We start from the raw sequence: 72089 nt of genomic DNA, 5'->3' as shown, positions 1-72089 counted from the left end.
TTAATGTATATTGATGTTTTCATTCGTATACATTGCGCAAAACAATTAATTAATTCCTGCACTGGCTGAGATTACCATGAAAGTCCCACCTTCTCAACCTCTCCCCTTACCCGAGATGTGATGACCCTGAGGTTAAACCACTACCAGTAGTCTGTCTCCAATGAGAGAGCAGCCCTACGGTCCCCTGGGATTATGGCAACTTTTACACATTTTCACTGGTCACACTCACTCTGCTGTCAATCTTCCACCCTGACAGGTTTTATAAGTTAACCCACCATGATACCTATACTAATGTCAGAAGTCAGACATGACAATATTCAAAAAGTAAAACTAAGACAAAATTAATCAGATAATGGCTACTGGACTCGGGCAGCTGGCTAAGGAATGATGGAATATCCTAAAGATATGAAGGGATGAGACCACCATTCTGGGATGAGACTACCATCTGGGCTGAGACCACCATTCCAGAATGAGACCACCATTCCAGGATGAGAAGAGGATTGATGAGGGCAGAGCGGTTGACGCGATCTATATGGATTTCAGTAAGGCGTTCAACAAGGTTCCTCATGGGAGACTGGTTAGTAAGGTTAGATCTCATGGAATACAGGGAGAATTAGCCATTTGGAAACAGAAATGGCTCAAAGGTAGACGACAGAGGGTGGTGGTGGAGGGTTGTTTTTCAGACTGGAGGCCTGTGACCAGTGGTGTGCTACAAGGATTGGTGCTGAGTCCACTGCTTTTTGTCATTTACATAAGTCATTTGGATGTGAACATAGGAGGTATAGTTAGTAAGTTTGCAGATGACACCAAAATTGGAAGAATAGTGGACAGCGAAGAAGGTTACCTCAGATTACAATGGGATCTTGATCAGATGGGCCAATGGGCTGAGGAGTGACAGATGGAGTTTAATTTAAATAAAAGTGAGCTGCTGCATTTTTGAAAAGCAAATCAGAGCAGGACATATACCCTTAATGGTAAGGTCCTAGGGAGTGTTGCTGAATAAAGAGACCTTGGAGTGCAGGTTCATATTTCTTTGAAACTCGAGTCACAGGTAGATAGGATAATGAAGAAGGCATTTGTGAGTCTATGACTGTAATCAGGACTGATGATGAAAGATGATTTTTTAAATTAAAAACTAAAGTTATAGTATTATTTGGGTGTGCCAAGAGGGAGACGTATGAAAGTCCCTCTCTCCTGGCTTTCCTGATTGCTAACAGCTGACATCCACTTCTGTATTGCTTAAAAAACTTTGTCTCTTGCTCTCATCAGGACAGAATGACAGGAGTACCAATCTCAAAGGGAACAATAATTTATACTGCATGAGTACACTGCATTATAATGATATTTAATGATGCCACCAAAGACATACACCTCTCCAACCATGTACTGAATGAAAGCAATGGATTTGTTCTGGAGATGGTTTCAATTTTGGTGTGTTTTCACCCCAAATCAAATTGCAAGAGTTATTTATTGTATTTAAGCTTCTCTATTCACACCATGCTTTTCTCATGCAGTATAAATTGTTCTCTTGAAGATTTGGTATTCTTGTGATTCTGTCCTGATGAGGGCAAGTTGAAAAGCTTCAGTAGTGTGCATCGCTTATTAACAATCCTCAAGTTCTCAATGACCAAACAGCTATATTCTCTACAAATAAAAGCAAAACACTGCAGGTGCTGGAGATCTGGAACAAATGCACAAAATGCTGGAGCAACTCAGGAGGTCTGGCAACAACTATGGAGAGGGCAATGCAGAAGAGTCATGTTAGATGTGAAATAATAATGCTGTTTTCCTTTCTCCACAGATGCCACTAGCACTGCTGAGCTTCTCCAGCATTTTCTACATTATATTTTTAATCTGCTCCCTCCCGCGTCATCATCTGACTGTCTGCTTGAGAATTTGGCTTTGTTCCTGCAAAGAACAGACATGAATAAAAGTTGGTTAATCAGCCAACCAGATGCATAAAAGTGTGAGCTGTGGCCCTAGAGTTAGATAGCTGTGGATTTGAGTTCCATCTGAAGACTTCCTGGGGTGGCGCTTTGGCTCAGTGGTTAGCACTGCTGCCTCACAGCACCAAGGACCTGGGTTCAATTCCAGCCTCGGGTGACTGTCTGTGTGGAGTTTGCACATTCTCCCCATGTCAGTGTGGGTTTCCTCCAGGTGGTCCGATTTCCTCCCACACTGCAAAGATCTGCAGGTTAGGTGGATTAGCCATGGGAAATGCAGGGTTACAGGGATAGAGCAGGACTTGATGGACCAAATGTGAAACTTGAAAGGGTTCAGAAAAGATTTACTAGGATGTTGCCAGGGTTGGAGGATTTGAGCTATAGGTAGAGGCTGAACAGGCTGGGGCTGTTTTCTCTGGAGCATCGGAGGCTGAGGGGTGTCTTATGAGGTTTACAAACTTATGAGGGCATGGATAGGGTAAATAGGCAAAGTCTTTTCCCCGGAGTGGGAGAGTCCAGAACTAGAGGACATAGGTTTAGGGTGAGAGGAGAAAGATATAAAAGAGACCTACGGGACAACTTTTTCACACAGAGGGTGGTACGTGTATGGAATGAGCTGCCAGAGGAGGTGGTGGAGGCTGGTACAATTGGAACATTTAAGAGGCATCTGGATAGGTATATGAATACGAAGAGTTTGGAGGGATATGGGCTGGGTGTTGGCAGGTGGGACTAGATGGGGTTGGGATATCTGGTCGGCATGGACGGGTTGGATTGAAGGGTCTGTTTCCGTGCTGTACATCTCTATGACTCTAAATGACCTGCTTCTGCACTATAGGGAGTCTGTGTTTCGTGTGGATTAGATTAGATTAGATTAGATTAGATTAGATTAGATTACTTACAGTGTAAAGCCAGACTGGTATTCAAGGACTGTACAGAGGAAGTACTACTCTGTTGGTGCCTTTCAAATGAAATATTAATCTAAAGAGGCTTCTAAGATGGGTGTAAAGGATGTCATCATATGACGTGTAAAAGAGAAATGGAAGTATTTTCCCTGGTACCCTCCCAATTCTTAACACACAATCAAGATGATTGTATTGGAGTTAGGAAGTCATGTTGTGGTTGTACAGGACATTGGTGAGGCCAGTTCTGGTCACCCTGCTACAGGAAGGATGTAACTAAGCTGGAGAAGGTTCAGAAAGGATTTACCAGGCTGTCGCTGGGAATGGAAGGTTTGATAAGGAGACGCGAGAATTTTTTTCACTGGAATGTAAGAGGTTGAGGGCTGACCTAATGGAGATTTATAATAACATGAGGGGTATAGGTAAGATGAATGGCAGATATATTTTTATTGTGGTTCTGTTCGCCGAGCTGGAAGTTTTTGTTGCAAACGTTTCGTCCCCTGGCTAGGCGACATCATCAGTGCTTTGGAGCCTCCTGCGAAGCGCTTCTTTGATGTTTCTTCCGGTATTTATAGTGGTCTTCCGGTTGTCAGTTTCAGCTGTCCGCTGTCGTGGTTGGTATATTGGGTCCAGGTCGCCTACCACTACAGCGGACAGCTGAAACTGACAACCGGAAGCGGCAAGGACAGACCACTATAAATACCGGAAGAAACATCAAAGAAGCGCTTCGCAGAAGGCTCCAAAGCACTGATGATGTCACCTAGCCAGGGGACGAAACGTTTGCAACAAAAACTTCCAGCTCGGCGAACAGAACCACAGCAACGAGCACCTGAGCTACAAATCTTCGCACAAACTTTGAAGATATATTTTTAATAAGGTGGAGGATTTCAAGACAAAAGGGGCATATTTTTAAGGTGAGAGGATAAAAATTTTAAAAAGACATGAACGTTAATTTTAGTTTTTTTTTCAGACAGAAGGGTTTGTGTGTGGAATGAGCTTCCAGAGGAAGTGGGTGGATGCGAGTACAGTTACAATGTTTAAAGACATTTGGATAAGTACATGAATAAGAACGGTTTGGAGGGATAAGGTCCAAACGCAGGCAGGTGGGACTAGTTTGGTTTGGGATTATGGTCGGCATGGACTGGTGGGAACAAAGGGTCTGTTTCCCTGCTGAACGAATCTATGACTACTTCACAGATGACAGGTCTTTATCTCACTGCTCTTTGTAGGAGCTTGTTATGAAAAACTAGAGTTGTGAAAAATGTTATGTAAATAAAGATCTTTCATTCTGCAGTGAGGGTAGATGAAGGCATGAGGATAATGGCTTGGACAAGGCTAATCCCTTAAACTAATTGGTTGTAAACTGAAACCAACTCTTCAAGTGAAACATAATTCCTAGTTAGCACTGAAGCATCGATTGTCTGGTGAGATCAGTCATCCACAGTAATCACAGTTGCCACCAGAAAATCCCCACTAAAATAAAGTATCACAAACAAAGAATTGGTCTTTTGGAGTGAAAACAGAACAACAGATATTTTTGGCTATCAATCAATGGGGTCATGACCTCAAGCAAGCTGAAAAACCAAACCCTAGGGATAAACTCAATGGGATAGGACTGGACGTGTGCTTGGAGGATTTACTGGGCATTTATTACCACGGGATTGAGTTTTACTTTAAAAAAAACTTTCCCTCTAATTCCCATACACCCAGCACAAACTCTATTTTGACAAATGTTAATCTACAATGTGACTTTCGATACTCGTTCCCACAGTTCAAAATCAGTGCACCCATTCCATTCCCAGCTGAGGGAAGATTACTGAGGCTATTTCTGTGCAGTTGCTTGAGTTATGTGTTTTTGTTTTCAGAGGTGATAGGATATATAAACTTCACTTGACTTCTATTGAAAACTAATGGCTGACAGCGTTCAAAGCTAATGAAAACAATGCACAAACATTTTTAATATGTCTCTAACAGCCTGAGTTATTTACAGTATGGTAATAACAGATATAATTATTTAAAGAGTCTGATCCAGACCTGAAGTGTTGGAAGTCTCAAGATACCTCAATCTTGCTGGATTTCCCTGTTTCCCTTTTCTTAAATGAACATTAATTTAGGAAGTAGCAGAAATGATGACCTGGTGGGGGCAGAATACCTACTTTCTCCTAGTAGGAGCAGTATTACTGTTGTTGCTGGAATCTGTACTGAAAACAAAAAGAGCTGGAAATCACAGCAGGTCAGGCAGCATCCATGGGGAGGGAGCAAGCTAATGTTTTGAGTTTTGGTGACCCATCATCAGAACATCAAGAGTCACCGAGACTTGAAATGTTAGCTTGCTCTCTCTCCATGGATGCCGCCAGACCTGCTGTGATTTCCAGCACATTTTGATTTCAGTCCTACTTTCTCAATACAGCCAACTGGGCAATATTTGTGATTGAAATTCATAACTCATGTCTGAAAACCTGGTGTTGGTAGTTTAAAATATAATAATAGCCCTCACTTATACACATATCCAGCAATGAGAAGAAGAATTCAAGTAGAAAGAACAATCTTCTGGTAACAAGGTGGAAGAGGGGATGAAGACTCAACAACTAGATAAGTGTAAGTAATAAGATCAACAATTAAAGAGTAGTTTCAAAGAACAAACAACATTACAGCACAGGAACAGGCCCTTCTGACCTTCAAGCCTGCCCGGATCCAGATCCTCGATCTAAACCTGTTGCTTATTTTCTAAGGATCTGTACCCCTCTGCTCCCTGCCCATTCATGTATCTGTCTAAGTACATCTCAAATGACGGCATTGTTCCCACCCTTACCACCTCCACTGCCAATGCATTCCAGGCACCCACACCACCCTCTACGAAAAGAACTTTCCAGGGATATCTCCCTTAAACGTTTCCCCTCTCACTTTGAACTCATGACCCCTAGTAATTGAGTCCCCCACTCTGGGAAAAAGTTTCTTGCTATCCACCTTGTCTACACCTCTCATGATTTTGTAGGCCTCAATCAGGTCTTGCCTCAGCCTCCATCTTTCTAGTGAAAATAATCCTAATCTACTCAACCTCTCTTCATAGCTAGCACCCTCCATACCAGACAACATCCTGGTGAACCTCCTCTGCATCCTCTCCAAATCATCCACTTCCTTTTGCGCAATATTCCATATGTGGCCGAACCAAAGTCTTATACAATTGTAACATTTCCTGCCAACTCTTGTATTCAATACCCCATCCAATGAAGGAAAACATGCTGTGTGCCTTCTTGACAACTCTACTGACCTGCACTCTTACCTTCAGGAAACAATGGACCTGAACATCCAATCTCTTTGTACATCAATTTTCCACAGGACTTTTCAAATTACTATATAGTTTGCTCTGGCATTGCATCTTCCAAAATGCATCACCTCGCACTTGCTGGATTGAACTCCATCTGCCATTTCTCTGCCCAACTCTCCAATCTATCTATATTTTGCTGTATTCTGTGACAGTTCCCTTCACAATCTGCTAATCCATCAATCTTAGTGTCATCTGCAAACTTGCTAATGAGGAAACCCACGCCTTCCTACAAATTATTTATGTATAATACAAACAACAGTGGTCCCAGCACAGATCCCTGTGGGATATCACTGGTCACAGGTCTCCATTTTGAGAAGCTCCCTCACTACTACTCTCTGTCTCTTGTTGCCCAGCCAGTTGTCTATCCATCTAGCTAGGACACCCTGGACCCCATGTGACTTCACCTTCTTCTTCAGCCTACCAAGGGGAACCTTATCAAACATCTTACTTAGGTCCATGGATATGACATCTACATCCCTTCCCTCATTAATCAACTTTGTCACCTCTTCAAAAAATTCTATTAGGTTTGTAAGACATGACCTTCCCTGCATAAAACCATGCTGCTTATCACTGATAAGCCCATTTTCTTCCAAATAGGTATATATCCTATCATTTAGTATCTTCTCCAGTAGCTTCCCTACCACTGATGTCAGGCTCACAGGTCTGTACTTACCTGGATTATCCCTGCTACCATTCTTAAACAAGGAAACATCATTAGCAATTCTCCAGTCTTCTGGGACCTCCCCCATATTCAAGGATGCTGCAAAGGTATCAGTTAAAGCCCGAGCTATTTCCTCTCTTGCCTCCCTCAGTAACCTGGGATAGGTGCCATCTGGTCCTGGGGACTTGACCACCTCAATGCCTTTTAGAATAGACATCACTTACTCCTTCCTCATGCCGACTTGACCTAGAGTAATTAAAGATCTATGAGGAGAAAGTGAGGTCTGCAGATGCTGGAGATCAGAGCTGAAAATGTGTTGCTGGAAACGCGTAGCAGATCAGGCAACATCCAAGGAACAGGAAATTCGCATAAGCCCTTCTGCCCGTAACGTCGAATTTCCTGTTCCTTGGATGCTGCCTGACCTGCTGTGCTTTTCCAGCAGCACATTTTCAACTCAGTAATTAAAGCTCTATCCCGAACCTCAACATCCACCATGTCCCTCTCCTTGGTGAACACTGATGCAAAGTATTCATTAAGAGTCTCACCCATTTTCTCTGACTCCACGGATAATTTCCTACTTTGTCCTTGGGTGGGCTAATCCTTTCCCTCATTACCCTCTCGCTCCTTATATATAAACAAAAGGCTTTAGGGTTTTCCTTAATCCTGCTCGCTAAGGATATCACATGACCTTTTTAGTCTTCTTAATTCCTCATTTCAGATTGGTCCTACATACCCGATATTCTTCCACACAAGGGGTGTAGGGATCCAAAGAAGGTAGAGGGGTCTTGTAGTCTAAAGAAGAGATAAGGACTCAAGGGAGCTGTGAGATAGATTGATAACTATGGGAGAATAGTGATAAGAAGACTAGGTAACTCCTCACACACATCCAACATGTGCAGAAATGGCCAATAGCATTTAAACAATCAGAAATAGGGGTCATCTGTGCTGTGTAAACACACCTAGCAATGACAAATATCAAAGAAATGCAACTGAGTCACCAGAGGAAGGATAATTTATCACATTGAGCCAATAGAACTTCAGTCTGGTACAGAACCATTTTTAAATATGTCCTGAAAGGTCAGTTGGAATACTTGTAATCTCAGGATAGTTTTGAAATAGATTCCTCTTAACTACAGACACTTTGGGTAAATTGTGTTTTTGAATAGACTCAGTGTTAGATCGAATGCTGGTGGAATTGCTCCTTGGTCTGTCCAAGGAGGCCAGCACAGATCTGGGCAGTGAGTGGATAAGGGAGAGGTTCAGCCTACCTACCGTGCCTCTCTTTGATAGTTACCTCAACATGGGAAGAGAGGCTTTTGTAACTGGGAGACAGGAGGGCATCACCTATTCTGGGGAAATAAGAAACGTAAGAACTAGGAGCAGGAGTAGGTCATTCAGCCCTCGAACCTGCTCCACTATTTTGTAATGATCATGGCAGATCTCATCTCAGCCTCAACTACACTTTCCTCTCCACTCTCTATAACCGTATAACCCGTTACTAATTAAACATCCATTCATCTTCTCCTTAAATGTACTCCATGTCTCAGGATAGTGAATTCCACACAGACTCATGATGATTTGAGGTAAGTAATTTCTCAACTCTTTTAAATCTGCTACCATTTATCCTAGAACTATGACCTCCCATTCTAGATTGGCCAACCAGGTGAAAGGTCTTCTCTACATATACTTTGTCAATTCCCTTTAGCAAACACCTCAATTAGATCTCCTCTCATCTTTCTGAACTCCAGACAGTAAAAGCCTAAACTGCTCAATCTGTCCTCAATAAGACAAGTCTTTCATCTCTGTGATTAATCTAGCGAACCTTCTCTAAACTATCTTCAGTTGCAATTACATCCTTCCTCAAGTAAGGAGACCTAAACTGTGCACAGTATTCCAGCTACAATCTCACCAGTACCTTGTACAATTGTAACGACTCTTCCCTGCTTTTATACTGCATTCCTTTAGCAACAAATGTCAAAATTCGATTTGCCTTCCTTATTACCTACTGTTAGCACTTGCTTGCTTTCTGCACAAGCCTACCCAGATCTCTCTGCACCAAAGTACTCTGAAGTTTCTTACCAATTAGATAATAAGTTGTCTCTACATTCTTATGATCAAACTTGATGATCCAACACTTCTTTTTAGACTCCCTACAGTGTGGAAACAGGCCCTTCGGCCCAATAAGTCCACACTGACCCTCCGAAGCGTAACTCACCCAGACCCGTTTCCCTCTGACTAATGCATCTAACACTATAGGCAACTTAGCACAGCCAATTCACCTGACCTGCACATCTTTGGACTGCGGGAGGAAACCGGAGCACCCGGAGGAAACCCACGCAGACATGGGGAGAATGTGCAAACGCCACTCAGACAGTTGCCCAAGGCTGGAATCGAACCCGTGAGCCACCATGCCACTTATTGAGATTAAACTCCATCTGCCAAATTTTGGCCTATTCACCTAACTTGTCCATTTGTAAATTACCTATTTCCTCATTGCAACTTACTTTCTCATCTATTTTAGTGTCATCTCCAATTTTGGCAATAGTATGTTTTACCCTGGTATTCAAGTCATAGGCTGAGGAGTGGTAGATGGAGTTTAATTGAGATAACTGTGAGGTGTTATATTTTGGTAAGGAAAACCAGGGCATGACTCTACGACTCATTAGTATAGATTGCAAAGTAGATGGGGTCTTGAGACCAAACCCTGTATGACCCCACTACAACAGTACAGCAAGGGGACAGGCCCTTCGGCCGAACGTGGCGCCCATAAACTAATCCCTTCTGCCTGCCCTAGTCCATATCCCTCCATTCCTTACATACTCATGTGCTTATCTAAAAGTCCCTAAAACTCCCCGATCGTATCTGTCTCCACCACCATGCCAGCAGTAGCTTCCAGACTCTGTAAAAAACTCGCCCCTTACTTAACCTTTGAACTTTCCCCATCTCACATTAAATGTATGCCCCCCAGTAATAGATCTTATTATATCTTGTCAACAAGAGAAAAACCATTTATCCCAACTCTCTGCTTTTTGTTGGTTCACGAATTCTCTATCCAAACTAATAAATACCCTAAAGACATGTGATCCTAACTTGTGCATTAACCTTCGTGTGGCACCTTACTAAATCCTTCTGGTGTTATTCTACTTTGTTTAACTTTTTCTTTATTTTTACTGCTGTTCATTAGTGTGTTCTTTTTTCAGGAGGAGGTTCTCATTGTCTTTATTTCAATGAATAATTTAAAAACAGCCACTATTGACTGAATAAAACAAGCAACAACAGGTTCTTTGAGTCAAGTTTGTTTGAAAACTTTCCTTTAAGTTCGTTGATTAGTGATGTCCCTTTAAGACGGGGATAATGAATACCTCTTTTAATTAATAAACATCTATAATTACTTGAACACAAACACTGTAGAACCAAAGCAGTAAAACTGTCAGATCTTTGCAGAGCAACCTGTGTTTGACTTGATAAGGGAAATGCCCTCTAGTGGCCAGGGAGAAAACATCACTTCAATCCCACTATTTGCACTTGAAAAGCTGACCAGAAACCTTTACCTGTGAATTAATCCTTAGAATCCCTACATTGTGGAGACAGGCCCTGCGCCCAACAAGTACACACGAACCCTCTGAGAGTATCCCACCCAAACCCATTCCCCCACACTCCCCCCGACTAATACACCTAACCTACACATCCTGAACACTATGGGCAATTTAACATGGCCAATTCACCTAACCTGTACTCCTGAAGGAAACCCACACAGGCACAGGGAGAATATGCAAACTCTACACAGACAATCACCCAAGGCTGGAATTGAACCCAGGTCCCTGGCACTGAGAGACAGTAATGCTAACCACAGAGCCACCTTTAATTGGCTTGCTTGTTGGTAAGCACAAATGCTTGAGGATCAAGAGTATGTTGTTCCTGTTAGTGCCGACACTCTCAGTTGAGAAAGCAAGATATATTGTGCAATTATTTTTTGACTTTTGAACATTTCATTCTTTTTTACATCTAAATAGATTTAAGGTAAGGGGCAGGAGATTCAGAGAGGATGCGAGAAATTTAATTTTCACTTAGAGGGTTGTAGGAATCAGGAACCCATCACCTTGTGAGGGTAGTAGAGCCAGACACCCTTATAACATTGACAAAGTATTTGTGTTGTGATACCAAGGCTACGGGCCAAGGGCTGGAAAATGGGATTTGAATAGTTAGGTGACTGGTTTTGATCAGCACAGTCATGATGAGCTGAAGGGCTGTGGACGTCTAGGACTCTAAATTCTAGAATGATCTGTTGCCTGATTTATCTGATTCAACTTGAGTAATTCGGAGCTGCATTTGGCAATAGGTTAATCTGGGTCTTCTTCAGTTAATCTAATTGAAAGGTTGGGAATAGGTAGACATTACATCCTGAATGAAAGTCAATGAGTCCAAGTAGTATAATTGGAAATGGAGATCCAACTCTGGCTTTGATTCTGGTAAATACTAATTATAAACTATTTTAAATGACATTAATATCACCTTTTTTAACAATAGGTTTATTGACAGAATGCAGCATTACATTCCTCTACCTCCTACCGAGCAACACCCTAATGTCCCTGTAATTTTATATTTTTCAGCATCAGTTACCAAACAAAACAATAGTCACACTTTTTGACTTATGGGACACTAACGAAATAGGAGTATCAAGGGGAACTGAAGTGAAAATGCAATTGTGGACAGTGATAATACACACCAGCGTCCGCGATGTCTTTTAGTCACAGAGTACTTCAAAAGCACCAATGGATGTCACATGCTACCTCTCCAAGGACACCATGTGACCATGGAAGAAGGTCAGGCAGTTGGGCTGGGCAAGCCCCTTAACTCCCAGAGCCTGGACTTATTAATGGCTGCCATATCTAGGCCATGGGACAGGGTAATGAGGAGGTCCTCTGTCCTATTTTAACACCACCTCCTCATACCAAGTTCAGCAGCATGAGCTTGAAGCGCAAACAAGTAGTGAAGAGCAACTCCCCTCAAACATTGTAATGGGGCTGCAATCTCACCCACGTGGAATACATGGGCTGGTTGGACTGAAGGGTCTGTTTCCATACTGTATAGAATCATAATTCCATACAGTGTGGAAACAGGCCATTCAGCTCAACAAGTCCACACCAACCCTCCAAAGAGTATCCCACTCAAACCCCTTCCCCTACCCTATATTTACCCCTGATGAGTGCACCTAACCTGTACATCTCTGAACACAATGGGCAATTTAGCATGGCCAATTCACCTAAGCGGCACATCTCTGGATTGCGGGAGGAATCTGGAGCACTCGGAGGAAACCTATGCAGACACAGGGAAAATATGCAAACTCCACACAGACAGTTGCCAAGGCTGGAATCGAATCCAGGTCCCTGGTGCTGTGAGGCAACAGTGCTAGCCACTGAGTCATTAACATTGAGGCTGCAATTGCAAGTTTACAATTGGAATTAAAAACAGAAAATGCTGGAACACCTATATTCGAGAGTACCAGAGATAAGAGGAATATTGGGTCAAGATTTCAAGTCAATAGTGAAATGTCAATGATCCAAAATGCTAACTTTGTCACCCTCTGTTACCAATGGACATTGAAGGGACTGGAATGTTTTTATCAGTGATCACAATTGCATTTTAACTTAAATTCACTATGAAATTTCTGTTTTACTGTAGTGTTTCCCCAAACAAAAATTAGCTTGTTACTTTTAGTTTGTTTGTTAATTGATGCTCATAGACAAAAAAAAGAGATTACTGGGACACTGTGGTGTAGCTAGGTAGGAGGTAGAAAGTTTGTAGCCTGATTGCTGTGTGAAAATATTTACAGTGTTTTTAAGTTCCATTAATAAGTGGTCATATTTTTCCAAGCTCTAAGTGAGTCTGACTTTTGTTGGCCTGAATTTGTTTTTTTTCTACTTAACAGCTAATGCATCATTCAGCTTTGGTATCTGCATTGAAAGAACAGACTTTGTGCTGAATTAGCCCTTTAGCTTCATTTTGACCCATGTTCTGTCCAGAACTGGGACAATCGGAAAGAAATCCTATTGTGAGCACGGTCTAAGAGAATTTTGGAAGTCTGGTAACAACAGCAAGCAGTGGGGGAAGGAACATAATTAGACGAGAAAAGTGCTCACATTTATCAAGTGCCTTTAACAGTGATGGACTCTCCCTCTTTATGGGTATTTAAACGAGCATTGGATAGGCAAATGGAGGAAAGTGGGCTAGTGTAGGTTAGGTGGGCTTGCATTGGCGCAACATCGAGGGCCGAAGGGCCTGTACTGCACTGTATTTTTCTATGTTCTATGTTCTATGTTCACATCCTCTGAGATCGATCAGGGTTTGGGACTCACAGGTGAATCAAGGGATATGGTAATTGGACAGAAATGTGGCATTGACTTTGAAGAGTAGCAATGACCTTAATAGATGGTAGAGTAGACCCGAGAAGTGATACTCCTCAACCAACTTCTGATGTTCTTAAGAAACAAAGAGGAAACAAAGAAAAAAATTCAGAGGCTTAAAGAGGACTGCACAGCTTTCTAGTCTTGTGCTTAATCTGGACTTGGCCCGACAACTTTGAAAAAGGAGGTTGCTTGATGGACTCGGAGGACTGCTATGTAAAACTCCATCATACTCTCCAAGCTGGTGAAGACAAGTCCAGAACTGGAGTAGGCAACATCCCATCACTATTACCCTGTACTCCATCTGAAGACCAGGGAAGGCTAATTCCATTTCGAATAAAACATGTGTGATTGAATCAGAAAGATGAACAATATTGTCTCCAGCAGCACCAGAACAATTTAATAAACATTTCCAAAAGGATGCGTGACCTATTTATTTATGTATTACTCATGAATACCACTGGCACAGTGGGATGGTCATACCAACGCTAGGCCGTAATCAGACACCTGATCACACTTCTTATAGAAAGTCTGAAAATCTCCCCCTGGAGCTCCGTATTTTGAACACTGATGTTCTCAACAAGGTTACTTGAAAAAATTTATTTTTGAATTGTGTCAAATTGCCAAATGCAGCCAGTGAATGGGATTCTCCATTGACCGTAGTGAGGCAGTGTCTTTTTTCGTTTTCAATGTTATTGAAGTAGCTGAGAGAGTGCCTTGAGGAAGAGGTACTCTCTCTCCCTCCCGTCCCAGTGATCGGAGAATGTAACTCCATCCATGCTGTAAGCCCATCTATTGACCCTCCAAATACAAGAGTCTACCTGCCGTCCTTTATTGCAGGTGATTGTGTCTTTTTGCCACTAATTGTCCAATTCAGGCTAATTCACATCTGCTAGAGACACAGTGTAAGATCAGGACACCTATTAGATCTTGACTCAAAATACAAAATCCTGTTGTTCCCTACATTTCACAATGGCTTCCTGATGAATAGGCAGAGCTGCGCTGACAGATGAACTGGTCTCTTGTCCTCCATCTTGGTTGAAAGGTGTACAAATAGGAAGAAAACGTCAACCTGAAAATAATCCCAAGAACTAAACATGCTGCAAACAGGAGAAAAAGGGCAGATAGTGATTGGAGTTGAAAGTTCTCGCTTATGAACTGATAAACACAAACAAACAGTGTGGGAACATTGGTAGAAAACCTCAATTGTCTTGCTTTTCATTTCAGCATTTCTAATGAAATCATTGACTCAAATGATCTGAGGCAATGTACAGAAAGGCCAGTTAATCTGTTGGAACAGCTTGATAGTTCCCAGTTACAATGCAGCTCTCTTTTTCCACCTGGAGATGTGGAGATAATTAGATTGTCCAGTTTAGTTGAAGAAATAGAAAGACAACTTATTATCTCAATGGAGAGAACATTCAGAATGCTTCAGTGCAGAGGGATCTGAGTGTCCTTGTGCATGAATTACAGAAAGTCAGTCTATAAAGACAGCACATTACAAGGAAGGCGCATGAAATTTTGGAATTTATTGATAAACAAGTAGAGTACAAGTGTAGAGAATTGCTGCAACAATACAAGGCATTAGTGATCCTGCCCCTGGAGTTTTATGTACCATTTTCATCCCCTGACTTGCAGAGGGTTGCAGTTGTATTGGAGGTTCAGAGGAGGTTCATTAGATTGATTCCAGAGATGAGGGGTTTTGTCTTATGAAAAGAGATTGAGTAGTTGAGACCTGTGCTCTCTGGCGTTTAGAAGACTTGAGATCAAATTGAGTTATATACAATGCGAAAGGGAATTGACAAAGTAGACACAGAGAGGATATTAGTGGGTGGCACAGTGGCACAGTGGTTAGCACTGCTGTCTCACAGCGCCAGAGACCTGGCTTCAATTCCTGCCTCAGACGACTGAACGGATGTTCTCCCCGTGTCTGCATGGGTTTCCTCCTACAGTCACAAAGATGTGCAGGTCAGGTGAATTGGCCATGCTAAATTGCCCGTAGTGTTAGATAAGGGGTAAATGTAGGGGTATGGGTGGGTTGCGTTTCGGCAGATTGGTGTGGACTTGTTGGGCCGAAGGGCCTGTTTCCACACTGTAAGTAATCTAATCTACCCCTTGTGGGGAAATCTAGCATGACAGGTCATAGTTTTAGGATAAGGGGGAGCAGATTTTAAATAGAGATGAGGAGAAATGACTTTTCTCAAAGGTTTGTGAATCTGTGGAAATCACTAATCCAGAGTGTAGTGGATGCTGGGACAGGGAGTAAATGTAAGGGGCAGATAGACAGATTTTTACTAAGCAATGGGTTGAAGGGTTATGGGGAGTGAGCAGCAAAGTGCAGTTGAGACTGAGATTAGATTGTATTAAATGGTGGAACAGGCTGAAGGGACTGAATGGCCTGCTCCTAGTTCTTATGTTTTTTTATGGTGTAATATACTCTGAGAGATGGCAGATTGTCACAGAATATTCATGGATTGGGAAAATTTATCCTTGATTTGCAATAATACCATTCTCAATGTAATACAGGAAAGCTCTCTTCTACAGGCCCAAGATCCACCTACATGTAAAGAAAATGAAAAATGGGTAGGATATACATCAATCTATCGATTCTCCCAATTAATTGCATTGAGAGTGCGTAGAGAAATGAAGAAAAATTGTTTTTTGGAGGAATGCTGGAATACTCCATAAAAGGAAGTGGTTGAGTTAGTGATTGTTGCAATCTTCTGAAGAAGTAATAGCCAAACAAGTTAATCACAAAAAATGCGAAGCATTGAGGAGGGAATAGCTTTAACTTAAGATCATTCTGCTAATGGGTTCAATGACTTTCTCTACACTGTAAGCAAAATAGTTGAAATTTTACTGGGGTTTTCCAGAACTATATTGAACCAAGTGGAGAAGACATCTTTATACTAAAGCCATAGAATAGATTCATAGAATCCCTATAGTGTGGAAATAGGACCTTTGACCCAACAAGTTCACACTGACCCTCCAAAGAGTAACCCACCCAGATCCATTCCCTTACTCTATTACTCTACATTTACCCCTGACTAATGCACCTAACCTACACATCCCTGAACACTATGGGCAATTTAGCGTGGCCAATCCACCGTAATCTGCACATCTTGGGACTGTGGGAGGAAACCAGAGCACCCAGAGGAAACCCACGCAGTTACAGGGAGAATATGCCAACTCCACACCTGAGGCTGGAATTGCACAGGGGTCCCTGGCGCTGTGAGGTAGCAATGCTAACTACTGAACTGCCTGCTGCTGGTGTTATTTTGAAGAACCATTGAGATATCTCAAAGAGAAAGAGATCATTCAGCTATTGAGTCCACACCGGCTCTCTTTACAGCAATCCTTTCAGTCCCATTGCTTCACTATATCTCTGAAACCCTGCAAGTTTATTTCTTCATGTTCCTTCACTTAGAAATGATTAATTATCTCCAATTCCAACATCATCATAGGTAGATTTCCTGGTTGTTACCATTGATTGACTAAAAATGTTCTTCCTCACATCACTCTGTATCTCTTGTCCAAACTCCCAAATCTGTGTCCCCTAGTATTTGTGCATTCAGCTTACAGAAACATTTTCCCTCAGCATGTCGCATTCAAATATACATCTGTAAACCGACATTCAGTCTGCTTTGCTCCAAGGAGGGTAACCCCAAATTCTCTAACCTAATCTTGTAGTTAAAATCCCTCTTTCATGGAACTATTCTGGTAAATCTCTTCTGCAACCTTTAAAAGACCCTTGTGTTCTTTGTAAGTTGTGGTGACCAGAATTCAATGTGACACTCTCCTTACGGCCAAACCAGAGAATTATAAAGGGTTCTCCTGCCTTTGTGTAATGTTTATTTTGGGAATGCCAAGATCCCATGTGTGTCTTGGTAACTACCCTTTCAGTATTTCATGTCACATTCAAGGATCTTTAAACATGAACCCTAGGTTCCTCCATCCCTAGAGATTCTGGATTTATCTGTGTAGATCCATACTGCTGCTCCATAACCCCTCTCCCAAAACACATCACCTGACATTTCTCTGTACATTGGTTCTGCTAGGATGTGTGTTTCTTCAGCTCAAATTGGCTTTAACACATTTGAAGAATTTATTTGAGGACCGTTATTTGTAGAATGCGGGCTTTCCTTACCTGTATTGGCTACGACGTGATTCTGACCCCATTAGGTTTAAATGGCGTGGCTATTGCGCAATTTTCTTATTACATGAGATTGCATGAGAACAGAGTTATTGTGTTATATTAGAACCGACTGTATTGTATTCTGTCTCTCAATATCCATCCATTCTGTTAACCCAGTTATACCCTGTGGCTGTCAAGTAGTACCATCCTCAATGTTTGCCACACCTCCAAGTTTGGAATAATTGAAAGACTTTAAAAGTTCATTTTGCAGTCCAATCTCCAAGGCATTTAAAAGCATTTCAAAAAAACAGCGATTGTAGCACTGACCCTTGGCAACATCATTGCCCACTGCTCTCAGTCTGAAAGATCACTATCTGCCACAACTCACTCTTTTGTGTCCTTAAGCCAATTATTTTATCCAATTGACCTTCCTATCCCCTGTTTTTTATGTGGCACTCTGTTAAACACTTTCTTAAAATCCATATAGACAGCATCCATTGCTCTGTATCATTGCTTCAATAACCTGCTCTGTAATGAGAAAATATCAATTAGATTAGTCAAGCTTGACCTATTTTATTTACATATAATGTTGGCCCTTCTTAATGAACTCAAACTCAAGTGCCTGTTCCCCTCTCCCCTTTCCCCTAATTATTCTTTCTAAACAATAGGTCTTCATTGGAGTTAATTGGACCGGCCTGTCATAACCAGGAATGTCGCAATTCTCTATTTTTCCTGATGTATGTAACTAGCGGAACACCAACAACATCTCAGACAGACGACGAGGCCCGCACTGTTCGACTCTCAATTTATGGATCTGTCAAACATTGCAATAATAAATGTAGATGTTATCTGTGCAAGGCTTTCCTGGACAGATGAGTATAGAACATGATTTATCAGGAGAGATTGAAACAATCAGAATTAATGTGCTTTGGTTTTCTGTATTTACTGAGAGCAGTACCGAAGACATAGCCAGTGTTCACAGTTAAATATCCATTTGTTTACAGGCTGATTTACAACAGCCTCATTACAAGGGACCTTAACTTGCTCATATGTTCCTTGTCTCCTATTTGACATATTGCCTTAGCAGTTCCCTTTTTGACATTCAAAATATTATGGAAAATATGTTGGACTTTCAAGGAGCTCCTTTTATGTTCCATCCACAATAAACCCTCCAACTGACTCCCATCCATTTGATCTCTGATTCCATAAGCTCCCTGATCTCCACATGTAACTGGGTGAAGAGTCCAAATTTCATTCTCATTCACTCCTGACCCATTTTGTCCACCGATCACCTTTCAGCTAAAGTGTAACCATAAGCAAATCCCGAGTGTTTGAGGCCCAGCTCCTGGAATATACCCTGCTTGTTTCTGATGTCAGTTTTTTTCTTTATTATTCATGGGATTGCGGGCATCTCCATCTAAGCCTTCATTTATTGTCCATCCCTAATTGCCCAGAGGGCAGTTAAGAGGCAACCACATTGCTGTGGGTCTGGAGTCACATGTGGGCCATCATTTTCCTTTCTTTCCCAAAGTACTTAACTGAACCCGGATGGATTTTTTCTGACAATTGACAATTGTTGCCATCGAGGAGAAAATGAGGACTGCAGGTGCTGGAGATCAGAGTCAAGAGTGTGGTGCTGGAAAAGCACAGCAAGTCAGGCAGCATCCGAGGAGCAGGAGGAGCAAAGTTTTGGGCATAAGCCCTTCATCACAATTGAGATTTATGGGCCAGGGGGAGCTCAGAGATAAATGTGAGGGGGTGGGGTTGAAGGGACAGTAGCTGAGAATACGATAGGTAGATGAATGCGATAGATAGATGGGGGAGAAAGTGATAGGTTGGAGAGGAGGGTGGAGCAAATAGGTGGGAAAGGTGATGGACAGGTCAGGAGGCCGGTGCCGAGCTGGAGGCTTGGGACTGGGATAATGTGGGGGAAGGGGAAATGAGATAACTGGTGAAATCTACATTGATCTTATGGTTGCAGGGTCCCAAGGCAAAATATGAGGCATTTTTCCTCCAAGTATCAGGCGGTAAGGGTCCACCCGGAGGAAACCCACGCAGACACAGGGAGAATGTGCAAACTCCACTCAAACAGTCACCCGAGGCTGGAATTGATCCCAGGACCGTGATGTTGTGAATAAGTGCTAACCACTGAGCCACTGTGCTGTTATTACCAGATTCTTTACTGACTTCAAATTCTATCAGCTACCCTAGTGGGCCTTGAACATCCCTGGGCATCTCGATTAATAATCTAGTGATAACACCACTCGGCCATCGTTTCCCCCATTTCTCAGTGATGAGTGCTGGTTCTTGCCTGCATGTATAAAAAACAAGCTGCAAAAAAAAAGCACGTCATCTTATGTAGGTACAGGGGATTTCACCACTGCCAAACATGTTCTTCCAGAACCATTAGTGACATCTTGTGAATTTGTTGCCACCAAACCTTCTGGCTATATTGTGTAGGAGAAAGTGAGGACGGCAGATTCTGGAGATCAGAGTCGAGAGTGTGGTGCTGGAAAAGCACAGCAAGTCAGGCAGCATCCAAGGAGCAGGAGAATCGATGTTTCGGGCATAAGCCCTTCATCAGGAATAAGGCCCCTCAATTATGTGGGGAACAATGCCCACATGACAACTCAGGCAGACAGTAGGCTCTGTCTGGGTGAACAGTTGAATCGTTTATTGCATATAACTCACAGTGAGTAACATTGGGCTAGATTGCCCAATGAGTGACAATCGCTGGAGATTCCCAAACCACTCCATTTTTACATGAAGAAAGACGTCTGCATTCCTGACAGGAGTTTTTGATCAGACATCTTTCAGAAATGAGGAGCCACACTTTGAATCTGGCAGATTGCCCAGGCTGCAGGATAGTCAGGGGAAGGCAAACCATGTCCCCTTTATCCCATTGCCATATTTTTTGACTTTCTCAGGTAGCCACTTTGGCAGTTCCTGTAAAAGGGTAAGTACGTAAGTCATGATGCGGAGATGCTGATGTTGGACTGGGGTGAACCAAGTTAATAATCATACAACACCAGGTCATAGTTCAACATTGCATCAGTTGTATGACACTACGATCTTTTGCTAAAAATTCTGTGTACTATGATTCTGCCTCAGTAGCTGCCTGGCAAAGGAGCAGCACTCTGAAAGCTTGTACTTCCAAATAAACCTGTTGGACTATAACCTGGTATTGTGTGATTTTTAACTAAGTATCTAATGTAAGTGTGACATTTTGGAACCAAGACACGGATAGGTTGATAGAGTATTGGCTGACAGGTGGGTTGGGGATAGAACGTCAGGTAAATAAGGAGTTAGGTTGATAGGGTGACAGGGTGCAGGATGTCAAGGGAGATCAGGTAGTTAGATGGTATTTTCAGAGTGAAATGGTTGGTGTTTTCAGAGTGGCGTAGATGGCGTTTTCATAGTGGGTAGGTGGTGTTTTCAAGATGAGTAGATGGTGTTTTCAGGGTGGTTTAGATGGTGTTTTCAGGATGAGTAGATGGTGTTTTCATGGTGGGTATGTGGTGTTTTCAGGATGAGTAGGTGCTGGGTCCAGCAGAACTGAGTTATTGGTTCCAGGGGTAGAGGTGGGTGTTAGGTTTAGGAGCCATTTTAAATCAGCAGTGGTGAAGGATAAACTGCTATTGAGCCTTAATGAGAACAGGTTACACAATATGAAGCTGCATTTTGCATCATAGCAACCAATGCAAGTTACATTAACTAGTTGGGCACAATTATCAAAGATTATCAGGAATCAGAGATGACATGTCTGTCTCCATTGGGACCTCAGACTCAACTGCCTCTTGTCTCCTCAAGATTATCTGACTTCATCAGACAGTGCAGGGTTTACCATAGTTTCCAACAATTACCCTTTCAGGACTGGCATCTTATACAACAGCAGTGGTTTTGTACATTTGTCTGTGATTGATATGTAGCTCTATATGTATTGTGATGTTGTCCTTAGTTACTTTTGCTACTTTCATTACTCCTTAGGTTTCCTTTTCTCAAAACTGAAGTGTTCATGCCCGCAATGCAGTCATGATGGGGGCCATCTGGCCTATTGTGTCTTTGCCAGCTCTTTGAGAGGAGTTTTGTAGTCTAGTCCCACTCGCTTAATCTGTCTCCATGTCCCGGTTTGCTTTTGAAATATATATCCGACTTTGCACTGAATGACATAATAATATTGTTGTATGTTTCAAAATGCCAAAAGTTAAAAGGTTTAAACAAAAATATAATTGGGGGTGGGGGGGGGGGGGGGGGGGGTGGGGGTGGTAATGATGTAGTTGTAACATCACTAGATGCGTAATCCTGAACCTCAAGCTCACGCTCCAGGGACAAGGTTCAAATCTTACCATGGCAGATGGTGAAATTTGAATTCAACAAATATCTGGAACTAAAAACTAACTAATGGTGACCAGGTAACCACTGTTGATTGTCGTACAAAACTACTTGGCTCTCTAATGTCCTTCAGTGAAGGAAATCTGCTGTCATTACTTGATCTGGCCTATCTGTGACTCCAGAACCACAGCAATGTGATTGACTCTTAATTGATCTTTGAAATGGTCCTATAGAGCCACTCATATGTTAGGATAAAACCAGATGCTAGCCCAGCCAGCAAGGCCTACATCCTATTAATAAATTTAAAAAACCCAATAATTTTGTTGATCAGTTTAAGATAAATCTGTGGTAAGATATCAAGGGCTATGATGAGGGAGTGGGAAAATGTGTTGAGATAGAAGATCAGCTATAACGTACTTCAATGCTGGAACATTGGCATGCCAACAGCCTACTGTTGCTGCTATTTCCTATTCCCTAAATGCACCCAGATTCAAGAGTAGTGAGTTTATAAACAAGTAACAAAGTTCCAGACCAATGAGGAAATCCCATTCATGTCCACACTGTTGTGATTAGCCTCTAATATTGCCTCTGATCATGTATGTGGCATTGTCCCTTTGTGCTTAATGTGGGTTTTCTTTCCACTGAGATATTTTACCTGATGCAACAGTGATTATGTTATACCATAAGAAGCTACACATAGACATTGTGTTACTAAGATGCCAAACAATGAGATGTTTAGAGAAGTAATCCATCATGAGAATATGACCTTCCCCATGCACCATCTTTGGGTCTGTTTCCGTATTCATTCAAGGAGTGGATAGAACACCTTGTGAATGTAGATGCTTTCTCTGCTGCTGGGGTTCACATGCCTCACACACCTCGAGTTATTGAATATCCCAATTCACTAGTGTATACATTCACATGCTAGCCATCTTGTGTGTTCAGTACCCACGTACTTCTGGTGTAACACGAATAAGATATCATGCTGTAATGCTTTCAATATGTGGACTTTTTTGCCCTTGAAGATGACTAGATGATATATACCAAACGAATAGAGCCAGGCCAATGCTTGGTTAATGATCTTTTGCGGCTCTCGTAAGTACTCACCTTCGGCAGTTCCCGATTACAACTGTTCACACTGGCTCTGGTCATTGTACAATCTTGGAAAAGTTTTGGAGATTAAGGAGCATCCTGATTCCTGATTTATATTTCACTTCAATCCTCAGAGACTATCATCTGATTTTGATTCCATCACTTGTTGGTTGATTGGTTGTTCCACCACAGAGAGAGAGAGAGAGAGAGAGTGAGAGTGTGTGTGAGACTGTGTGTGTGTGTGTGTGTGTGTGTGTGTGTGTGTGTGGGCATGTGCGTGTGTGTGGTGAGAGAGAGAGACTGATTTTGTGTGTGTGTGTGTGTGTATGAGTGAAAGAGAGTGACTGTGTGTGTGTGAGTGAGAGAGAGAGAGAGTGACTGTGCGTGTGTGTGTGTGTGTGTGCGCGTATGTGTGTGTTTGTGTGTGGTACAAATCTCATGAGTTGTGACTGTACCGAGGTCTGTGCATACAATGTTCTGGCCACTGTTGGACCATTGGTATCAATCAGGAAGAAAATGTCTAGAAGCTAAGCTGAGCTTGCATTTTGTCAATGTAACATGACTCTGCCAATGCTCAGAAACAGGGATCTTATATACACTGCGAGATGGGCTCTCACTGACTGTACAATGCAATGCCACTTGTCTTTTAGGATGTATAGTGGTAATATATTTGCACTAACTCCTGTATCAATTTTGGTTTTCAGTGTGTGTTGTAATAGCTGTAAAAGCTTCTGATCACATTACAATAACGACACGGTGTGTGAGGTTAACAATATGGAAACCGTGGTCATTTTTTTTGGAAATGTGCCCATTGTTTAGTTCACTGGGTACCTCTTTGATGTGTTTTTTTTGTGCAGCTTCTCAACACTTTCCCTGCTGCTGGTGTCAGAACATTTTGTTTGCCACCTGTGTTACATTCTGGGGTCTGGATTGCTGTTTCAATGCAGATTTCTGGCTCATGCCCAACATCCCTTGGTGTCACATGTTGCATTGATAGGAAGAAAGGCTGGACAGATTTCTGGGGAGATGTTAAAAAACATATCTATTATCCACGTTGTGGCCTTGCCAATTGTAGCAATGTTAGCTACATTTAAAGCTCATAATTATTGTTGGCCTGTCACTATGGCTTCATCCTTACAAGCAACACATCAATGTATAGCCCTTCTTTCTGAAAAGATCCTTTATTAAGATTTTAATTGGTGTGGTGGCAATGACTAACTCAAATGAGCTTCTCTGCCAGTTCCTCTTTTGAAGAGTCACACTCAAACCTTTTGCTGTCGCATCATGCAACAAGCTGGTCAATAGACTCTGCAAGTTGCCAACTATCTGATATGAGTTGGAGGCTGTTAGTCTCCATTAATCCTGAAGTTAATTCTTACCTCGAGCTGACCTTCAAGAAATTTCTGGCTACTTTTCTGAATCTGTACAAACGTCGATGTATTAATTCTGTGAAATCTCTTCTTACTGACTGCAAGCAAACTATCTTAAGGATTTAACAGTGGTCAACATTCAAATGTTGATGGGGACATTTCGACAGACTGAGAGATGTACCCCAACACGTACCCAAACATCACAGGAAAACAATCTTCCTTTGCATAACAGGGAAATTAGATTGGAGAAAATGCAATGGAATTTATTTCCTTGTACATCATAATTATACTGCCACAAGCTACTAGATTTTAGCTGTGTTTAACAATATGCAAGGCTCAATGCAATTAAAAATTGATTCCTGTGCATGGTACAAAATAAATTCTTTTTAAGGGTGAAGGCTGATTCAACAAATTCAATCACCATCTGGAGGTAATTATTAATTAACCAGAACATTCCCTTCCGAATCATACACACTTAACACAGGCCCCTCAGCTTGGTTGTGCCATTAACTGCAGACAGTTTGGTATTCTACCATTGCCAACTTCACTCTGTCATTGGAACTCATACAGAAATTCTGACAAAAATCATTTTTATTCACAACTGAAAATTACTTCCACGGCTGTGTTTGCATGTCGCAGTGAATTTGTTCAGTTGATAGCTTGTATTAATATTAGGTATTTAATGTCTGAAGTGTAGGGTCTCCCGCTTCTGCCCTAAGTGCTTACGACTTATTGGCAAAGCAGATTTAGGAAAATCAAATGGAAAAGAAAATACAAACACTCACATACACAAACTTATCCAAAGTCCTGTCCATGAATCATGGTGACTTTTTCTGCATTTTCTATACATACAAGATTGAATAGTATCTGTATCGATCAGAGACAATTTGACCTGTATGGTCTCTGCTAAAATTGCATATGTTCATGTAATGTAATATATCATAAACTACCTGTAAAATTTCCTGAAAATCCTCTTCCAGTGTAATCGGATGTTGACTATTGTCTCATGGCTGTGAGAATACAAAATAAACAGAAGGAAACCAGAAATTTGAGCAGGAGCAGGCCATTCGGCCCTTCAAACTCATTCCCCTGTCAATGAGATAATTTCTTCCCAGGAATTAGTTTGTTGAATCTGCATTTCACTTGCTCCATGGCATCCTTGAATGAGGATACCAGATCCACACACACTGTGCCAACTGTGGTTTCACCAAGGCTTTGTATAATATTGGAGAGTTGTTATTTTCCTTCCTATACTCAGATCCTCTTGTAATAATGATGACCATAGCAGTGTTGTGCTTTATTGCTGAATTAATTCCCCCAAAGGAAGAGCATATTATGCTGCAGTTGAACGAAATCTTGGAGATCAGTCTTGCAGGACAAAATTATCAGTGCAGGGTGTATAGATCTGATCTGTATTCCATTGAGTGAAAATGTAATGGGGTGATCTAATCAAGGTATTTAAAATGATAAAGACATCTAATATTGTAACAGAAAGAAGCTCCTGCATTCATATGGTACCTTTTGCAATATCAATGTTTGAAATAACTCTACAGAGGCCGGTTTCCCATCATCAGTCACCCTTTATTTACATGGGTACAGTACATGGGCTCTGACCAGCCAGTTCATAGCCAGTCCCGAGAGTGAGGAGATTCCCTGAGACTCCTATTTACATCTGTCAGCCATGGGTCTCTGATTGCCCCAGCTTAACAGCCCCAGTCAGGGAACTCATAGTCAATGAGAACCACCTGGCCAATCTCATTCCTATCGGAATAGTGTTCAGTCCCAGATAGCCAACCGATGAAATACAGGAACTGGAGCCTAGCCTTTTCAGACGTCTAAGATTTTAGAGAGAGGCACTAAGATGCGCTTCAAAACCGAACAACTACACTTTTCAGTCTGCTTGCATTTGTTTATTTAGCTTTGCTGTAACCATCTGATACATGCTCTGGCCATTACAATGGACTTCAATCTAGACCTCCTGGTAGGAACACTACAACTATACCACAAGGCTCTTGACTTATTGGAACACAGGTATATATACAATTAATACTCAGGATGTACCAATGTTTATTACAGCTGAGGAATTAATATGTTTTGGAGTGGAGTCATTGTCAGTAGATATATAAAAGCTATTTCTTCTGGATCTAGATAAAAGGCGACCATCTGAAAGTTAGAACTCCCACAAAATGATGGAAACACTGGACAATTTGAAATTTCAATAGACAATAGACAATAGGTGCAGGAGTAGGCCATTCTGCCCTTCGAGCCTGCGTCACTATTCAATATGATCATGGCTGATCATCCTTAATCAGTATCCTGTTCCTGCCTTATCTCCATAACCCTTGATTCCACAATCCTTGAGAGCTCTATCCAACTCTTTCTTAAATGAATCCAGAGACTGGGCCTCCACTGCCTTCTGGGACAGAGCATTCCACACAGCCACCACTCTCTGGGTGAAGAAGTTTCTCCTCATCTCTGTCCTAAATGGTCTATCCCCGTATTTTTAAGCTGTGTCCTCTGTTTTGGCACTCACCCATCAGCGGAAACATGTTTCCTGCCTCCAGAGTGTCCAATCCTTTAATACTCTTATATGTCTCAATCAGATCCCCTCTCAGTCTTCTAAACTCAACGGTATACAAGCCCAGTCGCTCCAATCTTTCATTGTAAGATAATCCCGCCATTCCAGGAATTGACCTCGTGAACCTACGCTGCACTCCCTCAATAGCCAGAAAGTCTTCCCTCAAATTTGGAGATCAGAACTGCACACAGTACTCCAGGTGTGGTCTCACCAGGGCCCTGTACAGCTGCAGAAGAACCTCTTTGCTTCTATACTCAATCCCTTTTGTTATGAAGGCCAGCATGCTATTAACCTTCTTCATTACCTGCTGTACCTGCATGCTTACCTTCATTGACTGGTGTACAAGAACATCCAGATCTCTCTGTACTGCCCCTTTACCTAAATTGATTCCATTTAGGTAGTAATCTGCCTTCCTGTTCTCTCTCTCTCTCTCTCTTTCTCTCTTTCAGCATGGATATAGATAAATTAGTTAGGTGATGACATCAATGACATCATCCACAATGTCCTCTAGCCCTACAACCCTCCTAGGTATTTAGACTCCTTCTCTTCTGACCTTTTAACCATCTCCAATTTTAATGGCCTCAGAGTTGATGGCCTGGTCTTCACCTGTTGAAGATCCTGGGTCCATTTGCGTATTCATTAAACCAAGATCTCTAATTAGGTTTCTGGTCTAATTTGGTAGGGGGTAGAATCTTGCTGGGGTCTTGACAGGCAGCTGAAGAGTTGGTGAGAGACTCATGACATCCCTTTTCAGCTGGAGGCTTGGAAGGTTCAAGCATGTCCCTGCTTACCTAATTAAACGCCTGTTGTCAAAGCTCATTACTGATGAAAGATTTCCCTCCTCCCCCCCCCCATCTTCTCGGTATTGAATTGGTATTTTATTGGTAATAATCCTCGTAAGTTCCATAGAATATTTGACTACATTAAAGGCGCAATAGGAATAGGCAATTTGCTGTTGATATAAATCAAAATCTCTTAATGTGGGGCTCAGCCACATCTCCTTATTGAATAGGGGTGCGAATGACCTGCTTTTGTTCAATGATCCTTTACCGTTGTTGATTGTGAGGGAAAAAAGAACATCTGGTTGACTAATGCCCTTTGGAGTCAAAAGTCCCACGTCACCAGGTTATAGTCCAATAGGTTTATTTAAAATCACAAGCTTTCAGAACACTGCTCTTTCGTCAGGTGAAATAACTGTAACCTGGTGTTGTATGACTTTTGACTTTGTCCACCTAGTCCAACACCGTGCCTCCATCCTAGTCCAACACCGTGCCTCCACATAATGTCCTTTAGGAAAGGAAATCTGCCATAGTTATCTGGTATGTCCTACCTTTCACTCCAGACTCACAGCAATGTGGTTGACTATTAACTGTCCTCTGGGCGTTAAGGATGGGCAATAAGTGCTGGTCTAGCCAGCGATACCCATGTACTATGACTGAATAAAAGAATTAATAATTTAGGGTCAATTGTCATCACTGGTCTTCAGTATAAAAGCTGAAAAAAAAACCCAACTTAGATCGCAGCAAAGGACAGCCTAGCAGGGATTATTTATACCCTTTAAGACCCACTGTCATTAACAACTGCTATGACAGTCCCTCACCAAGAGAGTGTATTGTTAGGTGTCAGTCACTATTTGTAAAACCACCACTCAAAATGAAAAACAGGCCTCATGACAAATGCTACTATTTTAAACTGGAAAGGCAAGGCAAAGGGTCAAGGCAGGAAGTGCACTTTTCACAGAAAAGGAGAGAAAATGAGGTAGAATGATCAGGTGACATCAAACTTGGTTTTAAAATCTTAGAATAAAGAAGAGAGAGTGAGCGAGGAGTTGGAGATAGACAAGAAACAAAAATTTAGTTCAGTTCTTTAATCAGAAGTGTGAGGTCTGATTTGATCTAACGTTCAATTAAACTATTTATCTTACTATCCGGTCTCCTCCTTAGATATTTGTCTTAATCTCTCTCATTAACTTGAGTCTGTGTTCGCATTTTTGAGACTGCTCGTGGTCTCTTTGGTAGAAGATACACTACTGAAGAAAATGAAGTCTGTTAAAATTGCAGGTCAAGCGTTTGTGAAAAAAAAATACGTTACATAATGAGTTAGTGTAGGATTCCCTAAAGAACGGGAGGGATAATTGTATTTTTGGAAAGGTCACTGCATTCTCAAAGAGCAAAACGTTTTGCCAAGTCAGAACTAATGTCTAATCATTATAAATCGTCTTTTTCCAGATTTAAAAATAAATGGAGTCTCTCCCATTGGGTCTTTTAACCCTTAATTCTTGACATGGAAATAAAACAATGAATTATGAAGTTTCAACATGTATTTTATGAAAGCATTTCCAACAAATTCATCAGGCAAAATGCAAAATAGGTATGTATTGAATTGAAATTAGTGAGCCAGATGTGAAAGGGACATTGATGTAATCCAATGCTGACAATCATCCTAAATTTCTCTTTGGGGACTGCAGCGAAAAGCAAGATTAACCCTTTTCGCAACCAGAAATGTGAAGAATTCTCATTATTTTCAATTGGTATGAGTCCTGTGGGACAAATTTTGGGAATGGCCTTATTGGGTCATATTGATTAAAACTGTTGTCATTACCTCAATGATAGTTTGGGTCATTGCAATGTTTATTCAGCTGTTTAAGAGAAAAACATTAGAAAATCATTGGAATAAAGAGGTTTCCTGTTCCACTGTGATTAAATATAAATTATTTATCAGGTACATTTAGGTGGTGCTGATACCCACTGCATTCTGTGACAGATTTATTTTCCAGCTTGTCACCATGATGAAAGTATAAAAATCAAATCAGTTTGGTTCCTGCAATATTATCACGATGAACTCTGATAAGAAGCCAAAAAACAGCCCCCTTTTTTATTCTGCAGCTGCCTTATAGGATTGAGTGAAGAATGTGCCTGTGGAAATGGGGGTGGGTATTAAATAAAGCAGGCGCCATGTGTTAAGAGAGCTGTTTCACAATTGAAACAACTGCAGTAACTCACGGCTAGTGCTGTGATACTCTGTTTACTCTAAACCAGGGAAAGTTTTAAATAACAAGGCTACAATGGCCAGTAGTTTAAATGCGTTGAACAAGACTGTTTATTGAGTTGGTGGGTGATGAATAGGGCTTTGCATGAGAGGGCAACCATCATCTCTCACTTGTGTCCTGGGCTCACACCAAACACAAGTCACCATTGTTGGTTCTGCTCTGGGCTTATAGGTGAAAGGTTGCGGGTTTGGATCTTACCAGGCCCCATTCTGAATTTGATCCCTTGGAGAATACTGAAGTGAACAGTGTTAATGTGGGTGGAAAGCAGGGTATCCAACACAAACATTATTTGTAAGACAACAGAAAAGTGATATCATTTCAGGATTAAAAGAGGCCTAGAAATGGGATGAATACTCCTCCAAAGCAGATCAAACTCCTTGGACTCCATTATTCCCTTTATCTTTCAATTGTATCTCAACAAAAATAATGTTCTAATTTGACATATCTATTTAAAACAATGGGCAGTTGTCCTAATATCTCCTTCTGTAGCTCGTTGCCAAATCTTATTTGATAGTCATTTCTTTGAAATGTTGTGGGACATTTTGATACGGTTCATGTGCTATATAACTGCATGTTGCTGTTCTTATAAGTGTGAACAATTGTAGTTTATTGTCATTGAGGTGAAATGCAACTCATAGGTGACACACCTGCAAGACACACAATAAACATTTGGGAAGAAATATGCTTTCAGATAATGTTAAAGCTAATGCTTTCCTAATAGGCACGGCACAATTTAATTCACACTTGTGAACAGTTTACTAACAACCTTTGTGCAGGGTTACAAGCAAAATCTAGAGATATTTTGTATGGGATATTTTTAAAATTCTGCAATATGATACCAACTTTTATGTTCATAAAATGTTTCCAATAAATTCATCACCAATTAGTGACTTTTGAAGTGAGGCCACTTTGATTATATGGGCTAAAGGGCCAGTCAATTTGTACACAGAATAATCAGCAAAGGAATTCAATGATTTTTAGGGATGTATACATTGGCCAGCATACTCTGAGAATTCAATGTCATCCAAAATGCAAAATCCAAAATGTGGCGTGGTGGTTCAGTGGTTAGCACTGCTGCCTCACAGCTCCAGGGTTCAATTCCTGCCTTGGGAAACAGTCTGTGTGGAGTTTGCACATTCTCCCCGTGTCTGCGTGGGTTTCCCCAGATGCTCCGGTTTCATCCCACAGTCCAAAGATGTGCAGATTAGGTGAACTGGTCATGCTAAATTGCCTGTAGTGTTAGGTGCAGGGGTAAAGTGTAGGGGAATGTTGCTGGATGGGTTGCTCTTCGGAGGGTCGGTGAGGACTTGTTGGGCTGAAGGGCCTGTTTCCACACTGTAGGTAATCTAATCTGAACAGATGGGAGGGGTCTTAGTTTAACATCTCATTGAAGAATTGCACCTCTGACAATGCACTACCCATTGTGATGAAAGCAACAAATACTGGAGATCACAGCGGGTCAGGCAGCATCCATGGAGAGATAGCAAGCTCATATTTCGAGTCTCGATGACTTTTCATTAGAGCTTTGATGAAGAGTCATTTAGACTTGAAACATTTGCTTGCTCTCTCTCTGTGGATGCTGCCTGACCCGCTGGGACGTCGAGAATGGTTTGTTTTCAGTACAGATTCCAGCATCTGCAGTGAACTGATGTCAGTTTAGATTAGATGGAAATGAGGCTTTAACCCATCAAATTCTCTTATCATTTTAAAACTTCAATCATATCATTTTTTAAAAAATTCTATATTCAAGGGAACATAGATCGAGCAGCTCTCACAGTTTAACCTCAAAGCAATGTGCATTTATACGGCACCTATAGTGTGGGAAAACATCCTGAGTTGAATCGCATTAACACAATCAGACAGAAACGGACAGTGATTTGGATTAATCGCATTTCAAGGCAAATCTTCATTGCCTCAAGGGAACCTTTCCATTTCACCAGCCCCCTGGTTCCTGTTGACCGTGATTTATGTTTGGTGGGGTTGCATAATTTGATTTGTTTTGCTGAGTCTTCAGTGCCTAACCAGAGGGAGGATGTAACATCCGGGTTGAGTTTGTTAACCTATTTGATCGCCTGGACCCCTGGACTTGGAGGTGGCCCAGCCTAATCAGTCAGGGTAACCTCCTCTGCCAGTTGAAGGACAACATTTAAAAGAGAAGGGCTGTTTTCAAAACAATGACGCAAATAAAATTTTGATTAATATCTGAAATGAGCAGTTATACTTATATAATGGAAGCAATCAGTTAATCTTCATTTAAGTGGACAGTTATAGCTTGTTATATGAACACTATTATCAGCCAGTGTCTCTGTGCTACATGCAGATCCTTGGATACTTTCTCGCCATTTGAATGGATTAAAATGAATTAACTTTGCTTTTTAAATGCTTGCAAAACTGAAGGAAAACCTATAGCTGCTGGAGAGGAAAGTTTATTTAATTTGACCGGGCTGCTTTCTCCAACAATAGAATCTACTTTCTTCCTTCATGCACTGATGTCTGATAGATAACACCTTCAATAGCAGCAGAGATATGGTATCTGTCCTTTGTAGTAACCCTGCTATCTGGTCCGCAGTACATACCAGTGCTGAGTCCAGAGTAGGCCTGATAGAGTGATATGTCTGAATTCCTCATCATTTGGGAATATAATAAATGGATTTATCCCGAGCCTGAAGACACAGATTGGACGTGAACTACTGCTCTTCTTCACTCGAATGCATAGACTGCCAAGGTTCTTTTGTGGATGAGTGCAGCTAAAAAGGGGACCAACCTATCAGATTATCACAGGACATTGTCCAGCCTGACATTTCTTCAGCCTTATTTGACTGGAGCTGAATCTATTCCAGTTATTGGGAAAGAAGTGCAGTTTTAATCACCTTGCCAGATTGTGATAAACTACCATCCTGGGTATTCCCTCTTCAACCAATAAAAAGTTGGGACGGGGGTGGACTCTTTCCAACTGCGGAGTTACATTTAGCTGGAAATAATTTGAATTTGGGATCTCTGAATCTGTGCTGGTTGTGCTGTGCAAACCTCTCCAAACACCCAACATGAATGGGAGAAGTTCCATGTTAATTGCCCTTCTGATCGGGATAACCTGCATCAACTGGTCTTGGGGTAAGTGACAATTACTTACTTAACTGTTGACATGTATATTACAGCAAGAACCTAACTTTCAGCTCTTCATAACACATTTCTGCTCAGTATTATCTGGAGAGTGGATCAAAAAATGTGTTTTATTGTAAAAAGAAGCTGTTAATGAGAAACAAATGGATAGCTTTGAAATGACACCAAAACAAAAAAAAGAATGAAGCTTCTTATTGCAATGTTGTTTCTGCATTTCTTGCACTTTATTGTGTGTGCACACAGGTTTAGTTCAGCTTGCAACCGTCAGGAATGAAGGTATTTTCCAAAAAAACTGACAACTCTGCCGTGGGTCTGACTTTGCTCTTTAGCCTTTCATGAAGTTAATAAGCTGCAGAAAAGGGGGTACAGATCCATTTCACATCCACGTTTAGATAATGCTTGATATTTATTCAAGCTCTAATATTCTAGACTTCACTGCATTCTCTGAATGACATGTTAAATTATCATCACACAAAGATAATTTAGTTCTTGTTACATTTTGGACTTTTAAATAAAATTGTACCCCAACTTTTAAAAAAAACCCTATGCTTTAATAATTATCTGCCATTTGAATTACGTTATAGCAAATTGCAAGCCTGAGCTAATGGACAGTAATCACAGTTAGAGATAAAGTGTTTTTTTATTTACAATAAAACCATTTATGGCTGTTGAAGTAAAGATTCTCTTCCAGCTGAATAATCTTCAGAACAGTTTGTTCCTAAAGTGTATTTTAATTACACATCTTGGCCATTACGGCAATGCCATAGACACAGGGATTGTCTAACCATTTGCAGTGGTGTGAGACATCAAATTGGGTGGCAATGAAGCATATCTTCTGCATACTGCCTCCACACTGCCCCTTTTCAGACTAATCTCTTTATTGGATCACTATCCTCAAAAGAGGTTTCGCCTATTTAAGATCTTTTCCATCTTTTTAAAAATAAACAAACAAGTAGTCAACTCATCTTCAGTTAAAACTGACATGAAGGTTGCCATGAGCTGAGAAGCAATTTAAAGTTCAACACTTTTTCCAAACTTTAGCTATGATTTGTTAGTCCCTTTAGTGATAATGGACAATTTCATGAGTCCACCCCAGCGTCTCAGCCCAAGGTTGCAATTTGTATTGACAACAAGCAACAACCTCATAAAATGACCCCTGAGAGGTAGGCAGAGACCTGTAAATAGTTACATCAGCAAGTCTTTGTACAAGTAGCAAATAAATTTGAGTCGAAAGAGGTCAATATCATTTCACATCAAGCTTCTTTTTAATGTGTCAAATCATTATGTGCAAGTTAACAACTCTATAAATTTTAGAGGCAGCTTCTAAAATTGATTCTGGCAAGCTGCATGCAGCTACTGAGAGATTATCCCCCTTGTGTGAAATGCATCATTGTCACTTGACATGTTAGTCGTTCTTGTTGCTTGCAATTTTGAGATGGTTTCAAGTCTCTGACTAAACAGAACAATGGACGGCCATCTGGACTCTCAAAGTTGTGCCCAGGTGAGCTGGGTGTCTCGCTATATCCGAGTCTACCTGCACTGTGTGCTGTGAACATTGTCTGCTAATGTTGTTTGCTGTTCTGCTCATCTGTCTCCTTCTAGAGAAATATCAGCCCAAGACTCTCTCTCTCTCTCTTTGACACTAACTGCTCTTCCCTCCACCTTGGAAGATTCAAGTTTTGAATAGACTGACTCCTCCTGAGCATATCCAAGTACTGAGGCAGTTAATTCATTCAGCTGTTTGAACTTGACAGGTTACGAGAAAACTGAATTTATGAGGAAAACTCTCCCGGTTTTGGATGCATGGGATTTCCAGGGCTCAGTGAATATTTGGAAAGTTGTCCAATTTGAAGTTAGCATCTGTAAACCTGCTAGATTTTCCTTCTCATAAGCCAGTGGAATGAAAATTCAGTGGATCAAATTTACATGTATGGATTCCAATCATTGAGATTTCCCAAATTCATAAAAATCAGGTGATTGAGAATAACACAGAGCCAAGAAAATGCCTCTTGTTTTTTCACTTGGATTCCTAGTCATTGTAATGTAGAATTTGCAGCATTGAAAAATCTGAGGATAGTGCTGTTCAAGTTGTTATGCACCATACATGTTTGAGGGTATCACATCAGGCAACCTCTGTCAGAGGTCTCGGATGAATTTTAAAAATGAATTAACTACCTACAGCAGTTCCCATACTCTTATGCAATCCTTTCTTAGAACTTTGTGTTTACAATGCCACTTGCAATGGACAATATATTTGCAAACATAAGTTTTCAGACAATTGCAAAAGCCCAACATGCTTTCAAAAGAGAGAGAAAAAAGCAAAACCCAAGGTTTCCACTGCAATGAAGAACAGAACTAAATTTCCTCAGCCACTCCAAATGTGTTGAAAGGCAGGAAGTATTTCTGATAGGAACAAATGCTGGAACCTGTGCTGAAAACAAAAATGCTAGAGATCACAGCGAGTCAGACAGCATCCATGGAGAGAAAGCAAGCAAATATTTCTAGTTGACTCTGCTGTATTTCTGATATATGTCTCACCTCAGAATTCTCCCTCTGTATTGTTCAAGATAATTCTTTCCTGCTCCTTCTGATCCTTTATCCATTTAGTCCTGAAGGTGATGACCTACCTGTCAGGCAGCACTCCAATATCTCAGCAAAGTGCCATCTTCGCTGTAGAAGACTGCACAATGTGGGTCAGCAAGCTATGACACCATGGGAAGACATTAGATCTGAGAGAAGCTTGCAGTGTAGAGACACATTCCCAACAAAGATCAATGAATCATCCTCATGGCCAATTATTTTTCCCCTTCCATATTTCAGTTATGCACACAGCTGATAGCACCACTGGCTCAGTATCATAATACCTGGTTAAGTTGACCTGTTATTAAAATATTAAGACATTGTTTTAAAGAGAATATGAACAACGGGAAAGGCTGCACCTTCAGACTATGCACATCAATTATCCCACTCTCCTCGATGCAAAGCACTTTAATGAGATAATGTTGGGCTAACATCATCAACTTCTGAAACAGAGAGGTAGAGAAGAAGGTCATAGGAAAGGGCTATAAACTGTTTTCGCACATTGTGAGAATGTGACCGAAATTCTTTCAAAATTTAAATAGATTGATGCTGATATGGACATGACAAATGCAATGAGCTGGCAATATGTGGTCCTTCTTTTATCTTGTACAACCAATTAGTTATAGTGATTTAAGGTCAGGAACCAATCTATCCCATAATGAAACAGATATTGAGTCTCTCTGAAAGTGCAGTAGTTTATATATCACATTCCTGAAGAAGGGCTTATGCCCGAAACGTCGATTCTCCTGCTCCTTGGATGCTGCCTGATCTGCTGTGCTTTTCCAGCAACACATTTTTAGCTCTGATCTCCAGCATCTGCAGACCTCACTTTCTCCTTTATATATCACATACTGACTTGAAGTCCATATATAACATCAGGGCATATATAACACCAACGTCTTTCACAAGAGCTCACTTTGAATTGCTGCCATAAGGAGGTACAGTGTGAATCTGAGGAAATTCTGTCCACCTGTCTTCAGAGCACTCGTGCTTCTATACATCAGATATCTGCATCTGTTTCACTCCTTCCTAACATGGCAAAGTCCAATTTAACTGCAAACACTCAAATTGCATGTTTACACAAAAAAAAAGTTGTGTTAAAGAATAGATCGATCATCCTTCGCATTGGTTCAGTTCGCGTGATTGAGCCCTCAGGGTCTTGGATTCAATCGACCTTCACCATCAGGGCGGCTGATGGCAGTGTCTGAATATCTGTTCTTGATCACCATTCGGAAAAAAACACATGTGTGGGAAAGATCAGATGATGTTAAGATTGGATTGACCTGTAATTCCCTGGGATCACACTGAAGCAGACTGACACTCCTCACTGATTTCCAACACCAGGAATCCTTACTGTTAGTGTCCATTATGCCAACTGTATAATAATTGATTCTCCTGAAGTGTTTTATTATCAACATATTGTTATCATGAGGAATATTATAAAATCTTACTGAAAGAATACTGCAATTTCAAAAATCTTCTCTGGGCTCATAATATTTAGTTTATTCTGTCTTATGTCACATGCAATCTTAAAAATGTGTGAGAAATAATTCTTTGGAGCATCATGAATCTTGTTTGGAACCCAGATGTCCTGCAAACTTGCCAAGGCTGTGTGTGGCTTAAGGAGAACAAAAGGAAACTTATAATTTTATGACATTTATTGCCAATATTTGTCATGTAAGCTATGCAAATGCTTAATATTAATTCTTTGCAGTCTGCCTGGAGACAATGGTACAAATGAACACCATCAGTGACCAGCAGAATACTCAGGAATTCTTTGCTAGGCCATGAATATATACAAATTGGACACTCTGAGTTGGAATAATGATGTGGCAAAGATGGTCACACAGGTGAAGGACTGCTGCATAAAGGGTTAACTGTTACTACATTGTATTTGCGCATTTATGTACATTTCATGTTCCATTAAGATGAAATGTTTACTGCTTAAAGTTGGGCCTCTGAAAAGAGACGGTGATAAATTAGGGTTTGATTTTAGTCTCTGGGCTCCTTTCCAGGGGAGCGTACAAGGACTGCCAGAAAATTTACAAACCAAACCCTTAACACAATCACTCAGGACTGACCTGCAACCTAATCCCTAGGGTAATTTAAACTTGGTTCGCAACTGATAATGAGCAGTGATTTAAAGCATTATGGCAGATCATGAAAAATTCAGCTATAATTACTTTCAACAGCATATTGAATTCCAATTGTTGGGGTGAACTTTATCTTTGAGTAATGGTAGCATCCCTTCCTCATCCATCTGTATCTCATATACGAAGGCAAAGTAACATTGCGTTGTTCTCTCACATAAGCTTTTCACAATATACTCCAAATGTTTAGCTCCTGTTGGAGATATTGATGGATTGCCAAAAGCTCTTTGGAAGTTGACCTGGCAAAACACCAAAGCTAGCATGTTGATTAGCAACATGCAAATGATCCTCCAGCTGCCATGTCTCCCTTTTCCAGTATCAAGGTTAGGACCTAAGATAAGATTAATTCCGAGGTTTCTCTGTTTAAATAAGAGCCCATCGGGTGGTCGTTATAGAATGGGAACTGCACAGCAACATGGAGCAAGCAGAATGAATCAACTGGTGATTGAACTGATCACTAATGTCCACTTACAACACATTCAAACCTCCAGTGACTATAGTTTCCATGGGCAGGGGTTGAGGCAGAAGGTACAGGAAAATCTCATGCTCTCCTCCAAATCACTCAACACTTTTGAGTTAGAACTGTGTCATTGTTCCATTGCTGCCATTAGGTCTAAAACTTGGAAGTGCCTAACAGGACAGTGAGTGTGCCTACTCCACATTGAATGCAGAGTTTCAAGAAGGTGCCTCACTAACATCTTTAAGGCAATGAGGGGAGGTGGGGTTGCATGTCACTGGATTAGTAACCCAGTAACTGGATTAATGCTGAACGGGCATGGGTTTGAATGGCAGCTAGTGTAATTTGAATTAAATAAACAATTGGAATGAAGAGCTAGCCTATTGGTGACCATGTGGACACTATCACTTGTTGTAAAAACCACCTAGTTCATTAATGCCCTTGAGGGAAGGAAATCTATTGTCTTTATCTGCTCTGGCTGAGATGTAACTCCAGACACACAGCAATGTAGATGATACTTAATGCCCTTCAGACAATAAATGTGGACTGTCCAGTCAATGCTGAGAATAAATGAGAAAAAGACTGGAAGCAAGTGCTTTGATATCCTGTGACAACTCCTTCTGAACTTTAACTACCATTATTAAAAGTTTAACTGGCTGTTCATCTGATTTGTTGTTTGTGGGATCTTGCAGTGCATAAATTGACTGTGGGAGGTGATATGGCACAATTGGTAATGCCCCTGCCTCTGAACTAGAGGCTCCAGTCCAGAACTTGACAACCATGGACAGTGTGATTACAATGTGGTCGATCAGATTAGTTAACAATTGGTAATCAGCAACAAGCTCACGGTCTCTGGAAAGAGGGGGCATCTCCTCATCAGCAAAAAGCACATGAGAACCTCAGTGATAACTTCATGTGAGAACTCAGTGAAAAGACAGGCTGAACTATGTGGGGAGTGAACTCCTTGTTTTGAAGGTTTGCCGCCTTTTTCTGTATAACAAGAGTTGCTGCACTTCAGTTATTCATAGGTGGTATAATGCTTTGACATAACTTGAGGATGTGAAATGTTTCCCAATTCACAGAAAAGGCGTGTGTGGTATCCAATTCCGAGGAAAGGGAGGGCTGGGTTAAAATAACTCTGCAATCAGTAGATATTCCTTCTTAAAAGCTGTCCTGTATGTTAGATAATATTTTGAAAATACCTCACCATTGTATAGAAAGGAAGCGCTTTCTCATTTTAAAAATAATATCCAACTTACTTTAAAGCTATCATAACAATTATTGAAATGATTCATTACATTTGTTTTTCTTTCATTATTATTAGTGCACAATGTTATATATTTCTTAAAATTATTATGTGTTTCTTTATAATGTCCTCTAAATTCATTCAATAAAATTTCCACATCACAAACTGCTGGTTAAAATCTTCGATTTAGCTTTACATCAAAAAAGGTGGAGCAAATAACATTTTATCACAGTGTTTAATCGCACTATGAATTGAAATAAGTGTTTGAAGTTAACCTTGAGTTCACTGTATATTCTGGACATCAGGAGAGATGTTACTTGTTCTTGATGGAATCAGGCACAATCAAGAAAGTGCTTTTGATATAATGCACTAGTCTGGCCATGAAGAGAGTGCGTTGGTCCTGAAGTGCATATGAGGTTTATAATAGATGGAAGGGGAAGGTATCCACTCCACATCATTTGTACCAGAATTGTAAATGTCATGTTTTAGAACAGCGTTCGTGCCCATTCTTTCACTAGCATTGTCTTTTTCCCTCTCACTCTTGTTTTCTGACTCCCCAGAAAAGCCATCGTCAATAATTAACAGATGCAAGTGCAGAGGAGGCACAACTCGACTGAGCCCAAACAGCATTCAGAAACTGATGATTCTGCCGATTCCAAACTGCCCCCTGCAAATCATGTGAGTTCTTCAGATCTGGTATTTTACATTTACATCCATCTTGATTGCAGCTCTCTTTAAGTAAAAGATGTTCTCAATGTTCTGTTTTGTCATGACTCTTCCTGCTCCTGGCTGGTTTGATAGTGTGCTGTCTGGAGGTAACATCTCCTGCCCTCAGCCATCCCGATGTGGGGAGATGAGAGTATATTGGTGATGGCTCTGGGGCCATCACGCCAGCTAGTAGCATTTGAACTTAGTGAACTACATCTGTTCAGAGTCATAGAGATGTACAGTGCCAAAACAAACCCTTTGGTCCAATTTGTCCACACCGACCAGATATCCTACATTAATCACATCCCATTTGCCAGCATTTGGCCCATATCCCTCTAAACCCTTCCTATTCATATACCCATCCAGATGCCTTTTAAATGTAGTTGTACCAGCCTCCACTACTTCCTCTGGCAACTCATTCCAGACACGCACCACCCTCTGTGTGAAAAAGCTACCCCTCAGGTTCTTTTTAAATCTTTCCCGTCTCACCTTAAACCTATACTCTCTAATTGTGGACTACCCCATCCTGGGGAAAAGACCTTGTCTATTTCTTCTATCCATGCCCCTCATGATTTTATGAACCTCCTCGGCCTCTGACATTCCAGGGAAAATAGCCCCAGCCTATTCAGTCTCTCCCTATCACTCAAACCCTCCAACTCTGGCAATGTCCTTGTAAACCTTTTCTGAACTCTTTCAAATTTAACATTGAGGGGTCTTGTGCAGAAGTGGTGATGTTCACACCTCTGGGTCATGAACCCTGGCTTCAAGACCCAGAGATATGTCAGAACAAATTGAACAGATTGATTGAAAATGTCAAAATCTGGAATTGAAATTCAATCTCTGTAATATGACCATGAAATTATAAAACACTACCTGATTCACTAATGAATTTTAAGGAAAGGAAATCTTCTATTTGTATCTGATCTGGTCTACATGTAACTCCAGGCTCACAGCAATGCAGTTGACTGATCATAAGTGACCTCTGAAAAGGCTTCGTAAGCCAACACTGCTTAAATTGTTTAAGTTAAGGACAACAAACACTGGCCTGATCACCGGTCCTCACATACAGTCAAAAAGTCAAACAAAGGCTGATATTACCTGCAGAGTTTGTTGGATAATGGTCACCTCCAGGATGCCCGGTTGCCATACTCAGTCAAAAATCACACGACACCAGGTCATAGTCCAATAAGGTTGTTTGTAACCACAATCTTTCAGAGCCTCTGCTCCTTCTTCAGGCAGCTAGTGAGGGAAAGTTTCCACTGCCATCTACAAAAGAGATTTGAATAAGTACATGAATAGGCAAGGTTTGGTGGGATATGGGCCGAACGCAGGCAGGTGGGAACATGTCGGCGTGGACTAGTTGGACCTGTTTGTTCCATGTTGTTTGACTCTATGTGCCTGAGACTCAGTCACGAGGAAGATCTGAATTGTTTGGAGATATTGAGATGAACAGATCACTGGTTTGCTCTGAGCTAGTTTCTCTTATTTAAAGTCTCTGTGGGCTCCACGCCACCAGGCAAGAGCATCCAGCCAGGGCTCAGCCAGAACCCACTGCTTCTGAGAATGTACATTTGCTGATGTCAGGGGTATTACAATGCCATTCTCATCTTACCTTTATTGATAATTACTGACTGCTCAGGTAAATTATAGTCAGAGAAACATATTGGAGCAAATCCATCATAAATTAGCAGGGAAGCAAAGAGACTGGACAGGGTGATGGGTATAAAGTAGGGAGGAGGAGGAGCAGATTAATCTGGTGGTGATTTGCTCATTCACCGAAGAAACCTTCAGAGATCAGTAATTTTTATTATGTACTCTGCTTTTTTTAAAATCCTTAAAAAGTGTTAAGTTTGCCTGAATCCACAGAGCTCTCGAGGAATATTGGCTGTTTCAGCTCTGGCAGCAATCTGAACTTCCCCTGTTCTGCCCTGTGCTAACACTTTATTCTTTATTTGGCGGAACACTGATACTTCTGGGTGCTGGTCACACGCGTGAAGCAGACGGATATGAGGCAGAGAACTACAAACAGGCTGGAAGCCTGCCAGCACTACGATAGTTTGTGTACAAGACAGAGTGTCGATCATGAAAGAAAACGTTTAACACTGGGAAGTTTTTAGTACAAGTGGTTAATAACTTTGTGTCAAAATCTCCTTCAGGCTCGGCGCCATTCCTGTGACTGGCAGATGATTAGAGTGAATGCTGCTGCTGCCATGAAATGCGATGGGAGAGAAGCTGACAAATCCAAATCCCTGCTTCCTCAGTCCTAACTCCTACCTCTTGTCAGGAAATGTCTTGATTTCATAAAGTCAGAGTCATGCTGCACAGAAACAGACTCTTTCATCTAACCAGTCCATGCCAACCATAATCCCAAACTAGTCCCATCTGTCTGCCCTTGGCCCATATCCCTCCAAATATTTCCTACTCATGAATTATCCAAATGACCTTTAAATGTAACTGTCCTGCATGCATGATTTCCTCTGGCAGCTCATTCCACACACGAACCACTCGCTGTGTAAAAAAAAATTGCTCCTCATGTCTTTTTAAAAATTTTTCTCCTCTCACCTTAAAACATGTTCCTTAAAATCCCCCACCCAAGGGAAAATTACCTATCATTCACCTTATCTATATCTCCCACGATTTTATAAACCTTTATAAGGTCACCCCTCAACCTCCTGCAAGCCCCAGCCTTTCCAGTCTATTTTTATATCTCAAACCCTCCATTTCCAGCAACATCCTGGTAAATATTTTCAGAACCCTCTCCAGCTTAATAATATCCTTCCCACAACAGGGCGATCAAAACTAGACACAATACTCCAGAAGAGGCCTCACCAACATCTTATACCACCTCAACATTTCATCCTTATTTCCAAATCCCTTTGCACTACCTCACCCTTCCCTATCTATATTCCCTCCTCCAGCCTTTCAAATCGCCTGACATCTTTGCAAATCTAGACCCAGTTTTAAGTGCTCCACCATTAGTGTTTGTTTCCTCATATGTCTGTGTCCCAGATTTCCTTCTTGAACCTTCACTTTGTCTTGACCTCTCTCCTTACAGCTTAAGATGGAGTAGACTGGGATTACATTCATTGGAATTTCTAAGAATAAGGGGGTATCTTACAGAAACACAAAATTATGAAGGGAATAGATAAGGTGGAAGTAGAGAGGATGTTTCCACTGGAGGATGAAACTAAGACAAGAGGACATAGCCTCAAAATTAGGGAGGGGCAGATTTAGGACTGAATTGAGGAGGAACTTCTTCACCCAGAGAGTTATGAGTCTTTGGAATTCCCTGCCCAGTGAAGTAGTTGAGGCTTCCTCAGTAAAGGCTTTCAAAGCTAAGATAGATTATGTTTTTGAACAGTAAAGGAATTAAGGGTTATAGTGAGAGGGCGCGTGAGTGGAGCTGAGGCCATGAAAAGATCAGCCCTGATCTTATCGAATGGTGGAGCAGGCTTGAAGGGTCAGATGGCCTACTTCTGCTCTAGGTTCTGATGTTCTTATATGTTCTTCACTCTAAGGTGCTTCTTAACCCTGCCTGTTTGCCACTTGGGTCATTTGTTTTATTGTCTCTCGTGTGGTTAGTTATCAAATTATGTCTGATAATGGTGAGACACCTGAGATTTTTTAAAAATCACATGAAAGGTTCTATACAAATGCATATTGTTGTTGAATGACACCAAAAGAATTATTAAATGGAGGTGTCTGGAGTGAAAGGAGGGATGGGAACACTGAAAGGGGTCCAGATAATCTCACATTACAACATGTGGAAAGGAAAGTGTGGCCTGAGAGAAGCTGCTGAGAGAGTGAAGCTGTCAGTGATATGAAGAGTATGAGGCATGAAGGCCCACATGGGGAAAGAAAATATGACAGTTAGGCATTGCACCAAGAGGTATTGCAGTAAAGTGCAACAGTTCTCAGTTGATTGTAATCTACAGTTACTAATGAATCATATCTGAAAGAGAAAGTAAATTCCATATTTTATAGTCAAAGGTTATCACTTTCTCTGCATTTCCCAGCTTCAGTGGCTTGGAAAGCATGTACAACAGAGGCAACCAGATCCTTGAAAGACAGCTCAGATATTTCAGAGACGTAAGGAAAACAAGTGATGACAGTCTAATAGATTGCTGGTATTTTGGGGGTTATTCAGATCCTGGCATGTGGAAACCTGACACTATTTAAATCTCTCACTGAGCTGCTCAACAATTCACAAAGACAGAGACCAGGATTCTCTTAACTTTAAACATTTTCAGGCAACGGGGTGATTTGTGGGGTCCCAATCCTGTTTGTGACGGCCATGATCTTGTAGGAGGCGCTGTTGAGCCCAATTTGGGTTAGAGGGCAGCAGGCAGATATGTACCAGGGTTAGAGTTAGGGCCAGTGAGAGGGAGCTCAGGGAGCTGTACAACTGAGGAAGCTGTCTGCACAGGTAGGTGACAGCAGGCAGTGGAAGGATTCAGCAAATGGTCAATATGAAGAATCAGAACTTGCAGGGACATTAATCTGAAGGTGAAGCACCTCCAGAAGAACAGATCTATGGGCAGATGGGCTGTAATCAATACATAGGGTCCCTTAGTCATGGAGATCATAGAATTCCTACAGTGTGGAAGCAAGCCATTTGGCCCATTGAGTTCACACTGACCCTCTGAAGAATATCCCACTCATCCCCATAACCCTGCATTTTCCACAGTTAATTCACCTGGTCTCCACCTTCTTGGACACTATGGGCAACTTAGCCTGGCCAACCCACCTTACCTGCACATCTTTGGACAGTGGGAGGAAACCCACATAGATGCGGGGAGTATGTGCAAACTCCACACAGACAGTTGCCTGAGGTTGGAATCGGACGTTGGTCCCTCACACGATGAGGCAGCAGCGCTAACCACTGAGCTACTGTGCATGTACCCAGATGCATATAAATCCAGTCTTTGTACCAGCCTTTTAGGTATGAAATGAGGCTTCAAACAGAGCAATAACTTGAGGGTTCTCAAGTAAAAAAATAGCTTGGCAGATCCCAGAAGACCTGGCACAGACTTCTGAGATGCTGTACTGATGAGAGACCAATAGATGGAATGGAATCCCTTTTCTGCTGATGAAATCAGCTGTGTAATGATGGGCTACTCTCAACGTGAGGTATGTGCAGTTTGCAACACTGTGAACCCCAAACTAAAATGGCTGGAGAAACTCAGCAGGCCCAGCAGCCTGTGTGGGGAAGAAAGCAGAGGTAATGTTTAGAGGGTCTTCATCAGAACTGCCAGCAGCTCAGAAACACTGGCAATAATGCTGAAGGTTGGGGGTAGGGTAAAGAGGAGGTGAGTGAATAGATGGAGATAGATGGCAGAGTGAGAGTCATTGCAAGAGATGAAAGGGGTGGGTAGACTGTAGTGATTGTAATGAGATTGGCCAGGTGGACCTCACTGGATAAGAATTCCACAATTGGGGCTGTTAATCTGGTCCTATCGGGGAGCCCAGGTTGACAGGTAAGGACAGGAGTGTCAGACACTCTGTTCACTTGGAGAACTGGCTCTGAGGAAGTTGGGTCAGTGTCAAGGACTCTCCATGTGTAAGTAAATAAAGGGTGGGTTGCTGATGGGATATCAGCCTCTCCGGAGTTAGTTCACAAATAAGGAGATTATTGATAGTAAGCCAGGACAGGACAAGCTGAATAAATGATAACGAGATATAGGCTTACCATAAACTGTGTAGTCTGTGCTGAAAGCACAGTGGCTTGTCTCCTCCGCTTCCAGTTGTCAGTTGCTGTCCGCTGCAGTGGCTGGTATATTGGGTCCAGGTTGATGTGTTTGTTGATAGAATCTGTGGATGAGTGCCATGCCTCTAGGAATTCCCTGGCTATTCTCTGTTTGGCTTGTCCTATAATAGTAGTGTTGTCCCAGTCGAATTCATGTTGTTTGTCATCTGCGTGTGTGGCTACTAAGGATAGCTGGTCGTGTCATTTCATGGCTAGTTGGTGTTCATGGATGCGGGTTGTTAGCTGTCTTCCTGTTTGTCCCATGTAGTGTTTTGTGCAGTCCTTGCATGGGATTTTGTAAACTACATTGGTTTTGCTTCGGCATTCATGCAGGAATCGGAGTTGTTCATATGTGGCATTTAGGTGGTTGGCACAGGGTGCAAATCCCATGCAAGGACTGCACAAAACACTACATAGGACAAACAGGAAGACAGCTAACAACCCACATCCATGAACACCAACTAGCCATGAAACGACACGACCAGCTATCCTTAGTAGCCACACACGCAGATGACAAACAACATGAATTCGACTGGGACAACACTACTATTATAGGGCAAGCCAAACAGAGAACAGCCAAGGAATTCCTAGAGGCATGGCACTCATCCACAAATTCTATCAACAAACACATCGACCTAGACCCTATATACCAGCCACTGCAGCGGACAGCAACTGACAACCGGAAGCAGCAGAGACAAGCCACTATAAATGCCGGAGTAAACATCACAGAAGCGCTTCACAGGAGGCTCCCAAGCACTGAGGATGTCACCTAGGAAGGGGATGAAACGTTTGCAACACAAACTCCCAGCTCAGTGCACAGAACCACAACAACAAGCACCCGAGCTACAAATCTTCTCCCAAACTCTGTCCCAGTGTGAAAAGTATCTTGGTTGCACTATTGCATTGTAAGCCAATACATTCCAAAGTGAAGCATTGAAGTGCAGAGCTATATTGTAGTTGGTCGAAGATGTGCCACGATGGTATGAAGAGGGTGGTACGTTTCTGATGCTGACCTTTGTGGACTGCAGGTGATTGTTGCCCATGGAGCCTGCTTTGAGAAAATGTTGGGACTGCTGTGTCAGATGGAAACCCCGAGGAGTATTGCAGTGAGTTAGAGTAACTAGGCACCTACTCTGACTTTCATATTGGAAATTGTTACTGTCTATTTTCTGTCTAGTGGGTGGGAGAATGGGAAACTCTGTCAGTGAGGTGAGGTTCGCAACTAATGGCATGCTAATACATTCAGCGAGTCCTATACTGCTCATGAGTGAAATTCTCATCTCATATTACCCATGACAAATTACATTAAGCATATTAATGGAAGAACACCCAAATAGCATGCGTGAACCTTTATGGCAAAATAATTCATTGATGCTTTCTAACACCATTGGTCACTCCATCATTTATAGGAATTTGGTCTTGCTACTTAGCACTTGCACCACACTGATGTTTGTTCAGTGGATTCTAAAGAACATTTCACAGTCTGAAGTAAATACCCAATGATGGACATTCAGGACCCTTCAATAGGCCCAGACAAAATAAAACATACTTTAGACATCAACATTCAAATATTAGTTAATGATAAGCCTTGAGATTAAGTTTTGCGTTTATGTTTAGGTTTGCAGATTAGGCCACAGAGCCATGAACTGATGTCTCAGACCATTGCCTTGATAACCCCAAGGCATAGACATGCAAATTAGGCGTTTCATAACACAGACTTGCTACGGATCAGGCACTTGCCAAATAACAATCCTTCACTGTCAACTTTTTGACATCGTTGGACCGTGAATAAGTAATAGGCCTCATGTGGAAAATTATCCCATATTATTGATGCAACATGTCGCATATTTCTATTGGAGCGTCAATAGTCTTTGTTTTGATGACGAGATGGAAAGGGGAGGAAGACTCTTGGAAAGCAGCAATGTGTTAAAATGCGTTCAGAAGAAAGGACCTGCATCCTACCACATCCTGAGACTTCGTCCCAAAATTTGGAACATGTTAACTCTTGACATGTCGTGTTAGTTCAATGTGTTGTAAAAAAAGTTAATTACTATTTTAAGGAGAGGTAAATAGGCATGTGGTTTCACTTCTGTGAAGGTAATGTTTTAAAGAGGTCAGAAAGTCATTTGGAAAGCGAACTAAAGTAATTGGACTGAATCCTGTAAGACCGCAAATGCAAGAAATTTGTGAGAATTGTATGGAAGGTCAAGTGAAGTCTGACATGACATTGGAAGCAGCAAATTATATTTTCAACAGATTTCCAGATGTCAAGGTGAGATTCACACTTGTGAATAATGAGATGTCTATTAATAAAGATTATCACTCATCAGCATCCTCAGTAATACTGAAGGTTGCTATCCCATCGTGTGATGATTGTTATGTCGGGTGTTCCTAATTTCAATCAATCAGAGCGGATATCTGGTAACTCCAGCCCACCGCTTGCTCTAACTCACTACCCAGTATCTTGGAAGTTGCCTGATGTCTATATCCTCAAGAAGACTCATGTTCCTGCTGCGTCTGGATGCCGTACAGGAACAAGGGCTATTCTCTGCAACCATGGCTGATGAATCCATTGTGTAACCCTCTGGCTAAGGTCAAACGTCAGGACCATTGTGGCGCAAATGTTTGGACTCTTGAAGACGTCCTGCTGACTGGACAGCTTTGGTGCCTTGCAATACACTCCACACAAGCGTGCCACATAATACCACAAGACATAGGAGCGGTCATTTGGCCAATCAAGTCTGCTTTGCCATTTAATGATGGCTGACAGGTTTCTCAACCCCATTTTCCCACTTTCTTCCAGTAATCTTTGATCCTCTTTGCAATATCTATCTCTGTTTTAAATTTACTCAATGACCTGACCTCCACAGCCTTCTGTGGCACTGAATTCCACAGATTCACAAATCTCTGGATAAGGAGGTTTCTCCTTATCTCCATTCTAGAGGTCTTCCCTTTACTCTTGATCTTAACCTGCTGTGTTCTTCACACCTGGAGTGGGGAATGAGAAGATGTGATGGATACTGAGGGAATGTGAGGATGGGGGGACTCTAAGGAGGAGGAAGAGCAGAAGAAACATCACCTTATGCAAAACAGAATGCAACTGCATTAGGTGTAACAAGCCAGACTGGACCTAAGTGACAGCTGATTGCAGTAGATGTGAGCTGGGTCCAGTGAGTAATCATTGACTGTCAGCAATTCATTTGCATTTTGGGATAGAAACACAGCATCTGTTTGTTTGAAATTGGTTTGCTTTGATTTTCTGATAAAAGTGAATGGTGCACATTCTTTGAAGGCTTTCCTGTCAGTGATGGTTCCACAGTGAACAATGATCTGATGCTGGGCTCCAATGGATTCTGGCAAAATACGAACAGCGTTACAGTGGGTTTGTCAGATGGGGAGGGGTTGGGATGGGAACAGGAGAGGTTGGTGATCTGGCCCTTAACTGGCGATTGGGTTGGGAATGTGAAGTTGCAAGTGAAGGAAATGCCAGCTGTGGTGTAAGAGGCACTGGTTTATGGCTGTTGTACCAATACATTGATGCTGAAGGCCAAGTGCAGATGCCAATGCTTACAGATTAGATTACTTACAGTGTGGAAACAGGCCCTTCAGCCCAACAAGTCCACACCGACCTGCCGAAGCGCAACCCACCCAGACCCATCCCCCTACATTTACCCCTTCACCTAACCCTATGGGCAATTTAGCATGGCCAATTCACCTAACCTGCACATTTTTGGACTGTGAGAGGAAACTGGAGCACCTGGAGGAAATCCACGCAGACACGGGGAGAATGTGCAAACTCCACACAGTCAGTCGCCTGAGGTGGGAATTGAACCCGGTTCTCTGGTGCTGAGAGGCAGCAGTGCTAACCACTGTGCCACCGTGTCGCCCACTTGGCTGGGTGCATTACCTCGGTCCAAGATGGTGGTGCCGACAGAGATGATGGTCTATTCCACTTTATCATGATATTGCGTGAATACATCCAGCTATGGGAGAATTAGCTCAGCACTAGATGAGTGGGAAGTCATAGAGGTAGAATTGATAGTTGATGAGGCATATTTTGGATAATAGCATGAGAGACCTCACTAAGCCTCATGAAGAAAGACCCTTTGAGAAACACAGAAGAGTGATACTAAGTCAAGATGTCACAAAAGTCAGCTCATCATTTTCAAGAAGATAGATGTGTTACATCACAGGGTAAACTCTCCTGCTTAATTTAAAAGCAGCAACACAGAAAAGATTTATCCCACGCAGTAATCTGTAAAACCCCGAGTGGCCAAGATCCCGTTAAGAAATAAACTTGTTAATTTTACATTAAAGTATAACAGAGAATAATTTACTCACCACTATTTACAATTTCTTCTTTTAACTTATCTTTTAGCTTCCCTTCTATAACACCAGCCTGATAAAATTCCCAATTAAGGTTTATAAAACTACACTTCTTATCTCAACATCAGGCAGCTTTCGTGCTTCTGTTCAGATATTCCTATGTTTTTTTTCTTCTTAGGAATTTCTGCATCACTGGTTACTGATTGAAATGGTACTTTTAAGAGAGTTATTTTTTAAGCAGTCTGTGTACAAACTGGGATTGGCAGTTCTTCTCTCAACTGTTCAATTTTCTCTGGTCTTATACCTCCCCAAAGCATCGGATTATGTCATTGGCTTTTAAGATTGTCAATATACTCAATTCAAATTGGATTGGAGTTTGATATTTTTCAGAGTATAATTTAAACTGATTGGCCGAATTTGAATTTGTTTTTTCTCCAGGCAACAAGCTAATCAAGTTGTTTGACTAAGTTGTTGTCATCTTATTGAGAACACTTGGTGTTGCATTTGGTAGTTCTACTGCTTTTAACTCTCTTCAAGTACACCCACGTCTTCATAACAGATGACTTAATTTTAGTGCTCATCAGGACACACCTGTAATGTTAACCAAGACCTTATGATGTTGAGCTTTTATGACATGCAGAGCAAGCAGACCAGGGACTGTAATTTGTAGTTCAGCTGGAGGATGAAAATGTTAGGTTTTCAGTTCAGAAGCACAGTTTCACCCTAGCAGAAGAGCACGCTAGTTTACAAAGTCTCTGAGCTGTGACAGCTCATTAGATTACTTACAGTGTGGAAACAGGCCCTTTGGGCCAACAAGTCCACACCGACCCACTACCCACCCATTCCCCTACATTTACCCAACACTACGGGCAATTTAGCATGGCCAATTCATCTGGCCTGCGGGAGAAAACCGGAGCACCCGGAGGAAACCCACGCAGACACGGGGAGAATGTGCAAACTCCACACAGTCAGTCGCCTGAGACAGGAATTGAACCTGAGTCTCTGGCGCTGGGAGGCAGCAATGCTAACCACTGTGCCACCGTGCCACCCACTCATCTAGAGGTTCTCAAACTAACAAAATTCTAAAGTGTTTTCGGCCATCAGAACTGCAAAGGAAACCAAGCCCTTAGAGCCAGAATGAAGTTTCAATCAAAATTGTAATGAGTCAATTTAGTAAGAAATTAGTTATTATAAAAGTGACACTTCACTGGGATTGAGTATCTGTGAAAGATATCATAGGTTTCACTCTGCGATTTGTGTTGCCAATATTGCTACCAGCTGAGAGCATAGTAGTGTCCTTGAATCCTTCAGCTTTCTCCACACAATTGCTGGAAGAGAAAGCTTCCAACATTACAACAGAGGCATTGGAGCATTGTATATTGCTCCAATGTGAAAGAAAAAACTAAGAAGGAAGGTGATTTAGACTGGCTGAATTCAATGTCAAGACTGGAATAGAAAGAGTACAAGAGAGAGAAAATGGGTTAAGAAAGAAACAAAATCAGACAAAGAAAATAACTTAACAAATATCTAATTTTGAACTAAATGATCTTTTAAAAAATCTAACAACTTACTACTTGGCAGCATGATAATCCAAACTTTCACTCTGAAATATTTTGTGTTGAGGAGGTTGTTTGAAAGTCAATGTTATGTTATTATTAAAAGGTTATGTTATTATTTTACTTATTGGATTTCTACATTTTGCATGCATAATGTAGTTAGTATGTAAACACCGCAATTTCATGTAAATGTTAATTGCAAAATAGTATTCTTCTGATGCAGTTTGATCAATTAATTCAGCAACTTGTGGTTAACTACCAATTAATGATGAACTACAATAATGTCAGCAATGTACAATCAATTGCAATCCACTGACTATTTCTCCCACCCAACAAATTGTTGATTGATTTGTGCTGTAATAAATGCATTCTGACTCAGAAATATTTGCAGCAAAATATGTGTTTCATTTTAAATGAATTACTTTTAGAAGTGTGGCATTTCTCAGCCTAATCCATAAAAAACAAAGATCATGAAACACAGGAGCAGAAATTAGGCTATTCAGCCCATCGAATCTGCTCGACCCTCCAATTATGGCTGTAAAGTTTCTCAACCCCATTCTCCTGCTTTCAAGAAACTCAAGAAAATGTTTATCTCCTCAATGACCTGGCCTCCTCAGCCTTCTGTGACAATGAATTCCATAGATTCCCCACTCCCTGGCTAAAGAAGTTTCTCCTTATCTCCATTCTAAAAGGTCTTTCTTTTACTCTAAAGGCTATACCCACGGACCCTTATTTCTCTGACCAATGGAAACACCTTCCCAACATCTGCTCTGTCCAGGCTTTTCAATATTCTGTATGTTTCAATTAGATCCTCCCAACTGTCAAATCCATAACTAACTCCATACTATTTCTCAGTTGAGTTTGTTTTAAATATAGCCAAGAATTTTGTCAAAGTCAATTCAAGATGAAAAGCGAAAATGGTCCTTCTACCTTATGTGCAAAAATGAAAACAAAATCTTATTGTACGCTAGTTCACGAATCAGTAAATCTCTTGAATAATCAGCTATTCCAGAGGATGAGGAGATCATGGGTAGATTGACAAGCCACATCCACTGCCAATAACTGGAGGGCAAACATTGTGAGACAGAGATGCAGGAATCTACTACTGAGATGGTCAGCCTGTAGCCAAGTTACCGTAAGTTGTCATTCGGATATCTCAGGCAGCGGCCATGGGACTGTGTTCAATTTCCAGGTTTGTTCCGTAAGGACTTTGTGGTTCTATTCCACCAGCCTCCGAGTACAAGATCAGCTATGACTGGGACATCTGGAAATACTTACTCTATCCTACCTCCCAGATGGTTGGCACTGTGAACACCTTTGTTTAGCTAAATGTCTGAGTGGATTGTTTATTTGGGTTGATGAGGAGGGTGTTGATTTTCCTGCTTATTTAGTGTCGTGGATGGATGCCAAATTGGAATGCTCCTCACTTCTGTTCTGAGCCCATTTGAGAATGTTAGGTATTTATTTATTTATAATTCACTTAATTCTGTTGCTGTATGGTAAGCTTCTGTAGGGTCAGGAATAAAGCTTAGAAATCAATGTATGACATTAAAAACACCCAAATTTATTTATATTTATATCAATTAAATTCCATTTCTGTAGCAATCAGAACTGTCAATATAGATAGATATAAAAATCATATATCATAGATATAGAATTCTGCATAAAATTTCAAAATATCTGAGAGAGATTAAATATTTAAAATCAAAGTAAATTCCATTGTAGAATCATAGAATCATAGAGCACGGAAATAGACCCTTTGGCCCAACCAGTGCTTGCTGAACATAATCCCAAATTAAACTAGTCCCACTTGCCTGCGTTTAGCCCATATCCCTCCAAACCTTTCCTATTTATGTACCTGTCCAAATGTTAGTATAAATGGTATGTGGATAAAACCATAATTAAGTTGCTAAGTCCCACTGTGCTGGACTGTTTATACTGCAAAATCTCAAGTATTGGATAAGTCAAAACCAGGTGCAGACCATGCTCCCTCTGATTGAATCAGTGGACCCTGGGGCTCATTGCTTCCGCTAATGCCTACAGTACAGCAGTGACTATACATCAACAACACATTTACATATCTGAATGGCTGTAAAGCACTTTGGGTTGTCATGAGGTTGGTTCTGAAATGCTGTGTACAAAAGGACAAAGGCAACATACTGCAAGATGCTGTAAATCGGAAACTTACATAGAGAATGGTGAAGAAACTCAGCAGGTCTGGCACCTGTGGAGAGGGAAATACTGGTATGACTCCTTTTCAAAACTCCTGGAGTTCTTGGAAAACTCTTCTGCGCTCTCTGCAGTGCATTCATATATTTCCTTAAAGTGTGGCCATTTCCACTAAAAATTGAACTGTAATGCTCAAGCTCACTTCACATTAGTTAAAACAAAAGTCCCAACTGGGAAAACAAATAGAATATTATCATGTATTGTGAGGAGAGTGGAGTACAAAAGTAGATAGCTATTACTTAAATTATACAGGGCACTGATGAGATTACATCAGAAGCATTATGCCCAGTACTGGTTCTCCCTATTTAAGGAAGAATGTTAATGTATTGGAAGCAGTTCAGAGAAAGTTTACAAGACGTGTACGTGGAATGGGTGAGTTGCCTTATGATGAAAGATTTAGCAGGCTGGGCATGTATCTAGTGGAGTTTGTTGGAGGTTGATTGAAGATTGAAAACAAACTTGATTGCAACAAAACCCTGAGCGGGTCTTAGCAGGGTCTTTGCGAAAAGGAAGTTTATTTTTGTGGAAAAATCTGGAACTAAGGGATCACTGTTTCAAAATAATGGATCAGCCATTTAGGAGAGACATTAGGGCAATTGGTTTTCTCAGAGAGTCGTACATCTTGGGAATTCTTAAAGATGATGGGAGCAGAGTCTTTGAATATTGCTAAAGCAGAGGTAAATAGATTTCTAATAAGTGGACCAGACCAAACCCCCTCAAAACATATTCAAGAGATAGGATAGATCCTAACTTTTTCTTATTTTAAAGATAAGTGCTAGGCTTTGCATTCCAGATGCAAATTACTGGGGTTAAAGCACATTTTCTTTGCGCACTATAATTAAAATACAACAAATGAAAAAAAGCAATTGAAATACCTTAAACCTGTTGGAAATCTTAGCAAAATATTAGATTATTTAACAATGAAACAGTAACTGTTCCAATATATTAAAGTTCCCACAAACACACCTTGGACAATGGCAAATTCAGGAAAATAGATTGTCTCACAGGCAATTCTCTCCTCCAGGAGGAAAACATCAAGAGAAAACTCAGCGAGAGAGTAGCGGGGAGAGATGTATTGCAGCTTCCAAACTTAGCTTGAAGACCCAGCAATAACTATTACTGAAAACTAAAACTCCTGGTTCTGTGGGAGCTTGACCCATCCATTTGGGTTACTTCTATTATTCCAACCATTAAAAAAAAACAAAGGCCTCACAAATGGTTTCGTCTAGTGGCTGAGTAGACTGCTGCATGCCTCTGCTTTAAAACCTCCCTCCAAACAAAAATACACCTCTTAAAACCACTGCAACATTTCGTAACAAGTGGGTGAAAGGATAACAACAGAAAGTCGGAATGTGAAGGCATCAGATCAGCCATGATCTTAGAGAAAGGCAGACTAGGCTTAAGCTAAATCCCCAAAGTAGACTATGGACCTAGTTCTGGGCAGTGGAACCAGTGTAGATTTAGTGTAGCTTTGTTGGGAGAGACTTGATGGCATGAAGGGTCTCCTCTGTACTGTACCATTCTACGATACTAGATGTCGCATCTAACACATTTTCACCATCCAATTCCCTCTTAACTGAAGCATTTCCAAATCTTTCATTTTGAAAATTATCAACTGTTTTATTATTGAAAGGCAGGTTGTTGGTGATTACACACTGAGCCAAGGCAAAGTGCCATGATTTTTATTGTAGGAAAGCCAAGACTGGTCCTAAATCTTTCTCTGTCAGAATGAGAAATGTACCAATCCTGTTGGCACTGATCTGATCCAAATACTAGTCAATTAGACAGCCTAGTTAACTAACACTCTGAGTAAAGACATACAGGAGATTATCATTGTTGGAAACAATTGGTAAGATTAATGTTCAACCAAGAATCTTGGAAAAGATGACGAAATGAGTTTCTTAGTATTCAGTCTTGGGAAGTGAGTATTACTAACTAGGCTCATATTGCTGCCCTCAAGAAAGTGTTGGTGAGGCTCTGTCTAAAATTGGCATGACCCGTGTGGTGTAGAGACTCCCACAGTGCTGTCATAGGAATTCTAGGTTTTTGACTGATTGACACTGAGGGACATGGATAGACTTACAAAACCCAGACACTCTCTGCAACAATAGAAGCCTCTCATTCACCCACCAACACAACATAGGCCCCTCACCCTTCTCCCAACAATGCCACACCCTTTCTCTACTTCAAACCTCCCACAAAAACTCAGCCCCACTCCCCAAAATTGTTCATCCCATATCCCCCACCCCAACCTCTGGCCCCAGCAATGTTAAATCATCTTCTCAATTCTAGAGGTGGTAAGTATTGTCTGGGAGTTAGGGCCAACATTGTTTGGAAGCAGGAGGTGGAGAGTGAATATTGTCAGGAGGGCAGTGAGCTAGGCTGGGATTTCTTTCACTAACTTCCCAGTCAGAATGGTGAGTGGCTTGGAGTGGAACTTGTAGATGGTGTGGCTCCCATGTATCTGCTGCCCTCATCCTTCTAGATGGCATGGTCAGGAGTTTAGAAATTGCTTTTGAAGGAGGCTTTGTGATTGACGTAGTTAATGATATCAGCAAAAGAATTTAAGCCCAGAAATCAAAATGGTAAATTACCCTAAAATTCGGCTCAAAAGCTATTATTCAAAACATGCACCACATGACTTTGGCGAGGGAATTAAAGCAACATCTCGAAATTTGCAGATGACAGGAAGCTGGGAGGAAGGGTGAGCTGTGAGGAAGATGCAGAAATGACAAGTGTGACCTGGACAGGCCTAGTATAGGAAGGTGTGAATAATTCCACTTGAGGTGTTATTGTGCCTCAGGACCCTGAGCTATCTTGATGAGTGTAGATGCTTACATCTAATGTTACTGTGCCTGTCTCCCCTATGACATTGGGATGAAAGAACCATTTCTACCCAGGCCTGGGCTGTTGTCCTACACTTGAATTGTTTTCTCCACCTGGAGTTACTCCAACCTTTTCTAAAGCCTCTTCGAGATATTGCTTTAATTCCCTTGCCAAAGTCATGTGGTGCACGTTTTGAATAATAGCTTTTGAGCCAAATTTTAGGGTAATTTACCATTTTGATTTCTGGGCTTAAATTCTTTTGCTGATATCATTAACTACGTCAATCACAAAGCCTCCTTCAAAAGCAATTTCTAAACTCCTGACCATGCCATCTAGAAGGATGAGGGCAGCAGATACATGGAAGCCACACCATCTACAAGTTCCACTCCAAGCCACTCACCATTCTGACTGGGAAGTTAGTGAAAGAAATCCCAGTCTAGCTCACTGCCCTCCTGACAATATTCACTCCCCACCTCCTGCTTCCAAACAATGTTGACCCTAACTCCCAGACAATACTTACCACCTCTAGAATTGAGAAGATGATTTAACATTGCTGGGGCCAGAGGTTGGGGTGGGGGAATATGGGATGAACAATTTTGGGGAGTGGGGCTGAGTTTTTGTGGGAGGTTTGAAGTAGAGAAAGGGTGTGGCATTGTTGGGAGAAGGGTGAGGGGCCTATGTTGTGTTGGTGGGTGAACGAGAGGCTTCTATTGTTGCAGAGTGTGTCTGGGTTTTGTAAGTTAGTGAGGATGTGAACATTCAGGGGTGAGGGATTGAGAATCACCATGGGGGACTTTGTCCATAAAAATGTAATTGGTCAGTTGAAGTTGCAGTCAGTGGTGTACGTTCCAATTGCACTGCTGACTGCAAGATGTGTCCACTAGTAAATGAAAATAAAGGACAGCCCTTTTAAAAAAAATGAAGGACCTTCAGTTGTTGTGAATCAGAAACAAAAATAGAAATTGCTGGGAAAGCTCAGTGGGTCTGGCAGCATCTGCAGAGAGAAATCAGAGATAATATTTCAGATTGCGTGATCCTTCCTCAGAACTACTTGGCAGTCCTTCACTTGTCCTGCCCTTGCATGTTTCTATGTTTGCTATCTCTTTGGGAGTGTCAGGTACAGGTTGATTATACTGGGACCGTGACCAGTAGGAAATTAGATCTGCAGCCTGCAGACTCCTATCCACAATGTTTTGCGGAAGTTACAAAATGAAACGCAATGTTTTCAGTTCATAGCAAAATGCCATTGCGCTGAATCCAATTCTGTTGACTTCTTGTCAGCCCGGGAATTCCTGAGTATGGAAACAAAACAAAGCTGGCTGGATCTGGGAGTTCCCCTTAGCTCCAACATGTATCCATTGAGACTCCCCCGGCTACTCACTGGGACTCCCCTCCCGTTCTTGGCTCAGCTGGTAAGGTCGAGGGACGGATTTGCTCCCTGCATCTCCCAGCCATGATTCCACTGTGTAGTGGATCAGGTTCAAGGGGCCGAACAGCCTTCACAGCTGCAGAAAGGGAGGTTTGATGTTCTCAGAATGTTCGGGTACCCATGCTGTCTGGTTTATGAGGCTTAGAAATACACCATGGCCATAGATTTATCATTGATTTGTTTTGTTCTGCATTAAATGTGCACTTTCCTCTTTGTTTTGACAGAGCCACTTTGAAGAACAATGGTGATCAGGTCTGCATCCATCCTAAAACAAGATGGCTTCGTTTCAGAAACAAAAACCTGTAAGGATACAAAAACCACGTGATTCTCTTCAAATTATATGCAAATTAATGCCCCTCCTGTTATTGGGAACATTTATATTAAGCATTTTCAAATGGGACATCTATTTATGGTATATTTAAAGTTGTGTATACCTTTAGGGGAAGGTGGGACCTGTACAAGAAGAAGGGCGGGTTGCACCTAAACTGAAGGGGCACCAATATCCTGGGTGGGAGGTTTGCTCGAGCTCTTCGGGAGGGTTTAAACTTAGTTGGTGGGGGGGTGGGAACTAGAGCTACAAATCAGATGATGGAGTAGATAGTGAACAGCCAGACACAGTGTGCAGAGACTCTGAGGAAGGATAGAAAGTTGATAGGACAAAGGTGCAGTCAGGGTTAAATTGTGTCTACTTTAATACAAAGTTAAATATCACACAATACCCTGTGTTATGTGATTTTTAACTTTGTCCACTCCAGTCTAACACCGGCTCCTCCATGTCACATTTTAATGCAAGTAGTATCAGGAATAAAGGTCATGAATTCAGAGGATGGAGCAGTACTTGGAACTGTTGTTGTGGCCATTACAAAGACTTGGATATCACAGGGGCAGGAATGGTTGTTGAATGTTCCAGGGTTTAGATGTTTCAGAAGGAATGGGGGTGAGGGGGTGGAGGTAAAAGAAGTGGGGGAGTGGCATTTCTAATCAGGTATAGGATCACAGCTTCAGAAAGGGAGGTCATCGAGGAGGGTTTGTCTACAGAATCAATATGGGTGGACGTCAGAAACAGGGAAGGAGCAGTCACTTTAGCAGGAGCTTTCTTCAGGCCTTCAGGAGGTTGTTCAGAAAGCACTTGCTGATAGTGCTGGATAGGTTTGTCCCAATGAGGCAATGATGGGATGGTAGGGTGAAGGAACCTTGGGTGACAAGGGATGTGGAACATCTAGTCAAGAGGAAGAAGGAAGCTTACTTAAGGTTGAGGAAGCAAGGTGCAGACAGGGCCATAGAGGGTTACAAAGTAGCCAGGAAGGAATTGAAGAATGGACTTAGGAGAGTCAGAGGGAGGCATGAAAAAGCTTTAGCGGTAGGATTAAGGAAAACCCTAAGGTGTTCTACATTTATGTGAGGGACAAGAGGATGTTCGGAGTAAGAGTAGGACCGATCAGAAATAGTGGAGGGAACTTGTGCCTGGAGTTGGAGGAGATAGGGGAGGTCCTTAAGGAATATTTTCCTTCAGTATTCATTACTGAGAGGGACCTTGACATTTCTGAGGACAGTTTGAAGCAGACTGATATACTAGAACAGAGTTAAAAATCACATAACACCAGGTTATAGTCCAGTAGGTTTAATTGGAAGCACTAGCTTTTGGAGCACTGCTGCTTCATCAGGTGGCGGTTTTGTGTGATTTTTAACTTTGTACACCCCAGTTCAACACCGGCAACACCAAATCATGCTAGAACAGGTTGGTGTTACGAAGGAGGATATGCTTAAAACGTTGAAGAATATAAGGATAGATAAATACTCCGGGCCAGATGGGATGTATCCTAGGTAACTACAGGAAACGAGGGAAGAGATTGCTGCACTTTTGGCAATGATCTTTGCATCTTCATAAGAGGGCATGTCTCATAAAGGTTGAGGGAGCTAGGGCTTTTCTCAGAGCTAGGACAAAGGAGGATGAGAAGTGACTCAATAGAGGTGTACACGATGTTGAGAGGCATTGATAGAGTGGATAGCCAGAAATGTTTTCCCATGGCAGAACTATCTGTCATGAGGGGACATAATTTTAGGGTAATTGGAGGAAGGTTTAGGGGAGTTATCAGAGTTGGGTTACACAGAGAGTGGTGGGTGATTGGAATGCACTGACAACAATTGTAATAGAGTTAGATACATTAGGGATGTTTAAGCGACTCTTAATAGACACATGGAAGTTAGAACAATGAAGGGTATGTAGGTTAGTCTGAACTTAGAGCAGGATAAAAGGTTGGCACAACATCAAGGGGAGAAGGGTCTGTACTGTTCTCTGTGTATCTGGTACATTCCCTGATATCTAGCACAATTACATTGCATTGATTTTGTCACAGGAGTTGAGACTGCAACAACAGCATTTCTGCGACAAGACAGTGGTTTTTGTTTTCATTTAAAGACAGACCGAAATTCTAAATTTATCCTGGCAAATCTCATTTAATCATAAACATTTGAGTCTATCCCTTCGTCCTTTTCAATTTCAATATCATTGTCATGTAGAAATAAATGAACTGGTGAGCATTAACTAGCTGATGGTAATAAGCCCAGCTTCAGTTCAATAGTCACTCTTTAGTTTCCTGATTAGAACCTTTGAACTTATACCCTCTTTTGCACTTTGAGAAGAATTGATCAATTATTCTGGGAGCAGGTCTCCATGTGAAGCCAGGACATAAGTCCGAGAATTCAATGGTTTATGACCTGCCAACTTGTGTTGTCTAGAATTAGCAAAAGAAATAAAAAAATAGAAACGGCAATGGATCATTTGGTCTCTCTAGCAAATGCTGCCTTTCAAATAAATCACAGCCTTAAACTCCATTTTATTGCCTGTCCACCATGGTTCTTGTCTTCATTGTCAATTAGAAATCTGTCAAACTCAGCCTTGAGTATATTCAATGACCCCTCCTCAATCCACTGCCCTCTGCATTACCCGGGAGATCCCTTATTTTGAAAATACTTTAAGAATCCTTCATGAGGTCAACATTCTCAGCATTTGTCCCATTACATCATGGAATCATAGAGTACAGAAGAGACCTTTTGGCCCATCAAGTCTGCCATATGTACTAAGTTCCCTCAGGACCTTAAATATTTCAATAAGATTACTCCTCACTTTTCTCAACTCCAATGAGTTTAGACATCAATCTGCTCAACACTTCCTCATCAGACAACCCCCTTCATCTACTGTCCCTCAACTTTCTTCAATGCTATAATATCCTCTTCAAATAAGGTAACCAAAGCAGCATGCAGTACTTTAGTTTGTGGTCTCACCAATGTCCTCTATAAGTTGTAGCAAGACTTTCCTAACTCTGCATTCCACACCCACCTTTGGAATAAAGCCAACTTAGTCCAATATCATCAAGAGGAATGACTTAGAGATAGAGTCAGAGATATGTACAGCATGGAAACAGATCCTTTGGTTCAACTCATCCATGCCGACCAAATATCCCAACCCAATCTAGTCCCACTTGCCAGCACCCGGCCCATGTCCCTCCAAACCCTTCCTAATCATATATACCCATCCAGATGCCTTTAAAATGTTGCAATTGTACAAGCCTCCACCACTTCCTCTGGCAGCTAATTCCACACACGCACCACTCTGTGTCAAAACGTTGCCCCTAAGGTCTCTTTTATGTCTTTCCCCTCTCACCCTAAACCTATGCCTATACCCCACAGAAAAGACCTATTTACCCTATCCATGCACCTCATGACTTTATAAACCTCTGTAAGGTCACCCCTCAGCCTCCGGTGCTCCAGAGAAAACAGCCTTGCCTATTCAACTTCTCCCTATAGCTCAAATCCTCCAACCCTGGCAATATCCTTGTAAATCTTTTCTGAACCCTTTCAAATTTCACAACATCCTTCCGATATGAAGGAAATCAGAATTGCAATGTTCCAAAAGTGGCTTAACCAATGTCTTGTACTCAATTCTCTCACCAATGAAGAAAAGCATACCAAGTGCCTTCTCCACTATCCTATTTACCTGCGACTCTACTTTTAAGGAGCTATGAATTTCCACTCCAAGATCTCTTTGTTCAGCAATACTCCCTCGGACCTTACCATTAAGTGTACAGGCCCTGCTCTGATTCGCTTTCCCAAAATGCAGCACCTCACATTTATCTAAATTAAACTCCATCTGCCACTCCTCAGTCCATTGGTTCATCTGAGGTAACCTTCTTCGTTGTCCACTACACCTCCAATTTTTGTGTCACTGCAAACTTACTAACTATACCTCTTATGCTCAAATCCAAATCATTTATTTAAATGACGACAAGTAGTGGACCCAGCACCGATCCTTGTGGCACTCCACTGGTCAGAAAAACAATCAGTCTGCAAAACAACCCTCCACCACCACCCTCTGTCTTCTACCTTTGAGACAAATGGCTAGTACTGCCTGTATTTTATGAAATCTAACCTTGTAAATCAGTCTTCCATGGGGAAACTTGTCGAACGACTTGAAGACAATAAGCAATAATATTGTATCTTCGGATATGAGGAAATCTGAAGCTTGTGTTTGGGGTATGGAATCAGTTCATTGTTCAAATTATGATTTGGAGGAGCTGGTGTTGGACTGGGGTGTCCAAAGTTAAAAATCACACAACACCAGGTTATAGTCCAACAGCTTTAATTGGAAGCACACTAGCTTTTGGAGCGTCGCTCCTTCATCAGGTGATAGTGGTGGCATTGAGCCCTCCATTGCCACCTGATGAAGGAGCAACACTCCAAAAGCTAGTGTTCTTCCAATTAAACCTGTTGGACTATAATCTGGTGTTGTGTGATTCTTAACTTTGTTCAAATTAGTACTTGATGGGGCCCTCCCACCGGTCCAAGAAAACACTTCACTGTGTGAGAGAAAATAACTGAAAGATTTGACCTTTTGCCGTGACGTTTTGGTCCTTGGGAAGCTGTCTGTATTATTCTTTCTGTCAGTTTCTGGTGAGACTGACCACTGGATTTTCCACTGGAATTAACATTCAGTCTGCCTGCCCAAACATGGTTGGACAAATTGAAATGATCTACAAATGGGAAAAATGCATTGTAAAATACACCTACATTTCCTTAAACACTCAGTTTGGTCTTCACGGTCAGCTTTGCTGTGGCAATGGAGGGAGAAGTTCAAAATTAACAGCAACCTGATTAAGTTTCTCCATTGACCGGGAATCATGGAGTCATACGGCACAGAAACTGACCCTTCAGTCCAACCAGTCCATGCCAACCATAATCCCATACTAAACTAGTCCCACTTGCCTGCTCCTGGCCCATATCCCTCCAAACCTTTCCTACTCATGTACTTATCCAAATGTCTTTTAAACGTTGTAATTGTGCCCCCATCCACTACTTCCTCAGGAAGCTCATTCCACACAAGAACCACCCTCTGTGTAAAAGATTTACCGCTCATACTTTTAAAAATTTCTCTCTCCTCTCACCTTAAAAATGTGTCCTCTGGTCTTGAAATCTCCCATCCTAGGGAAAAGCCACCTACCATCAACTCACCTAATGATTTTGTCAAACTTTATAAAGGTCACCTCTCAACCTCCAGCATTCCAGTGACAAAATGCTGGGGGAGGTCAGGAACAGAGTGCGCTCCTGGTGTCAGGTTTTCGGTATTGCAGGCTTCTGAAGACGCCAGCATGCTAGGAATGTAATCCAATTCTGCCAAAGGGCTCAGGGGTTACTGCCTTGGTATACGTGCCATGCTTTAAGATAAATATACCCAGAGTGCCACAGTTTAAATTCCATTGCTTGAAGAAAACTGATTTAGCACATGATCAAAACTAAAGGGAATTAAAATTCATGCAGCTTGAGATGTTTCAGTTCCATTAAGTTTTGATGCTAGGATAGTTGCTAATGACAGCATCCATTATTTTGCAGGAAATCCATGATGTAAAGGCTACGAAGATGCGACGATCCTCAGTGCTGATGCAACTATAGAAAAATGAGGCATCCTTATGTATTCTATGCAGACTACCATCATGCACAGTATATTACCCAGTAACAAGCTGTTGAATGTAAACCCTTACTATATGATTTACAAGCTGAATATCTATATCGAAATACATTGAGATCCGTGTCTTCAGCTTTTCTGTGACGACCACTTTATTAGCCATTCGTCTACATACGTCACGCCAATTTTAAGTTTTAAAACTTAAAAAGAAACTAAAAGAGCAGAGCACTTGCATCACAGTTAAAGAGAGTGCTTCAATCCAGTCATTTTGTTGACCTGAAAAGTTGCATTTTGACGCTGCAACTTGCTGGCTTCGCCTCGTGATATACGTGAATCTGGCGATACAACAGCTTCTTTAAAATAAGTGAGCTTTGAACACGGTCAACTTCACATAATCTCAAAGATGAAGTTACTGCAGAACAAGCCAAGAGCATTTGGAACTCCCTCCAACTCAGTTGTGAGTTCAGTGGGAGTTGAATGGTAATGGCTGCTTCCCCTGAGAATCTGTTGGTCTCCCACTAAGATCTTAGCTGGCACCGGACTGGTGGGATTTAAGTTTAATCCACAAATTACGCGGGCACACTTGAGTTTTTGCAGAATCCTCCACTCCCATTAATACCAAAGAGTTTGCAGGAATTGCAAAGTTTTGGAGTGGTGAGTTAGAACAAGGTATGCAATTTAAATGCCACAGCAGTGAAGAGTTCTCACTCACTGCAAGACAGATACATCATTCCACATCAAGGCCTTGGCGCCAAGGGGGAAATGATGCATCCATCCCAGTGGACAGGGTAAGGAAACCTAACAGGAAAAATAAACATAGTAGCAGTCAATGGTGGACCCACAAAACATTAATAACAGTCAGAATGTTTAGGTAAGAAGGTAATCTCTTGGCGTTTTGGTCTGCTTCTCGCAAAATATAAACACATGTTGATCACGCCAAAAAAAAAAAATATTTTCCCATTAAGCGTGAATACATGTAAAACAACAATCAAGCTTTAATCCTTTCAATTTGTAAACTTTATAGATTATACAGAGAGGAATGCAAAGTGTTCATTTGGATCAGTTGTAAGTAGACTTACCTCCAAATCAAAAAATTATGTCCTGGACCAGGAAGTGACCCAAAAACCAAGACTGACACCACAGTGCTGTACTGAGGTGAGCTGTTGATCTCAATCCCCTACTCGTACAGATGTTGAACAACCCTGTAACAATAATCAAAGAAGATCAGATGTTAAAACCCTGGCCCACAACAGGTTAATCAATCATCTACCTCACAGCAGTTTAAAGGATCTGGCTGTGCGCAAAATGTGTTTGCGATGATATTGACCATGTTTCAAATTATTGTGTGCAAGATGCTCGGTGACACTTAAAGCTGTGACAAGATGATTTTTGTAATTCTGGAGGACCAGTCCAGTGCAAAATGTTTGAGTGAAGAATCCCAAAATGTAAAGGGATTTTTTTCATCGGAATAATATGCATGGGAAAGCATTTAAATCAGTTGGAATACATTCAAAAATACATTAATATCACGTAATTTGAAGCTATTGACAATAGCATATATACTGCAATTATTGTTGATATAGATTTCATTATGTTAAACAGTATCAAGATCTGGGGTGGGAAGGACAAGTCAGATTTATTTAGAGAGATTTGAAACAGGGTGGTCTGAATAAAAACTGGATTATTTTCAGAAATTAATCTATAATACCCCAGGGAACAAGTATATTCTACAAGTCGGTCAATATAACCATAACTCTGCACAATGGAACTGATTTCTTCTTCTTACATAATGATCTGTACCAACTATTGATTTTGTCCTTGAATATTCTACATTGTTTTCTAAATATTTCACAAGTACGGTAACAAGCCGTAATTGGGAATTCTGATGCCTTTCTGTCTGACTGCATTCTTGAGTCAGGTTCGCTCATTGTAACACAATACAATGCTACTTTTATAGGGTTCCTTCTAATTCTTTCTAAATTTACAAAACCTTTGTGCTGATTCCCAGGAGTTCAGCTTGTTTTGTTTCTGGCCTCTGTCTAGTTTCCTGCCCCGAATCTCTGACTGCTGCCAAGGAAAGTGAAGAATTTGTGCAAATTATAAGTTGCTTCCAGAAAGGTTTATCCAGATATTCTCTTCTCTGGAGTTCCCAAAAATGTGGAAAAAAAATATGGTTTACCCCAGAAACGCTTTCTGTCCAAACTCTGCTTTTGAATAACAGTTATATAAAATAAAAGCATTTTGAACTTAATTTTTGCCTATTCATTGAGTGTGTTAATTGTTGTAAGGTAGAAATTACTGTTGGAAACATTGTCATTAAATTTGACTCTGTTATTTTGTCAAAGGCTTTAGTTTATTTAAAATAGACCTATAATGCCTACATTAAGACAAAACAGTTTCTTATGGTTTGTTTTTAATGATAAAACAACTAACTTCTATCAAAGTAGTTTTTGAGTGGGAGGAATAAAGAAGAGAGGATTGTCTTGTGGTTCATTGCACAGCATCTCTACTTTGAGTCAGAAGTTTGGGAAAAGACCCCATTTCCATCATCTTTAAATAATGTAACTGAGAATGTACTTTTACCAGTAATTCTCTGAATTATGAAAGTCTTTAAATGCTGTTTGTACAACTTCTCAGGCAGGTTTAAGTGATTTAAAAACACTGGGTACGAGCATATGTTCTTTAACGAGGCTATGCATTTTCAAAAGCATATATTTTTGACTGAATACTTACTAATATCACAGCAACTATACTGAGAATTGTTTTTAGGAGCTCACAAAATCAACACAGTTGGCTTGACTCTTTTAAACTCAACTATTCATAAATATCTCTCAACACATCATTCAACTTCTTGTGATACATAATTTCAGGATTTTAATTCTTCGACTTGGAATTCAGTCTATGTATTCAACACTTTTAAACCATGAGATATAGGAGTGAATTAGGCCATTTGACCTATCGAGTCTGTTCTACCATTTGATTACGAACAGTGTAGAGTTGCTGTAGTATTTTCTCAGTTGACCACTGCTGGCATCTTATATTTATGGGACGTGGTTTGATTGATGTGGTTTGCTGCATCATATCTTGGGTCTACACAGTAATTAAGAAATTCTCACTCTAGGCAATGAGAAGAGGGATTGTTCTCAGATAACAGGAAGGTTTATTGCATAATACTGCCACAATAATGGACTATAAAATTTTAACTTCCATCATCTGATTGTTATATCTGAGAACTTGCATGGGCAAAATAGTTTAAAAAATGAACAAATACTGACCCAAAATAACTCACCTGACCACAGTTTGAGGTTAGCCCAGTAGTCCAATGTGGAACAAATAAATTTGTCTGCACTGAAATGATATGGAGATGCTGGTGTTGGACTGGGGTGGACAAAGTTAAAAATCACACAACACCAGATTATAGTCCAACAGGTTTAATTGGAAGCACTAGTTTTTGAAGCGCTCCAAAAGCTAGTAGTTCCAAATGAACCTGTTTGACTATACCTGGTGCTGTGTGATTCTTAACTTTATACTGAAATGACCATTTTTCCTAAAGACTTCGCAAATAAGAAACTCTGTCAGCAACAATAAATTTGCATCTCCTTGTTTAAATTCATTTTTGTACGGTAAATGGACACGTTGCATAATCAAATGATGCTGCAACTGTTTAACTCAGAAAAACAGTGGGGCCAGACTTGAGGATATACACAAGAACAATAGCTCAGCAGATTTTCAGCTGCAGAGTAGAGAGAAGGTAACTGATTTGTTTAAAGCAAGACCTGAAAACCTTCCGCTCTCTATTTCTCTGCCTGCTTTCCTCATTATCATAGAAAATAACATCTTGAGAGAAAGCAAATTTAGGAAACAACCATTCACTGATGACTGAAATATTTCTAGAACCTTCTCAGGTTAAAAATCTAATGCATGAAGAACTCTAAGAACCTTTAAACTGCAGAGCCTTTATTCTTCCTGTCTGAACTAGAAAGAGATACTTTCTTTTAAACATTTTACCTATGTTGGTGCATATGTTTATTGTCACAGTTTTCTTACTTTTTCTCAGGCTTAGCGAATAATAAAATCCCTTTTTATAAACCATGTATCTCAAATCACTTGACTCAATTAAACTCAACTATCAAGAAATATCTCTCAACACATCATTCAACTCCTTTTAATACATAATTTGAGAATGCTAATTCTTCTACCTGGAGCTCAGTCTGTGTTGAACACTCTTAGACCATAAGATGATAGAAACAGAATTAGGCCAATCAGCCCATCAAGCCATGTAGTCACCCACTTCATCTCAGTTTAGTTAACAGTATCTTACATTGATATGTGATAGCTGCGTGTTAAAAGTAAACAAATATATTCGAGCAATCGACCGAGAGTAGTACAAATAAAGTGTAAAGTTGAAACTCCCTTCATCGTGTGGTCATAACAATTATGAGGACCATAAGAAACTGGTACAATTACATCTGCTCCTTCTGAAACCAGATTGGAACTCACTGTCTGTATTACAGATCATATGTGAGATGGGTAGAATAGATGGAGTCAATATAACAGAAATATTAACCCCTTCTGAACCATTACCTTATACAACACTTACATAAAGAGCTCCATAAGATCAGTTTTAAACTTGTTTGTTGTTATTTTGACCTGAACATATTGTTCTAATTTCATACTTTAGGTTGGGGCAACTTACCAGATCCATTGTTTTGCATGTTTGTTATGGCATCTCTACAAGATGCCCCAAACCAGTTAGACTGTAAGAACAGAATATGTAGGACCTGAGGGAGGCCATTCAGCCCATTAAGTCTGCTTCACCACTCAGTGAGATTGCTGTTGATGTGATATTCCTTAAATCTACCTCCATGCCTTTTCCCCATAACTTTTGATTACTGATTAAAAATCTATTTCAGCTTTGAATATACTTAATAAACCAGCCTCAACAGCCTTCTGTGGTAAAGAATTTCACAGATTCCCTACCCTTTGAGGGAAGACATTCCTTCTTATCTCTGTTTTAATTGGGTAGCCCCTTACTCTGAGGTTACACCCTCCAGCCATCAACTCTCACATAGGGGAAAACATTCTCTCAGAATCTACTCTGTTAGGCCCCCTAAGAGACCTATGTGATTCAAGAAGATCACCTCTCATTCTTCTAAACTCTAATGAGGCCCCAACTACTCAACCTCTCCTTATAAGACAATTCCACCAGTTTATGCAGTTTTCTATAGAAAAGACCAATGCAAAATATTTGTGCAATTTGTTGGGGATAATCTGCTATCGGGGTACCTACATTGGGGCTAGGGAGGGGAGCACCATTATTAAAGCAGACACTGTCAGGTACCAGCTAAAACACAGCCATGTAAAGTAAACGCAGCCACTGCAGGCCACATTCCTTGGGGATTAGAACACGTCCGTCAGTTTCAGATCATCCTGTTACAATCTCATTGTTAATAAAGGAAACCGGTAACTATCGGATAGTGTAAATCGCACCGATACTACACTTGATTGATAGAGTACTTGCTAATGCCTCCGCTGACGTCAAACTCATTCGGGTCCTGTGTTAAATGATAATACCTGTATATTCAACTATGGAGAACTATTGTGAACACCCAGACAGGAATTCTCTGGAAGCATGGCATTCATCCCCAAACTCCATCAACAGACACATTGACCTGGACCCAATATACAAACCACTACAGCTGAAAATGACACCCGGAAGCGGCAAGAACATCCATCAACAGACACATCGACCTGGACCCCACATACAAATCACTGCAGCTGAAACTGACACCCGGAAACGGCAAGAACATCCATCAACAGACACATCGACCTGGACCCCACATACAAATCACTGCAGCTGAAACTGACACCCGGAAGCGGCAAGAACAAACCAATATAAATACCGGAAGAAACATCAAAGCAGCGCTTCACACGAGGCTCCAACAGCACTGATGATGTTCCCTAGCCAGGGAACAAAACGTTTGCAGCAAAAACTTCCAGCTCGGCGAACACAACCACAACAACGGATACCCGAGCTGCAAATCTTCAATCAAACTTTATACTCTATTTCTTTCCCACATTCTTAATGCTTTGATCATTTTTTTTCAAATAACACATATTGAGCCCTTATGGATAAGTAACGCTGAGTCTAAATACAATCCCTCCACCTCCATCCACTTATTGCACTCACAGCTACCTTGCCCCCAGCCCCACCTCCCCCCACATCCATTTATCTCTCCATCTCCGAGACTCCCAGCCTCATTCCTGATGAAAGGCTTTTGCCTGAAACATTGATTTTCTTGCTTCTTGAGTGCTGCTTGACTTGCTGTACTTTTCCAGCACTACTCCAATCTTGACACAAATCTCCAATATCTGCGGTACCCATTTTCATGCTCCCTGTCTCTCTGGTTGAGATATGTTATTTCACTAGCATTTGGTATTTAGATGTAGCTTTGTTCTGTTTGGCCTAGAAGCTCACTGGGGAAATTGCCTGAAATTGATCGGTCTTTAAGTAGGACGCGATTGAGGCTAGTTGTTCACAGATCCAATTAGCAATAAGTATTGGTCGGATACTCTGTCAGCTAGTTGAGTTCAACCTTCTGTTTTGTTAGTACCTGAAGCCACAGCTTTACTGTTTGTTCCATTATACTGCTCATTGGTTGCAGCAGCATGACTGGTCACATCTTTGAATGGAAAGTCAAACAAGATATATAGACCTAACTTCAGCCAGCTGTTACAGCGAGAAACCACCCACAGCATCAGCTGGAATGCAGATGTTCTGGTGAAGACTGCACACCTGAAATATCGATAGCTTCCATCTTGTCGTTACAGATGTTGGCTGACCAGCTGCTTTTTTTTTTAACATCCCGGTTTGATTTTATTCCAGATTTCCAATATCGGATTGTCTTGGCTAGAAGTCCCAATTTCAATGGTGATTCATTGACTGTTTCTGTCTTTAACCTTTCAAAGTCATTGTGCTCATTTTCACTACTTGGAAATTACCACGCCAGGAAACATTTAAGCTTGTTGATGCATTATGTCTAAGCAACCTTCTTAGAAGCTCACACAAGATAAAAAAAACTGCAGACTTTCTCTGCTGCACGGGGCATATAAAGTTTCTGATAGCTTCCAGTTGTTGTGGCTGAAGTTCAAGTTTTATTTTCGTGCATTAAAACTCAATATATTTTTCTTTTCAAACTGACATTTAACTTCAGGGAGTTTACCTTTTGACCTTGTGGAAAAGTTGCAGAATACTTTTGGTTACACTATGGTGTCACGAGCAGCGTGAAAACAAAATGAGAGAAGCAAGAAGTGTCTGTCTTATGTAATTAGGATTTGTTAAAAATCATTAGCCATTCACTGTAAGGAAGCACAGCATTGATTAACCCAAATGTCATACAGTGAGTATGGGGTTACACCTTGGGATTTACACAAAGAAACAGTTTCAATGAGATCTTAGTCTGGTCACATGTAGACACTAAATCGGGCAACTTTAGCTGTTAGTTTGTTGGTAAACGTCATCAATAACCACACACAACATCATCACTAACAAAGCCAGTACAAATTTCAGGAGAAATGTTTTGACCCGGAGATTTGTTAATGTAAAGTAATGAGATTAACATTAGAAGAATCTATAGTGGTGTAACAATGTTGTCACAGTTATGCGATTAAGGGAAATGGGAAGGAACAAAAGCTTTAATTTCTGAGAGAATGTATATTTAGATTAAGATGTAAAAAAAACAAATTCAGACAGAAAGTTCCAGTTGTTTTAGTAGGATTCTCTTGTTCTTCATCTGACAGACATTCTTCAAAACAATGATTATTAACAATACAAACATGACAGTTCAGTAGCAGACTTCCCTGCTCTGAGCTGCAGTAGTTTCAAGCTTCTAGTAAAGTCCCTCACACATGATTACTGATTTCACAGTTACATTACAACACACGTCAGAGGCTCATTTATTAAACT

General features: G+C 41.1%; 1 protein-coding gene across 1 annotated transcript; it reads left to right on the top strand.

Annotated features, from left to right (window-relative positions):
- Window positions 1–32767: 32767 nt before the first annotated feature.
- Window positions 32768–66374, top strand: LOC132834996 (stromal cell-derived factor 1-like). The gene is made up of 4 exons (XM_060854216.1): window positions 32768–32902; window positions 39905–40022; window positions 58389–58466; window positions 64051–66374. Exons 1-4 carry the CDS (start codon window positions 32836–32838, stop codon window positions 64064–64066), a joined length of 279 nt encoding a protein of 92 aa, XP_060710199.1. The 5' UTR covers window positions 32768–32835; the 3' UTR covers window positions 64067–66374.
- The last annotated feature ends 5715 nt before the right edge of the window (window positions 66375–72089 follow it).

This window comes from Hemiscyllium ocellatum, chromosome 43 (assembly GCF_020745735.1).
Source record: "Hemiscyllium ocellatum isolate sHemOce1 chromosome 43, sHemOce1.pat.X.cur, whole genome shotgun sequence".
NCBI lineage: Eukaryota > Metazoa > Chordata > Chondrichthyes > Orectolobiformes > Hemiscylliidae > Hemiscyllium > Hemiscyllium ocellatum.
This window is presented reverse-complemented; position numbering and strand designations above follow the sequence as displayed.

Bases quoted from the DNA above. Each gene is read 5' to 3' on its own strand.
- LOC132834996 (XM_060854216.1), top strand. From the start codon at position 32,836: ATGAATGGGAGAAGTTCCATGTTAATTGCCCTTCTGATCGGGATAACC. The intron at 32,903-39,904 runs GTAAGTGACAAT...CTGACTCCCCAG, and splicing joins CTGCATCAACTGGTCTTGGG to AAAAGCCATCGTCAATAATT. The intron at 40,023-58,388 runs GTGAGTTCTTCA...TTGTTTTGACAG, and splicing joins AACTGCCCCCTGCAAATCAT to AGCCACTTTGAAGAACAATG.